Source organism: Pan paniscus, chromosome 19, assembly GCF_029289425.2.
Source record: "Pan paniscus chromosome 19, NHGRI_mPanPan1-v2.0_pri, whole genome shotgun sequence".
NCBI classification, from domain to species: Eukaryota; Metazoa; Chordata; class Mammalia; order Primates; family Hominidae; genus Pan; species Pan paniscus.
In genome coordinates this window covers 17,950,369-18,011,316 of record NC_073268.2, presented here as the reverse complement: position 1 = coordinate 18,011,316, position 60,948 = coordinate 17,950,369, and the positions used below count along the sequence as shown (strand labels likewise).

At 45.0% G+C, this 60,948-nt stretch overlaps 1 protein-coding gene across 1 annotated transcript; it reads left to right on the top strand.

The window, feature by feature from the left end:
* Window positions 1-549: 549 nt before the first annotated feature.
* On the top strand, window positions 550-44,101 carry LOC100974049 (leucine-rich repeat-containing protein 37A-like). Its single transcript, XM_063598836.1, is given in 13 exon segments — window positions 550-9,583; window positions 11,636-11,707; window positions 14,488-14,559; window positions 17,684-17,755; window positions 18,407-18,487; window positions 37,242-37,360; window positions 41,159-42,166; window positions 42,246-42,464; window positions 42,467-42,865; window positions 43,463-43,569; window positions 43,648-43,681; window positions 43,684-43,786; window positions 43,893-44,101. Coding segments are annotated over 13 exon segments (4,929 nt in total). The 5' UTR covers window positions 550-6,998; the 3' UTR covers window positions 43,951-44,101.
* Window positions 44,102-60,948: the final 16,847 nt, after the last annotated feature.

Sequence of the window (60,948 nt, the reverse complement as noted above, 5' to 3'; positions counted from 1 at the left end):
AAGCTTAGCGCCTCAGATGGGCTGTGTCCTCTGGCCCCGCACACATGGGCTTCCTGTTGGGAGCTGAGCAGCTCCACCAGCTTCCTCTTGCAAATGTAGCGACTGGTGCACAAGTGTTCCTATGCATATGGGGGGTGACAGGAGGCAGGGCCCTGGGACTGGCAGCCCCTGCCTAAAACCCCATGAGAGAAGGAGTTCCCCCAAAGGTGGTGCTGTTCTCAGAAAGGAAGGGAACAGCCCGTGCTCTCCACCCTGTCCTGCTTGGCCATTTTCTTCACAGATGTCACCTGTCCTTCCAGGCACAGCTGCTATTTCTGCCTGATACTTGGTCAGTTTGCATGGTTACAACCAGCATATTTCCAGGAGATGGATAATGTCACAGAACTGGGGTTCCAGAAGGCTGGGGTGGTCCAGCACTCCCACCTTCTTTAGAACATGGAGAGCTGTTAGTTGGGCAGGGCTGAAGCTTAGGTGGCGAGGAACAGGAGGCTCCTACTGCAGACAGCCTTGTTCTTCGGATCCTCCCAGAAATCCCTAGGCCACCTGGAACCCGGGGTCAGAGAGGGATGGGAGAGAAGTAGGCTATGAAAGGGGGTGGGAACACACCTTCTGGAACCACTGTCTTCCTTGAGGAAACCCCGAGAGGGGGCGTAATGGGCAGGGATGGACCTTCCTCCTTCCCGAGGCTCAGTGACACTTATCTCTGAGGGACCCTCCTGAGGCAGTGTGGGGTGGATTGTTGTTTGTCCGAAATTCTGGGATCTTGTAAATTTTATTTGCTAAATCTGTCAGCTCTAGGGGTAGGAGGATGAGAGGAGCAAAAGAATGGTCCCAAGCTCAGGCTGGTGTGGAGTGAGTTTTAGACAGAAAAAGAGACCAGAGAGGAAACAAGCCCACAAGGGTAGCCATCCTGTCCAACCGGAAACCGCCTGACACTTGAAGGCGATGGATGGAAGAACTCAGCCCTCTGCCTCCTTAGCAACATACACCTACTTTAAGGGGAAAGACACACCTTCCCTCAGTGACAGAAACAGCCCCAGATTTTCAGATTTATCAAAAGTATATTTTTTTCAGGATGGGTGTAGTGGCTTACACCTGTAATCCCAGCACTTTGGGAGGCAAGGTGGGTAGATCACTTGAGATCAGGAGTTTGAGACCAGTCTGGCCAACATGGTGAAACCCCATCTCTACTAAAAATACAAAAATTAGCCAGGTGTGGTGGTGGGTGCCTGCAATCTCAGCTACTTGGGAAGCTGTGGCAGGAGAATCGCTTGAGCCTGGGAGGTGGTGGAGGGTGAAGTGAGCTGAGATTCTACCACTGTACTCCAGCCTGGGTGACAAAGCTAGACTCTGTTTCAAAAAAAAAAAAAAAAAAAAGTTGTTTTTTTTTTTAATGTGGAGATGAGGTCTTGGTATGTTTCCCAGGTTGGTCTGAAACTTCTGGCCTTAAGCGATCCTCCCACCTCAGGCTCCCAAAGTGCTGGGATTACAGACATGAGCCACCACGCCAGGCCAGCCTTTCAGTTTTCATGGCAGTGGCCATTTTGAGCAATACAGACCAGTAATTTTAAAGATTTCCAGTGAGTTCAACTCTGATGTTTCCTCAGGATTAGACACAGGCTATGCATCCCTGGACAGAATACTACATAAATGATGTGTCCTCCCTGGGAATCACATCTTGGGGGCACACACTCTCTCTCTGTCCCTCACTGGAGATGTTAATTTTGATTGCAAGATCAAAAAATGTCTGGTTATCCATTGTATAGTTACTGATTTTTTTCTATGCAATGAATAAACAATCTCTGGGGAGACCCTATAAGATCGTGGACATATCCAGTTCTTCAGCAGGCTTCCCAACATCTCAGATTTAGCATCCGATGATGATTCTTGCTGAAATCAATCTATGATGGTTGAAAAATGATTATTATTTTCCAACTTCATGACTTCTTCCACATTTATCAGTCAACCTTTTATTGTCAGGAAGAGGTTTCCAATTCAGCTCCACACTATGTATCTTTTTGTCAATTTATTATTATTATGGGCTCATGGATTCCTATTCCATTCAATGTATAATCTGTTGCTATCATCTATTTTGATGGTCTGATAGTCCCAGATTACCTTGGAAACCATTATGCAATGATTTCTTAGATATGACACCAAAAGCACATGCAACAAAAGGAAAAATAGATAAATTGCATATCATCAAAATTAAAAACTTTGGGGCTTCAAAGAACACCACCAAGAAAGTGAGAGGCAACCCACAGAATGGGAAAAAATATCTGCCATATATCTGCTGCTGGTCTAGTATCCAGAATATATAAAGAACACTTCCAACTCAGTAATAAAAAGAAAACTCAATTTTAAACTGGGCAAAAGTTTGGGAAAATAGCTATTTTCCCAAAGATATACAATGGCCAATAAGCACATGAAAGTAAAATCAACATTCATAACCATCCAGGAAACGCAAATCAAAACCACAAAATGATACCAATTCACACCCACTAGGAGAACTTTTGTCAAGAAGACAGACAATAACAAATATTGGTGAGGATGTAGAGAAGTTAGAACCTTCATATACTGTTGATGGGAATGCAAAATGATGCAGTCACTTTGGAAATCTGGTAGGCCTCAAAAGCTTAAACCTAGGGTTACCCCATGACCCAGCAACTCTACTCCAAAGAAATGAAAACATATATCCACACAAAAACTTATACGTGAATGTCCATGGCAGCATTATTCACGATAGCCAAAAATAGAAATAACCCAGATGTCCATCAACTGATGAATGGATAGACAAAATATGGTCTATTCATACAATGGAATATTATTCAACCGTAGAAAGGAATAAAGTATCATTATGCGCTCCAGCCTGAATGAACCTTGAAAACATTAAGTGAAAGAAGCCAGATACAAAATGCCATGTTTTATGTAACTCCATGTATATGAAATGTCCAGAATAGGCAAATCCATAGAGACAGAAAGTAGACTAGTGGTTGCCAGGGATTGGGAGGAGCGGGGTGGGCAGTAACTGCTAAATGGGGTTTTGTTTTAGATTGGTGAAAATATTCTAAAATTGAGTGAGGTGGTAGTTGCATAACTCTGCAAATATACTAAAAAACATTGAATTGTACACGTTAATGGAATTAATTGTATGATACATGAATTATATCTCAATAAAGCTGTTACCAAAAAATATTGTCCAAGATCTGGCCAGTCAGTGCCTCTTTGGGCTAGCTCTTGTGTCCATTTGACATGCCCCAATCCATACTTTGAGCATTTTTAAAATTTCTGGTACAACAAGAATCCAGACTGAGCTCATAACCCTTTCCTGCTACAGCCTGGGAATCAGCCACATTCCCTAGAGTCGTGGTTCCCTGTTGTGTGGAATGTGAACCAAGATCTGGCCATTATTTCATTTAATCATCACATCTTATTTTCTGCTTTTAGAAACCAAAAGAATGTCTCATTGTGGGGTGCGACCAGTATATGCAGGAAGTTTTAGAATGAAAAAGATTCTGAATTGATCCTTGCTAACTTTATTTCAGAAAGTGGTAAAATAGCTGTGAAGTATGACCCAGTGAAGAGATTGTAAATATCAGATGGGAAAAAGAACTACACAGTTTAATTCAAGTATGTGGAGATAAAAACTCGAGAGTAACAGGGCTGGGCACGGTGGCTCACACCTGTAATGCCAGTGCTTTGGGAGGCCAAGGCAGGCAGATCACCTGAGGTCGGGAGTTCAAGACCAGCCTGACCAACATGGAGAAATGGTGGCACATGCATCCCAGCTACTCAGGAGGCTGAGGCAGGAGAATCGCTTGAACCCGGGAGGCGGAGGTTGCAGTGAGCCCAGATCATGCCATTGCACTCCAGCCTGGGCAACAAGAGTGAGACTCCATCTCAAAAAACAAACAAACAGGCCAGGTGCAGTGGCTCATGCCTGTAATCCCAGCACTTTGGGAGCCCAAGGTGGGCGGATCATGAGGTCAGGAGTTCAAGACCAGCCTGGCCAACATGGTGAAACCCCGTCTCTACTAAAAATACAAAAATTAGCTGGGTGTGGTGGCGGGCACCTGTAATCCCAGCTACTTGGGAAGCTGAGGCATGAAAATCGCTTGAACCCAGGAGGTGGAGGTTGCAGTGAGCCAAGATCATGCCACTGCACTCCAGCCTGGATGACAGAGCAAGACTCTGTCTCGAGAAAAAAAAAAAGAAAAAGAAAAAAGAAAAACAACTCAAGGGTCGGATAACATAGCCAGTGTAACCATAATTCAAAACAAGCAGCAGAATTTGGAGGATAATTTGTTTCATTCTCAGGAAAATGTGAAACTCTGAAACTGCTTTCTGAGTGCAGGGTATTTCTGGGGCTTTTCCTAAAGTCTTGACCCTTGGCTCTGACCCCTTATTTGAAGTTTGGAGAGCAGAACTGAGGATTGTACTACAGTTGTGGACACAGGAGAGGGGTTAGTCTCCCCCCGCTCCAGGAGTAAGGGATGCTGGGCTGCTCGAACACAGGCCTTGTTAGAACTCCCTTCAAACAGGATCCCAGAGATGTGGGGAGAAGGTAACTGGCCTTAAGAATGATTGCGCTACAGCTTTCGAAAACTATAATGCCTTTCAAATATGGCTTATTGCTTGGATCTCAATATCTCCCACGTATCTTGGGTGGAATATTTTGCCGAAGATCTTTCTGTCAATCATTTACAATCATGTGCTGCAAAATGAAGTTTGGGTCAACAGTAGACCACATATATGATGGTGGTTCTGTAAGCGTATAATGGAGCTATACCTATACAGGTATACCATTTTTATCTTTTTTTTTTTTTTTTTTTTTTTTGAGATGGAGTCTCACTCCGTTGTCCAGGCTGGAGTGCAGTGGTACGATCTCAGCTCATTGCAACCTCCACCTCCCGGGTTCAAGTGATTCTCCTACCTCAGCCTCCTGAGTAGCTGGGATTATAGACACGCGTCACCACACTCAGCTAATTTTTGTATTTTTAGTAGAGATGGGGTTTCATCATGTTGGCCAGGCTGGTCTTGAACTCCTGAGCTCAAGTGATCCACCCACCTTGGCGTCCTAAAGTGCTGGGATTACAGGCATGAGCCACTGCGCCCAGGCCCCATTTTTGTCTTTTACACAGTATTTTAACTATATATTTTCCATGTTTACATACACAAATACCTGCCGTTGTGTGACAGTTGCCTTTAGTATTCAGTACAGTAACATACAGTACAGGTTTGTAGCCTAGGAGTCCTAGGCCATACCGTGTACCCTAGGTATGGTGGCTACACCACCTAGGTTTGTGTAAGTATACGCTATGATGTTAGCACAATGGTGAAATCACCTAGTGACGCATTTCTCAAGCTCCTCACGTGGCAAGCAATGCATGACTGCATATGAAAGCTCTTAAATAGGGATTGTTTCTAAATTAATCTCAAAACAGTCATTATTTACTATTTATGGAATTTTTTTTAAAAAAGGAGCAAAAGTGTCATTTCAGTGGGAACTTAACTTGGGGCTACAGTGTTTTATTTAACTTTTACCCAAAGTTGCAAAGTGTTTTGAAATTTTTCCCTGTAAAATAATTATTTTAATTCAATTTAAATAAAACCCACCAAGGAGACTTCAAGCTTTAAGAAGTCTAGCTTCCTGTGAAATGTGAGAGGAAGTCAGCACTCATTTCAGAAATCTGATTATAACAATAGCTCCATCCCTAAATGAGGTGAATCTTGGAATCTCTTCCATTTTATTTTATTTTATTTTTTTGAGATGGAGTTTCTCTCTTGTTGCCCAGGCTGAAGTGCAATGTTGAGATCTCGGCTCACTGCAACCTCTGCCTCCCAGGTTCAAGCGATTCTCCTGCTTTGGCCTCCTGAGTAGCTGGGATTGCAGGTATGCACCACCACACCTGGCTAATTTTTGTATTTTTAGTAGAGATGGAGTTTCACCATGTTGGTCAGGCTGGTCTCGAACTTCTGACCTCAGTGATCCCCCCACCTTGGCCTCCCAAAGTTCTGGGATTATGGGTGTGAGCCACCACACCCGGCCCCCCTTCAATTTTAAAGCCATCACTATGCACCCTATGCCTATGCCAGGCACTGGAATAAGATGAAGCACCTTCTTGGAGTTTACATGCTGGTAATTATGCCAGACAGTAATAAAATAGGTAAGAACGGCTGTGGGGGAAGTCAGCTGGGTTCTAGTTACAGTCGCATTTCAGGAAGTTATTTAACACGCTGACTTTAACAACCTAAGCCTCTTCTCCATGTGTGCACACAGGGTAGATCTCTGAACACAGGTGACCCTAGAAGTGCTGTAACTTCTAGGGTAATGGCTGTGTTGAGTCAAGGCAGGATGACAGTTCAGCCTCCTCCCAGGCTAGTGCAAAGGGCTCTTCACTCGGATTAAAACCTTCTCTCCCAGACCGAATTGCCAACTCCCAACACCCCTCCTACAGAAAATTTGGAGTCCTCGCTTATTCCCTGGCAGCCCCTACCTAATAGGGTGGTGAATTAATTATCAAACATGCGACAGTTTAGCGAAAATGGCAACACTTTGGAATAAATGACTGTAATGTGCATCCTGGCGCCCATTTTGCAGGTCAGTTGCTCTCCCTGGAAGGAAGAGTGTTCTCGGATTTCCCCTTAAAGGAGGAAGGCTGCCAGAACTGAACTAGCACTTCTGAATATCCTGAGGCGAGGTCCGGTGACTTCCTTGGGAAGCTCTGCCGCGCCCCCACCCCACCCTACCCCACCCTACCCCACCACAGCAGGCGCTGGAGTCCTGGGACCACCAGGATCTGAGGCCCAAATCCTTCCTCACTAAGGGGAGGAGAGGGGTGTTCCGGCAGGGCAGGATGAGAAGGCGTGCTTGGGCGGGATTGTGATATAAGAGTGCCCTGGTGACATGGAGCAGATCTGTGGCATAAATAAAGGTGTCATAAAGACAGGGCGGGGCTCACGCTTATAAGGGGCACGAGCGTCTCGGAGCTGCCAGAATGTCTTCTGCTCAGTGCCCGGCACTAGCGTGTGTCATGTCCCAGCTGCGTTTCTGGGGCCCATGGCCCCTCCTTATGTGGCAACTATTGTGGCTACTAGTCAAGGACCTGCTCCAGCTCACCTCTAACCCCCTGGGGCCGCCTGAGCCCTGGTCTTCCCACTCCTCCCATTTCCCACGGGAATCTCCCCATGCGCCTACTCTCCCGGCAGACCCGTGGGACTTTGATCACCTGGGGCCCTCTGCTTCCTCAGAGATGCCAGCCCCACCCCAGGAATCGACTGAAAATTTGGTTCCATTCCTGGACACCTGGGATTCAGCTGGAGAGCTGCCCCTGGAGCCAGAGCAGTTCTTGGCTTCACAGCAGGATTTAAAGGACAAGCTGAGTCCACAGGAAAGGCTCCCTGTTTCGCCCAAGAAGCTGAAGAAAGATCCAGCTCAGCGTTGGAGCCTTGCTGAGATTATTGGAATTATACGCCAATTATCCACACCTCAGAGTCAGAAACAGACTTTGCAGCATGAATATTCCAGCACGGATACACCGTATCCCGGTAGCCTGCCTCCAGAACTCTGGGTGAAGTCAGATGAGCCTCCAGGGCCCTCTGAGCAAGTTGGACCTTCTCAATTCCATCTAGAGCCCGAAACTCAAAATCCAGAGACCCTTGAAGACATCCAGTCCTCTTCACTCCAGCAAGAAGCCCCAGCACAGCTTCCACAGCTCCCTGAGGAGGAAGAACCTTCTTCAATGCAGCAGGAGGCCCCAACTCTGCCTCCAGAGTCCTCTATGGAGAGTCTAACTCTACTGAATCATGAGGTGACAGTTCAACCTCCAGGTGAGGATCAAGCTCATTATCACTCGCCCAACATTACAGTTAAATCTGCAGATGTGGAGGTTACCATAACTTCAGAGCCTACCAATGAGAGAGAATCTTCCCAAGCCCAGCAGGAGGCCACAATTCAGTTTCTAGAGGAGGTGGAACCTTCTGCAACCCAACAGGAGGCCCCAATTGAGCCTCCAGTTCCTCCTATGGAGCATGAACTTTCCATCAGTGAGCAGCAGCAGCCAGTTCAGCCTTCTGAGTCTTCTGGGGAGGTCGAATCTTCTCCGACCCAGCAGGAGACCCCAGGTCCGCCTCCAGAACATCATGAAGTCACAGTTTCACCTCCAGGTCACCATCAAACTCATCATTTAGATTCACCCAGTGTCTCTGTGAAGCCTCCAGACGTGCAGCTCACCATAGCAGCAGAGCCTAGTGCAGAGGTGGGAACTTCTCTAGTCCACCAGGAGGCTACAGCTCAGCTCTCAGGGTCAGGTAATGATGTAGAACCTCCCGCCATCCAGCACGGGGGCCCACCTCTGCTTCCAGAGTAATCGGAAGAAGCTGGACCTTTAGCAGTTCAAAAGGAGACTTCGTTTCAGTCTCCGGAACCTGTTAATAATGAGAACCCCTCTCCAACCCAGCAGGAGGCTGCAGCTGAGCATCCACAGACCGCTGAGGAGGGTGAATCTTCCCTAACCCATCAGGAGGCCCCAGCTCAGACTCCAGAGTTCCCTAATGTAGTTGTAGCTCAACCTCCAGAGCATTCACACCTGACTCAAGCCGCAGTTCAACCTTTGGATCTGGGGTTTACCATCACTCCAGAATCCATGACAGAGGTTGAACTTTCTCCAACCATGAAGGAGACCCCAACTCAGCCCCCTAAGAAAGTTGTACCCCAATTTCGAGTATATCAAGGGGTAACAAATCCAACACCAGGTCAGGATCAAGCTCAGCATCCAGTGTCACCCAGCGTTACAGTTCAAGTTTTGGACCTGGGACTTACCATCACTCCAGAACCCACTACGGAGGTTGGACATTCTACACCCCCAAAGAGGACTATAGTTTCTCCAAAGCATCCTGAGGTGACACTTCCACATCCAGACCAGGTTCAGACTCAGCATTCACACCTGACTCGAGCCACAGTTCAACCTTTGGACCTGGGGTTTACCATCACTCCAAAATCCATGACAGAGGTTGAACCTTCTACAGCCCTGATGACTACAGCTCCTCCTCCAGGACACCCTGAGGTGACACTTCCACCTTCAGACAAGGGTCAGGCTCAGCATTCACACCTGACTCAAGCCACCATTCAACCTCTGGACCTGGAGCTTACCATAACTACAAAACCTACTACAGAGGTTAAACCGTCTCCAACCACGGAGGAGACCTCAACTCAGCCTCCAGACCTAGGGCTTGCCATAACTCCAGAGCCCACTACAGAGATTGGACATTCTACAGCCCTGGAGAAGACTACAGCTCCTCATCCAGATCAGCTTCAGACTCTGCATCGAAAACTGACTGAAGTCACAGGTCCACCTACTGAGCTAGAACCTAGTCAGGATTCATTGGTGCAGTCTGAAAGTTACATCCAAGATAAGGCTTTAACTGCACCAGAGGAACAGAAGGCCTCCACAAGCACCAACATATGTGAGCTCTGTACCTGCGGAGATGAGATGTTGTCATGTATTGATCTCAACCCAGAGCAGAGGCTCCGCCAAGTGCCTGTGCCAGAGCCCAACACCCACAATGGCACCTTCACCATCTTGTAAGAATCACCTTTCCTCAATTGTCCTCTGTGTCCTGCCTGACATGGCAGCCTTTTCCTGGAGGCCTTCCTGGGCCTTCTTTATCTCCCCAAGCCATATGGACAACTGACTTTCTGCTTTCACCTTTGCTTGTCAACTCTCCCTTCTCCTCATTCTCCTTTAATGTTAGGCTCCTTCTCCAGTCTTTTCCTTTTACTCTGGTCTTTTACTCATTTTCGTATCCATTTTTATTTAGCCCCATCACATCATTGCTTAACCGCTGCTCTCCTCCCATTTTTGCTTCACCCTCTTTACAGCAGCCTGTCCCTCTCCCGATCTCAGTGATGATGCTCTAAGTGGTTAAGAGTTGATTCCGGAGCCAGGCTGCCTGGGTTTGAACCCAGATCTATTTATTAGCTTGGTGACCCAGAGCAAGTGATTCTGCCTGTGACTCAATTTCCCCACCTTTAAACTGGGGATTATGCTAGTTAGCATTTCATAGGATTGTTGTGAAATTTAGGTGAGTGAATATATGAAACACTTCATCAGTGCCTAGCATATGTAGGAGAGTTGGCTGTTCACATGATTATTCAGTCCTTTAGTTTTGTCCAGAACTCATCTTTGTCCCTAGCTTTCTATATGTAGAACTAGTTTTATGTCAAACCCAGGGCCAAGTATGCTGCTGTCTCCAGAACACGAAAATGACAGGAGGGAAGAGGCTGGGTGTGGTGGCTCACGCCTGTAATCCCAGCACTTTGGGAGGCTGAGGCGGGCGGATCACGAGGTCAGGAGATCAAGACCATCCTGGCTAACATGGTGAAACCCCATCTCTACTAAAAATACAGAAAAAAATTAGCCAGGCATGGTGGTGGGTTCCTGGAGTCCCAGCTACTCGGGAGGCTGAGACAGGAGAATGGCGTGAACCTGGGAGGCAGAGCTTGCAGTGAGCCAAGATTGCACCACTGCACTCCAGCCTGGGTGACAGAGCGAGACTCCATCTCAAAAAATAATAATAATAATAATAGGAGGGAAGAAAGAGAATAGGCATAAAAAGGGAGGTATATATAATTAAGTACTAAAAGATAATGCAGACCATTGGTGCTAGAATTTGCCAGAATCTGTGATCCTTGAGGTGTGGAGATGCTACATGGGTAAGCTAAAACTTTACTTGGGTCTTAAAGAGTAGCTATAATTTGTTAAATAGAAAAAAAATGGGAGTACAGTCTAGGCAAACGCATGGCTACAGGTATGGTTGGAATTTAGTAGACCAACGTGGCTACAAAGAATTAGGTGAGGGAGCAATGAAGATACGATTCTGTAAAACCTTGATTATCAGCTATAGGAGTTTGAAAGTTACACAATGAGGTATGGAAAGCCATTGAAAGTTTCCAAGCAAGAGAAATTAAATGATTAAAACAGGAAGATTATTTTATTTTATTTTGTTTTTTGCATTATGTGCAAGTGTAGACATGCAGAGGATTGTTTTAGAATCCATATGTAAAGTGTCCAAAAGGAAAAGCTTAATTCAGGGAGACAAAATAGAAAGGTCTAGCAAAATCTAGGAGTGAAGTGTGAAGGGGCCAAATCAGATCAGTTGTAATAGGAGTGGAAAGAAAAAGCCTAGGATGTTTCAACAGAGGGCACTGGGCCAAAGCTTTGGTGTTACCTGGCATAGGGTTTCTTTCTTCTCATTTGTTGATAATGATAAGCTTTTGCCCATATTTCTGTGGAATTATTTACCATTTTGGTACTGATTTGTAGAAGTCTGTTTAGACACATAAGTGCTTTTAGATAAAATACTTACATTCAAAGTAATTAACTGGCATCATCTGTCCAAGAGATGGGATGGATAAGAAGTTAAGCTCCCAGGAGATGCCTCATCATTTGTGCCAGTGACCCCGCATAATTTCTTGATGAATTGTGCAAACTGGGAAGCTGATAGCTCTGGAAATGAGAAAGCAGGTGTTATTTTCTGTTTCTGAATATCCCCAACAAGGTTGCAATGATTCTTTTACTTATCGTGTTCATTGTTTTCCTACCTATTCAAGGATATAAACTGTGTTTCTTCACAGAAATTTCCAAGGAAACTATATTTCTTACATTGATGGAAATGTATGGAAAGTGTACAGTTGGACCAAGAAACTGTGAGTATATTCTCTCCAAATATGACGAAAAGCTAACTGCATTGTAAGATCTTTCTTGGTCCAGAATTTTGAGGTCGGTACCTCTGAGGAAAGATATTTCTCCTCCATGCCCCAAATCAACCACTGTTGATTGCAATCGTATGGTTATTTTAAAATTAAATTTGGTAGGCTCTCTTTAAAATAAGAGGCAATTTAAATTTATTTTTTATCATACAAATAATACATGGTTATATTCCTTTTTGTTCTCTCTTTTTTTTTTTTTTTTTTCAGAGACAGGGTCTTACTTTGTCCTCTGGGCTGCAGTGCAGTGGCACAATCACAGCTCACTGCAGCCTTCACCTCCCAGGCCCAAGTGATCCTCTCACCTCAGCCTCCCCAGTAGCTGGGACCACAGGTGCATGCCACCACACCCACCTAATTTCATATGTTTTGTAGAGACAGAGTCTTCCTGTGCTGCTTAGGCTGGTCTTGAACTCCTGGGCTCAAGTGATCCTCCCACCTTGGCCTCTTAAAGTGCTCATATTACAGGCATGAGCCACCACCCGCAGCCCATGATTCCATTTTTAATGTATAAAAATGCAATAACAGATATAACAAAAACTCTCCTTGTGCCCTACTCCCTCATCCCTGAAGTAATGCTACTCTGCATTTATATACATGCTTCCAGACTTTTCCCCATTTACCTACATACATATTTACATAAAGCAAAATAGATTTGTTTTGTGGTTTTTAAAATTTTTTCTTCACATAAAGGGTAACATCTTACAACTTGATTCTTTCACTTCATGATATGCCTTAGATTTCTTTCCTTCCCAGTACTTAGAGGGTCACCCCATTCATTTAAACTCCTGCATAATCCATAGTATGGATGCATCATGGTTTATTTAATAATTCCCCCATTGATGAATGTTTAGATTATGCTTAGTTTTCTTGTTACATGCATTGCTGCAATGAAATCCCTGTACATGCTTCTTTGTGAACATGTGCAAGTATTCCTGTAGCATAGGTATCTAGAAATGGAATTGTTGGGGTGAAGACTATGTAGATATAAAATTTTAATTGCCTTCAAAAATTTTGTGCCAACTTACTCTATTGTCAGCAGAACATGACAGCATTCATTTCCCGACACCTTTTCACTGCTGGGTATTCTCCAACTTTTTGCTGAAGTTATGGATGAATAAAAGGGATTCCATCTAAATGTGAATTTTTCTGATTACTCATGAATTTAATTAAATATCTTTATACGTTTATTGAACATTTGTGCTTCTTCTCTGAGTTTTCTGGCCTTTGTTCATTTTCCTGTTGAATTGTTTTATCATTTTCTTACTGATTTATAGAAGGAATTGGTTTAGACACATAAGTGATTTTGGAAAAAATGCTTACATTCAAAGTAACTGACATTTTTCACAACAGTTTGTGTGTCACATCATTATTTCAATGTATATAGACAAGCCATGATGAGTTCTAAATTAAAAATAAACATATGCTGGGCGCGGTGGCTCACGCCTTTAATCCCAGCACCTTGGCAGGTAGGCGGATCACCTGAGGTCAGGAGTTTGAGACCAGCCTGGCCGATAGGGCGAAACCCCATCTCTACTAAAAATACAAAAAGTAGCCAGGCATGGTGGTGGGTGCCTGTAATCCCATCTACTTGGGAAGCTGAGGCAGGAGAATTGCTTTATTTATTTTTTCAGATGGAATTTTGTTCTTGTTGCCCAGGCTGGAGTGCAATGGTGCGATCTTGGCTCACTGCAACCTCCACCTCCCGGGTTCAAGCGATTCTCCTGCCTCAGCCTCCTGGGTAGCTGGAATTACAGGTGCCCTCCATCACACCCAGCTAATTTATATATTTTTAATAGAGACAGGGTTTCACCATGTTGGCCAGGCTGGTCTCAAACTCATGACCGTGGGTGATTCACCCACCTTGGCTTTCCAGAGTGCTGGGAATACAGGCATGAGCCACCACGCCAGGCCAGAACTACATTTTAAAAACAAGAAAATTATTACAAAGGTCAGGATAGTGGTTACCTATTAGGGTTAGAGAGAGGGATATGATTGGAAAGGGGCACACTGGGGCTTCTGGCATGCTAGCAATGATCTTTTGTAACGATGTTTACATGGGTATCTGCTTTATAATTATTAAACTGAATATTTGGCCAGGTGAGGTGGCTCATGTCTGCAGTCACAGCACTTTGGGAAGCAGAGACAGGAGGATCACTCGAGCCAGGAGTTTGAGACCAGTCTGGGAACAGAGCGAGACCCTGTCTCAAAAATTAAATTAAATATAAACAACATTTATGTTATGTACACTTTATGCACATTATAGTTCTCCAATTTTTTTGATGGGGGGGAAAAGGTTGAATGGCTTCACTTGCAGCCCTGACATGGTTCCATGTGGGGCTTTCATAATAAGGTTTGGGAAAAGAGAGGAGGAAATGGAGGTTCTGCTGATCTTGGTGCCACCCAGAGTTGGATTCTAAAAGGGATTTTGTGATCTAGAGAGGAGGCATGAAATAATACAATTTGGTGGGAAGAGTGGGTAGGGGTGTGCTTGAGTGTGTGTGTGTGTGTGTGTGTGTGTGTGTGTGTGTTTGTGGTGGTGGTGGAGAGAGATGGACACAAAAAGGAAAATGTAAGAAAAGGTTTGAATGAAAGCAGAGCAGATCCCACCATCTTGAAGTGACCATGACCCAGCTTTCCTCCACATGCAGGAGACAGTCCTGTGTAGCAAATAGTTGTAGTTTGCATTTTAATCTAGAAATAACTTCTTCATTTTCCAGAATTCTCAGAGAAAATTACTTGACTGAATTACACAAGGATTCATTTGAAGGCCTGCTATCCCTCCAGTATTTGTAAGTTAGTTAATTATATTTATGAGTTTTTAGTCATATTATCTGTAAAATGAATAAGGGGTTCAAATTAGATAATCTCTCAGATTTCTCTGAGCAATAAAATTCTGCAATTCTGTAAGTTTGTATAGGGTCTCAGCCCATCTCTAGCACTAGCTACCTCCTGTGTATTTTCAGTTTTTAAGTTATATAGACAAAATACAGACAAAAACATTTCACATGGTAAGAAAATCTGAGCAGTGACTGACACCCATATGAACCTTGTTTTATAAGGGTTCACATATCATTCTTCTTCTATTCAGTCTACAACCAATAGATCCAATCTAATCTATGGTCTATTTTTAAATAGCCCATTAAGTTAAGAATGGTTTTTGCATTTTTAAAGGACTGTGAAAGAAAAAGAAAAGAAACAAAGAGAAATATGCGAGAGAGATCATATGTGGCCCACAAAGCCTAAAATATTTACTGTCTGACCTTCACAAAAAAAATTTCAAAAAGTTGGTTTAGTAGGATGAAAGGAACTAAAGTTAACTTCAGATTGTTGCCTAAAGGAGAAGAAAATGGAGACCACCTGCATTCATTTGAACATCATTATTCCAGAATTTTTGGTAATTTAATCGGAATTAAATTAACATTTAAATATTAAAAATCAGCTGAATTATATCAATAATATTATCGAGAATATTAAGCTACCAAGAGAATAGACTGGTATTAAGGATTTCATTTCAGGAATTGTTATATTAAAACAGATGTTTAAAATGATGGTTAAGTGGTAGAGCTAGAAATGTTTACACTAAGAAGCACATCAGAAATGCCCCTAACTCTTCCCTAATTACAAAATAACGATCGCCCCAGCCCTGTTACCAAGAAAGGGATCCCTGTATTTCTGTCTGTTTAGAGACAAGAAGATACTATGTTCATTGCTATGAATGCTTGATTCTTACCCTTTGTCCATAGAGGTGTGTATGTCATTAATCCTTATTAAGCTCATTAGTGATGCTCTTTTGCAAACAGATTCTCTCAAATATAGAAGGCTTAAGGAAAGTGGGTGTAAAGACCCTCAGGTGGATGCCAAAGTGCTACAGAGACCATGAAATAAAAAACTACATTTCCTTTAAAATAGTTATTTTCCTTCTACTCACTCCCCCAGCTGTTCATTTATTTTACAAATATTTGAGTTTGCTTTATTTCCATGTGTCGGTTTTAAACATGGTGGGCAATGCAGATGAGCAAGACCTAGTCCATGCTTTCAGGGACCTGTTTATGCTCAGAAGAAATGGGATAAAAAAATAACTACATTAAGAAGAAGAAATAGGCCGGGCGCGGTGGCTCACGCCTGTAATCCCAGCACTTTGGGAGGCCGAGGCGGGCGGATCACGAGGTCAGGAGATCGAGACCATCCTGGCTAACACGGTGAAACCCCGTCTCTACTAAAAATACAAAAAATTAGCCGGGCGTGGTAGCGGGCGCCTGTAGTCCCAGCTACTCGGGAGGCTGAGGCAGGAGAATGGCGTGAACCCGGGAGGCGGAGCTTGCAGTGAGCCGAGATCGCGCCACTGCACTCCAGCCTGGGCGACAGAGCGAGACTCTGTCTCAAAAAAAAAAAAAGAAAAAAAAAAAAGAAGAAGAAATGGATGTGGGCACTAGGAGGGATAAATTGTTTCTGGAACATAGAAGAGGAAAAAATGCCTTCAATTTGGACCCAGGAGGTTGTTACTAGAACAATGCCATTTGAATAGGACTTTGAAGGGCCATTGTGTAACATCAGACAGACATCTTGGGGAAAATACTCTAAACTTGCAAAAGGAAAATGGGAGGGCAAAACACAGGAAAGTATTCAAGGAATGCCAGAGTACCCGTAGAGTACAAGAAGGGAGAGTAGGAAAATGGAGCCAGATCTTCTAGGGCTTTGAATGCCAAGCTGAGGAGCCAACATGGCTCCTCATGGTAACCATGGTAACCATGTTACCACAGCAGTGCTGTAAGGTAGATGTGCATCACAGTCGTTGAGAGGGCACGTTAGAACTCAGTTCTGGACTCCACCCTCATAGTTACTGATTCAGTTGGTCTAGAGTGGGACCAAGAATTTGCATCTTCAGTAACTTCCCAGGAGATGCTGGTCTTTGCAAGCCACTTCTGGAGAGTTTATATGATGACTGTGTGCAGGATAGTTTAGGAAGGGAGAGACTAGAGATGGAGACATCAGCCAGACAACGTTACACCATCCAGGTAAAGAGGGAGGGACAAACTCCATCACTGTATAACTGAAGAAATTTCTTTTATGAAATATTAAAGCAATATAAAACCAAAAATGAATTTCTATTAATATGATTTGAATTAGTTCAAAGTTATGTATTAGGTAAAGGGGTAGCTTCCTTTCAAATGATGTGAAAGGATGTCTTTTATTTCTTCTGATATTGAACTGGCTTAGGAAAACAGACCTAAACTAAGAAGGTGTAGAAATGTGAGACTTTGTTTGTTTGTTTGTTTGTTTGTTTGAGACGGAGTCTTGCTCTGTCGCCCAGGCTGGAGTGCAGTGGTGCAATCTCGGCTCACTGCAAGCTCCACCTCCTGGGTTCATGCCATTCTCCTGCCTCAGCCTCCTGAGCGGCTAGGACTACAGGCACGTGCCACCAGGCCTGGCTAATTGTTTCTATTTTTTTTGTAGAGACGGGGTTTCACCGTGTTAGCCAGGATGGTCTCGATATCCTGACCTCAGGATCTGCCAGCCTCGGCCTCCAAAAGTGCTGGATTACAGGCCTGAGCCACCGCACCCGGCCCGACTATTTTTTTTAATATTAGAAATTGTATATATAGAGATAAAATCTTTGAGCTCATAATCTGAGATTCGATGACACTACAAAAGGGCATCTAATCAAGTCTACTGCTCTCAGGAGAAATTAATTCCAAAGTCTATTATGTTGTGTATTTATTAAAACCATGAATGTGAGACTCTAGGAGAGGTATGGGTAGGGTTAGGGGCTCTGGAAAGTTCAAATACAAGTCCAAACGTTTAGAGTTGAGATAAAAAATGTGTATTCAATATTATTCTAAACTCTTGCTATTATTCATACCAATCAACATTTAATAACTAATCAAGGCAATATTTTCCTTTTCCTTTTCCTAGAGATTTATCCTGCAATAAAATACAGTCTATTGAAAGACATACATTTGAACCACTACCATTTTTGAAGTTTATGTAAGTTACAAATATAACTTGATTACATTTGGAATTTTTATAAAACTTAATTATAAACCTCTTTGCTATTCTTGAAATATAATTAAAATTTTACCAGTAGAAAGCTACTAAAATTATACAGCAAATCCTTTTTGTCTCTAGCAAGGCTTATTGTGAGAATTATTACACAGATCTTAGTGAATCATCAGACAGCAGTGGTTCTCAGCTGGTGTGATTTTGCACTCAGGTGGCATTTGGTAATGTCCGGAGACAGTTTTGGTTGACAAAACTGTGGGTGTGCTCCTGGCATCTGGTGGGCAAAGGCCAGAGATGCTGCTAAACATCCTTCAAGGTATAAGACAAACCCCCATGGCAAAGAGTTATATAGTCCAAAATGTTGATGGCACTGAAGTTGTGAAATCCTGTTCTAGAGAAATAAAGATCACTTAACACAGGTATTTACTGAGCGTTCACTGTTTTGTATCTAATGCACCACGTGTGCAGTGTTAAAGTATAAATCATAAGCCAGTATCTTCCACAGTGAGATTTCCTTAGTGCATAGAGGAAGGATTGAGGTTATGTTCCATCCTATATAAATTAGAATCATGGCAAATGATAAATGTTCTGAAATAATTATTTCTTTCCTTTGGCTTGTGTCTTTTTTTTTTTTAGAAATCTTAGTTGCAATGTAATTACAGAACTCAGCTTTGGAACATTTCAGGCCTGGCACGAAATGCAGTTTTTACATAAGTTGTAAGTGAAATAGAAGATGAATACATGTAAACAACTATTTATGTACAAAAACTCATACAATTATTGGGTAGCTGGGAATAAGCCCATTATCAACTCTGAAAAGCGTGTCTTAAGATCCATTCATTTTTCTCAAATGGGGAAGCTAAGGTACAAAGAGGCCAAGAGACTTACGTAGCTTATATATGACCTCCTCTGCTTGTCCTAGTTCTGACCTATAGCATGGGCAAGAAAAGGCATCAAAGAAGTGACCCTCAAATTAGCCTTGTTGCTGGGCGAGGTGGCTCAGACCTGTAATCCCAGAACTTTGGGAGTTGAGGTGGGCGGATCACCCGAGGTCAGGAATTCAACACCAGCCTGGCCAACATAGTGAAACCCTGTCCCTAATATAAATACAAAAAAATTAGCTGGGCATGGTGGTGCAGTTTTTTGCTCCCTGGAGGACTTTGTGTTAAGCTTCCTTCCTTGCAGCTAAATGTTGCAGACATTTAAGCAGTTAGAAACTCCGCATATGAGCAGGAATCAAATCCATAGTTGTAGGGCCAGAATGGTGGCTCATGCCTGTAATCCCAGCACCTTGGGAGGCCAAGGTGGGAGGATCACTGGAGGTCAGGAGTTTGAGACCAGCCTGGCCAACATGGTGAAACCTCATCTCTACTAAAAATACAAAAATTAGCAGGTCATGGTGGCGGGCACCTGTGATCCTAGCAATCGGGAGGCTGAGGCAAGAGAATGGCTTGAACCCGGGAGGTGGAAGTTGCAGTGAGCCGAGATTGTGCCACTACACTCCAACCTCCCCTCCAGGCTGGTCTCGAACTCCTGTGACCTCAGGTGATCCGCCCACCTCAGCCTCCCAAAGTGCTGGGGTTACAGGTGTGAGCCACCATGCCTGGCCAAGATGGTGTTTATGTTAAGCTATTGTGCAAAAAAAACCTTTTGTAAAGAAAATATATCGCTGTATCTTAATTCCATATACTTTCCTGACTACTCTTCTACCATAATTGCAAAAATTCTATGATTTCTCTGTATAACATACCCATCAAATCAGAGTGGGTATATTCAATGGCCTGAAGGGGACTCAAGGTGAAGATTCTCGTCTACATCTGACTTTAGAAAAGACTTTCCACCTGCCTTGTGGTTCAGAAATCTAGTTTCACACAGTTCATTTCGAGATAGAGGGAGGCATTCAGGATGTGTCTGGACTAGAGCAGCAGTTTCTGCACATGCTCCCCTCTGTCCTCATTAATTTGCTGATGCATAACTTAGGAAAAGCACACTAAAGGTCTGTTTTTCTTTTGCCCTCACACCAGAGAACAGGCTCATTAGGTCCCTCCATGAAGAGGTTTAGGTAGCATCAATACAAATGTTTTAAACTCACCATCTTTACTAAGCACTTTATACCACTGGGAGTCCCTCATAAAAATCTGGTGGCCGGGAGCGGTGGCTCATGCCTGTAATTCCAGCACTTTGCTCAGGTGGGTGGATCACCTGAGGTCAGGAGTTCAAGACCAGCCTGACCAACATGGTGAAACCTGTCTCTACTAAAAATACAAAAATTAGCTGGGCATGGTGGCAGGCAACTGTAATCCTAAGTACTCAGGAGGCTGAGGCAGGAGAATCACTTGAAACCAGGAGGCGGAGGTTGCAGTGAGCCGAGATGGCACCATTGCACTCCAGCTTGAGGGACAGAGTGAGACTCTGTCTCAAATAATAATAATAATAATAATCATCATCATCATCATCATCATCATCATCTAGCCAGCTTCACTACAATTATGTAGGCAACACCAGGAAAACACTGGAATCACAGTGGATAAAAATTAATGAATTCACTCAAAAACATTCAGAGTGCCATGTCCATTTGTGCCAGGTACTGTACTAAGTGCTGGGGCTACAAAATCCATCTCAAAGACACACCAAGATGAGGACTTTGTCCCCAGGGGACTTTCATTCCTCAAGGAGGAAGCGGATGCTGATGGGAAAACATATGAGAGCCATGTGGGGATCTGTACGGCAGGGTGACAAGGAGAGGACAAAGCAGGAATGGGGGCTGGGTTAAGAAAGACTTGAGGAGACACTAACTTGCTTATCTTGAGTTTCTGTGTTCATCTTAAACAACAGAAAAAGGCATTTGCTTCATGGTGATGAAAAAATCAGAGCTAGCTGATATTGGAAACTAGCACTCATTTCATATAAACAGAATAGAGCTGTACCCTTCAAACTAAGTCACAGTTACTTTCAAAGATTGGCACAAGGGTCCCAACACACCAAGTGTATGTTAGGGGCTGGGCTCCGTTGGAGTCAAATCTTCCTGGTAAACAAAGCTACACTGCAGAGTCATATTTGGCATATGTGACATATAGGCCCACTGCATTTCCTTCCAAAGGCAAGATGCCAAGGGAAGGTGCCAGTAATTTTATGACCAATATGACACCATTTTGTGGTGTTTGTAAGTTGAAACAATATATTTCCCTGCATTACACAAGTTTGTAAAAAACAAACAAAAAAAGAGGCCCCAGCTGTTGTTGATCGATGATGAATTGAATAGAGCCTAACCTTCCAGGCTTCTCACTTGCACAGGCCCTTCCAAGGTCCTGGGGGGGCCCCTGGAAATTTTTGTAGTCATAATTTTTTAAATGTTTTTACTAGATAAGGCTCAGGCCCCACAAAATCCTGAAATCATCCCTGGGTTCCAATAGTTACAACCCAGTAAATCTCTTGAATGAAGCCTCTATGTTATTGACAAATACTGACTGGCCAAATTAGCAGGGTGATAGGGTCAGTCTATTTTGAATCTGAAATCCATCTCAAAGACAGGCCAAGAGCTTATTAGTGGACTTAACTGGATTCTGCTGGCCCAAGCGCAGTAAAGTCAAACAACCATATCGAGGTTTTGCATTGGGGAAAGGAGGACATTTATTTGCAGGGCATCCAAGCAAGAAGGACCAGACGGCTAACTATCAAAGTCCCTCACTGAATGGGGGCAATAATCATATCTCTTATAGATGAAATCATGAATGAAATGGTTTATGGAAAAGCAGCAATGGTTGATAATCCTAAATGTTAAGTATGTTTATATTTTTTCCCTGACTAAAGTGCTTCTCCTTCATTCCTATACACAGGTCCAGACTGATGGCTTATTTTTTAAAATTCTCTTAGTCACTTCATTGGTTCTAACAATAATTTTAGAAACTGGATGACTTTGCAATGTAGAAAGGCTATATTTATTCAGATAGAGTACACTCACATATTGGCTTGTCTATGGCACATCGATATCATGCCAAGAATGTAAGCACTAAGAGAGAATAAGAGGAAAATCCAGGCTTTATCCCTATTGAATTACTTATCCCACTATTAGAATATTAGTGAGGTAGGTGTGGCCACACTGATGGCAAATTGAGCTTCGGTCACAAACATGCCTTACTGTTCTCCCCAGTCTTCTGAGGTCAGCTTCCTTTACATAGCAGTAGATGCACAAAAGTTTGCACAGTTGAGGGTATTGTCATCATGTTTTGGTATGTACTGGAATCCTGGCAGCTTCTTCTCTGATTCAGAGAGGCGCAAACATTAAAGACAAAAAGAACAACTCGAGTCTGTGCTTTGGGGTGATTTAGGGTGGCTGTTTAAATTTGTAGTGGTTGAAAAGTCTTGAGATTGTCACACCTAGCAACTCTTATACTTTTCTTCTCTCAGCTGCAGCTTGTTCTTTTCACCTGTGTAACAAGCTGTCTTCTCTTCTCACAGAAGCTTAGCATTTCTTCCTCTGCCCCATAGCATTTTTTCAATACTTAATTTACCAGGTGCTGTTTATTTGTAGGCACCTAAGTACTTATACAAGTGAGATAACATGTCCGAAGTTCTTAGAACAGTGCTTGGCATGTGGTAAATGCTCCATACATGTTACCTCCTATGATACCTCATTTTCATTTTTCCAACAACTCTTGTGATGCGGTTATTATTATCATTTCTATTTTGCAGATGAGGAAGTTGAAACTCAGAGACGCTAGGTAATTTGCTAAGGTTCACACGGCTAATAAGTGGCAGAACCACTTACAAGCTTTGCAAGTAATTTTCAATGCAGCTCTTAGTTCCCCTGTAATAGGAGCTGAATGATGACAATTTGGCTTTGTGTGCATTGTATCTTACTTTCTAACTTGAACAGGACCTGTAGAGCAGTGAGCTCCACTTCCCTCTGAGAATCCCACGCTTCTGGAGCTCCTGGCTGCACCAGCTCTGGGCATCCCCAGGGTTTATGCTCACCGGTCAGTGCTGGTGTGACATGATGTCTGAGCACCGGCACTGTGTCCAGCGCATTGCTAGGCACTAGACACGTGCTCTTTCATTTATTCCTCAAATTGTTTTGTGCTGTAAATGCTACCCAGAAAGGCTCATGTTCATTACTCAAGTCACTTCACCAGAAAGTGACAGAGCCAGAATTCAAACCCAGGTCTGCCAGATTCCAGGTCCCTTGCTTCTTCTGTTGTTGCTCATTGCAAGGGAGTCTTCTTCAAGGTTATTCTCAGGACTTTGATTAAGATACAGGCTCACAGCTGGGCATGGTGGCTCATGCTGTAATCCCAGCACTTTGGGAGGCCAAGGTGGGTGGATCACTTGAGCTCAGAAGTTTGAGACCAGCCTGGCCAACATGGTGAAACCCTGTCTCTACTAAAAATACAAAAATTAACCAGGCATGGGGACGGGTACCTATGATCCCAGCTACTCTGAAGGCTGAGGCAGGAGAATCACTTGACTCCAGGAGGTGGAGTTTGCAGGGAGCCAAGATCACACCACTGCACTGCACTCCAGCCTGGGCAACAGAGTGAGACTTCATCTCAAAAAAAAAAAAAAAAGAAAGAAAGAAAGAAAAGAAAAAAGGCTCACCGTTTCAGATTCTCTAGATTTTGCCCCTGAAAAAGCATTTACGTGATGCAGTCCGAGGTCTTGTATGGAGGAGCTTGGTGTGGGGAGATGTGTGGCTCACGAACCTATGTAGATGAATAAAGGAAAGAGGTTATTTTCTCCCCAAGTACATCGCGCATATTGGGTGAGGGTCTAGGTCATCTGCTTATTTCTTTGACTACCTTCTTCCATGGAACCAGTTTTCCCTGACAGCCTTGGGATTCTAGCATAGATCATTTTGGAGTTTGTCATTTAAATTTATTTTCATGGCCTGCTTTGGACATTTTTTCAGCTAGAGCTGTTAGAATTTCAGTACATTTAAGACAGTGATGACATGCTCCAGTCCTTTCATCTCTGTCTCCTCAGTTAATAGAAAGGAAACATAGCCCATCTATCTGGACCTGTACAGAAGAATTTGGAGGGAAAAAAAAAAAACAGGCAAGAAATGTTCCCTTATTTTGTGAGCTACCTTTATTCTGTCCCATTGTTCTACAGCAAAAGGCTTGTATAAAAATATTTCAGTTTTCCTCATCTAATAAGGCATATTTAATAAAATTATTTAGAGCAGTACTTCTTAAACTTTTACTCTGAGACAGTCTTTGAGGCTGGAAAAAAGCTTGCCACATTTTACTCCCATAAAGATACCAAAAAGGCGATGGACTGGGAGTCAGTGCACCTTAGTTTAATGTATAAAATGAAGGACTTGAACCAGAAATGGAAATGATCATCTACTGTGAATCTAAAAACACTTGAGGCTGGGCGCACTGGCTCATGCCTGTAATCCCAGCACTTTAGGAGGCCAAGACAGGAAGATCACTTGAGCCCCTGGAGTTCAAGATCAGCCTGGGCAACAAAGTGAGACCCCAATCTCTACAAAAAGACTTTTAAAAAGTGGAAACATAAATATAAATAAATAAAAACATTCATATCATTTGGTTTGTGGAAAAGAGTTGCTGTAGAGTCCTCAAACTTGAGCCATTGAGCCAGTTCCCACTCAGTCTCTCCATGGCCCAGGCACAACCTTAGTCAAGAAAAGAATGCCTTAGAACAGGAGGAAAATAGGATAATATTGAATGGCCCTATATTTTGATTTCATTAGGGACAAATGCAAAGATCCTAATGTCAGCTGGAGAAGAGCTTCCTAGTTCAGAGGTAATGCTGAGCTCAAGGCTATGGATGAGCTATCAAGAAAGAGGGAAGGTTGGAGAGTGAGAGAATTTTGGAGGAAAGATAACAAACTTTGCTAAGTTGTTTGGCTACATACTGCCTTACAGTCATTATTTTTGGTGTTTAAAAAAAAATAGAAACAGGGTCTCACTTAGTTACCCAGGCTGGTCTCAAACTCCTGGGCTCAAGCTCTCCTTCTGCTTTGGCCTCCCAAAGTGCTGAGATTACAGGCTTGAGATGCTGTGCCCAGCCTACATTCATTTTTAATAGCCGGGAGGAAAGTGGGCAGAGGAAGATATAGAATGAGGGGGTAGCCAACTTTGTACAGAGCCCACCAGTGGTCTTACAAGTTTTCATGCCAAAAAAAATCACAAAGGATATTTAAAGCCCTAGTTTGAGAATCCATACTTAACCAGTCATGTGGCACTCACATTCTTTCTCTTTGTAACATCATCTTATTGCATATTAGTGTTACAAAACAAGTTAATGGCACTGAAAAACCATCTGGAATAGGAAGAGGAGGGGGATCACAAGGCAGGACAAGCTGTGTGGCTCCCAGCCTCGCCACTGACTCACTCTGATCTTGGTCAAGGGAGAGTGAATCTTCACTCCTCTTTTTTCCATCTGCCAGCATGTTTGGTCTTCTGGCACCTGGTGTTCTATACAGTACAACATGCTTCTTTGTGTTAAATTGAGACTTGATCCACATACCATCAACGCAGTATTATAAAGTGTACAATTCAGTGGTGGTTAGTATATTCTCAAGGTTGTATAGCAAACAATCACCATTATCCAACCCCAGAACATTTTCATCATCCCCCAAAAAAACATGGTACCCATTAGCCATCACTCCCCAGTGCTGTCTTCCCTCAGGCCCAGGTAACTACTAATCTACTTTGAGTCCCTATGGATTTGCCTATTCTAGATCTTTCATATAAACGAATCATACAGTATGTGGCCTTTTGTGTCTAGTTTCTTTTCACGAAGCATGTTGTTTCTAAGGTCCTCCCATGCTGCAGCATGGATCATCCCTTTGCAAGGCTGAGTGATATTCCATTGTATGGAGCCATCACTATATCCGTTCATCCATTCATCACTTAGTGGACATGTGGTTGTTTCTACTTTATTTTGGCTTTTATGAATAATGCTGCTATGGACATGCATGTACTACTTTTTGTGTGGACATGTTTTTAATTCTAGGGTGCATCCCTAGCAGAATTGCTAGATCATATGGCAACTCTTATGTTTAACTTTTTGAGGACCTGTCAGGCTGATTTCCACAGTGGCTGCTCCACTTTACACTTCCATCTGCAATGTTTGAGGGTTTCAATTTCCCCGGGTCTTTGTCAACACTGTCGTTGTCTGTCTCTTCTCATAGCCATCCCAGTGAGTGTAAAGTAGTATCTCGCTGCAGTTTTTGATGGACATTTCCCTAATGATTTAAGACATTCAACATTTTTGTGAGTATATGAGCCATTTATATATCTTCTTTGAAGAAATATTTATTCAAATCCTCTGCCCATTTAAAAAATTGATTTGTCTTTTTATTGAATTATAGGAATTCTCTATATCTTCTGGATACTCTGGATATTAGACCTTAACAGATAATTTGCCAATATTTTCTCTCATCCTGTGAGTTCTGTGACTTTCTTGCCAGTGTCCTTTGATGCACAAAAGTTTTTAATTTTGATAAAATCTAATGTATCTATTTTTCCTTTGGTTGTTTGTGCTTTTGGTGTCATGTGTGTGTATAAAATGTCTTATTCTTCTTTAAAAAGGTTCAGTGTTTGGTTTTAAATCAGGCTGTGTCCCTTTCATCTGTCTGACATTCTTGTCACCATGTCAGGCTGCCTTCAGCTAGTAATACTTCATTAAATTCAAAAGACAAAATTGTTTTAAAAGAAAAAAGATCCAGTTTGGAGAAGAAAAAACTGTTGTCTAATTTAAGGTCATGAGATTTACTCCCATGTGTTTGTGTAAGAGTCTTATCGTTTTGGCTCTTACATTTAGGTATTTGACATATTTTGCATCAATTCTTATAATCATGTGAGATGTAGGGGGTCCACCTTCATTATTTTGCACATAGATGTTCAGTTGTTCCAGCACCATTTAAAAAAAAACATTATTTCCACGTAGAATTGTTTTAGCACCCTTGTCAAAAATCAATTTTCCATAAATGTGAGGGTTTATTTCTGGGTTGTCAATTCTATTCTATTGATTTATTTGTCTGTCCACATTCCAGTATCACACTGTGATTGCTGTAGATTTGATTTGGGTTTTGAAATTGGGACATTTGAGTCTTCCCACTTTGTTATTTTACAAGATTATTTTGCTATTTAGGGTGCCTTAAATTGCATTATAATTTTAGAACTAGCTTGTCACTTTCTGGAAAGAAGCCAGCTGGGATTTTGATAAGAATTGTACTGATAATAGCAAAGATATGTAATCAACCCAAATGCCCAACCTAACTGCTATGTTATTCCTATTCCAATACTTTGCAATATATGTAGCTTTTTAGAAAGAGGATATGTTAGCAGGGCGCAGTGGCTCACACCTGTAATCCCAGCACTTTGGGAGGCTGAGGCAGGTGGATCGCCTGAGGTCAGGAGTTAGAGACCAGCCTGGACAACATGGTGAAACCCCGTGTTTACTAAAAGTACAAAAATTAGCAGGGGGTGGTGGCAGGCACCTGTAATCCCAGCTACTCAGGAGGCTGAGGTAGGAGAATCACTTGAACCCAGGAGGTGGAGGTTGCAGTAAGCCGAGGTCACGCCATTGCACTCAAGCCTGGGCAACAGAGTGAGACTCCAATGGAGACAGGGTTTCAGCATGTTTATCAGGCTGCTCTCGAACTCCTAACCTCAGATGATCCACCTGCTTCAGCCTCCCAAAGTGCTGGGATTACAGGCATGAGCTACCGTGCCTGGCCAATAAATGAAAACTTTTTCACTCAAAAAAACAACAATTGCAGTGAAACCATAGATCAATTTGGAGAATCGTGCTATTATTATCTGCTTCATGTTTACAGAATACTCTGTTGAATTTGGTTTGCCAGATTTTGTCAAGCATTTTTCCATCTACATTCATAAGAAATACTGGTCTGTAATTTTTTGTGTGTGATGTCTTTAGTTTGGATACCAGGTTAATATCACCCTCATAGAATAAGTTAGGAAATGTTCTCTCCTCGTCTGTATTTTGAAAGACTTTATGAAGGATTGGTGTTAATTCTTCTTTAAGTATTTGGTAGATTCACCAGTGAGGCTGCCTGCTGGTCTTCAGCTTTTCTTAGTGGAAAGTTTTTTGATTACTACCTCAATCTCTTTACTTGACATAGGTCTGTCTATTCAGATTTTCTGTTTTTTTGTCAAGTCAGATTCAGTAGTTCATATCTTTCTGGTAATGTGTCTTTCATCCAGCTTATCCAATTATTAGCATATATTGTTTATATGTATAATCCTTTTCATTCATATTATAATCCTTTATGTCTCTAAGAACAATAGTAATGCCCCTCTCATTTCTAATTTTAATAATTTGGTCTTCTGTATTTGTGCAGTGCAGTGGCTCACACCTGTCATCCTAGCACTTTGGGAGGCTGCGGTGGGAGGATTGCTTGACCCCAGGAGTTCGAGGCCAGCCAGGGCAACATACTGAGACCTTATCTCTACAAAAAAAACTTAAAAGTTAGCTGAACGTGGTGGCACACGCCTGTAGTCACAGCTACTCAGGTGGCTAAGGCAGGAGGATCACTTGAGCCTGGGAGATCAGGGCTGCAGTGAGCCATGATTGTGCCACTGCACTCCAGCCTGGGAAACAGAGTGAAAACCTGTCTTGAAAAATGAACAGTAAAAAAACAAAATGTTTGTGGCCAGATGCAGTGGTGCATACCTATAATCCCTGTACTTTGGGAGGCCAAGGAAGGAGGATTGCTTGAGGCCAGGAGTTTGAGACCAGCCTGGGCAACATAGTGAGACCCTATCTCTAAATATTTGTTTTAGTTATCCGAGTGTGGTGGTGCACACCTGTCGTCTCAGCTACATCTTAATTTTATAACGTTGTAGTTCAGATTAATTCCAACTTTGTTTCAATGGTATACAAAAACTTCGCTTCTCTAAAGCTCCACTCTCACCCCCTCCTTTATACTGTTATTGTCACACATTACATCTTTATATACTTTATGTTCATCAACTAGATTTATAATTATTGCATTATGTAAGTATCTTTTTCTTATTTTTTTTTCTTTATTTTGGGACAGAGTCTCACTCTGTTGCCCAGGCTAGAGTGCAGTGGCACAATCTTTACTCGCCGCAACCTCTGCCTCCCAGGTTCAAGCGATTCTAGTGCCTCAGCCTCCTGAGTAGCTGGGACTGCAGGCACGTAACACCACACCCAGCTAATTTTTGTATTTTTAGTAGAGACAGGGTTTCACCATGTTTGCCAGGCTGGTCTCAACCTCTTGACCTCAAGTGATCCTCCAGCCTCAGCCTCCCAAAGTGCTGGGATTACAGGCCTGAGCCACTGCGCCCAGCCAGTGCTTTTTATTTCTTTGTGCAGATTCACGTTAGTACTCCTTATAGGGCAGGTCTTCTAGCAACAAAGTCTCTCAGTTTTTATTTATCTAGAATATCTTAATTTCTCTTCAATTTCAAAGGTAGTTTTGCCAGGTATAGAATTATTGGTTGACAGTTTCTTCAGCACTTTGAATATGCCATTTCATTGCATTTTGTCCTCCACTGTTGTGTGTGGTTGCTTTGTTTTTAGACAGGGACTTGCTCTGTTACCCAGGCTGGAGTGCAGTGGTGCAACCACTCACATCGTTGCAGCCTCCACTTCCCAGATTTAAGCAATGCTGTCACCTCAGCCTCCTGGGTAGCTGAGACTGCAGGCATGCACCACCATGCCCAGTTATTTTTAAATTTTTTGTAGAGACAGGGTTTTACTCTATTGCCAGTTCTGGTATCCAACTCCTGGCTTCAAGCAATTCTTGAGCCTCAAGCCTCCCAAGGTACTGGGAGTACAGGTGTGAGCAACCATGCCCAGCATCTCCATTGTTTTTGAAGAGAAATCAGCTATTAATCTTATTGAGGATCCCTTGTATGTGATGAGTTGCTTTTCTCTTGCTGCTTTCAAGATATTCTGTCTTTGGCTTCTGTCAGTTTGATTACAGTATGTTTACATGTGGATCCCTCAGTTTTTCCTACCTGTAGTTCCTTGAGCTTCTTGAATATGCAGATTGTTTTTCATCATGTTTGGGAAGTTTGGGGCCATTATTTCTTCAAATATTCTTTCTCCTTTTTTCTGTTTTTCTTCTCCTGGGACTCTCATTATGTGTATGTTAGTAAGCTTGATGATGTGTTCCACAAACAGGTCTCTGAGATTCCATTCACTTTCATTCATTTTTATTTCTGTTCCTCAGAGTCAACAATCTCAATTAATCTTCAAGTTCCCCATTCTTTCTTCGGCCTGCTGTAATGTGCCATTGAGAACCTCTAATAATTTTTCCATTTCAGTTACCATACTTTTCAACTCTAGAATTTCTATTTGGCTCCTTTTTATGGTTTCTATCTCTTTATTGATATTCTCTATTTGATGAGACATTGCTTTCATACTTTCCTTTAGTTCTCTAGTCTACAGAACTGAATCATTTCTCTTATCTCTTTGAACATATTTTAAATAGCTGAATTAAATCCTTCTCTAGGCCAGGCATGGTGGCTCGTGCCTATAATCCCAGCACTTTGGGAGGCTGAGGCTGAGGTTGAGGCTGAGGCCAGGAGTTCAAGACCACCCTGGGTAACTTCGCAAGACCCCAACTATAAAAAATAAAAAAATCTTTGTCTAGTAAGTCTAACATCTGGTCTTTCTCAGGGACAATTTCTGCTTATTTCTCCCCCCACCACGTGTTTGGGCCATACTTTGTTTCCTTGCATCTTTCCTAAATGTTTGTTAAAAATTGAATATTTTAAATAATATAATGTAGCAATTCTGAAAATCAGATCCATGCTGCCAGGGTTTGGTGTTACTGCTGCTTGTGTTAGTAGTTGCTATTTATTTAGTGACTTTTCTGAACTTCTTCTGTAAAGTCTTGCATTATATGTCATGTGTTGCCACTAAAGTATCTCCTTGGTTAGCTTACCGATCAGCTAATGATTAAATGAAGATTTACTTAAATTCTTGGAACTGATAAGTCTCCTAGTTTTTGCCAAGGGGCTCTGTGTACATGTTGGGGCATACCTTCAGCACTCAGCTAGACAATTTACAGCCATGCCTTAGCTTTCACTTCTTGCTTGTGCAGAACCTCAAGATCAGCCAGGGGTGAGAGTTTATGAACTTAGTATGTCTTTCCTGACCATGCTGGCAGCCTGCCCTATGCACGCGCATGACATTGCAAATTGCCAGGAATATGTCTTATGGACTTCTAGTTTCCCAAGCATATATCAGAGTGTTTCAAAATTCCTGTGGACATCTTATTACTCAGCTTTTCCTATTAAGCTTTTTGATTAGGCTTTTTTTCCCCAAACTGTTATTCATTGCCGAATACAGTTGCCATGTTAAAACACTTGTCTGTAATTGTTTTCCAAAAACACCCTCTCTGGAGAGGCTTTAGCACTAGACAGCTTTCATTCTGGTCAAATAAAGACAAACCTTTCAAATGAGGTCTTCCAGGGAACCACCAGACAGATGACATCATGACAGTTAACTGAGAATAAGGCTTTGAAGGAGCTCCAGCTCCATTCTGCTCCCTCTGCTTGGGGATGTGGGCTGTTTTTTGAGGCGACTACTGAGCTAGAGAGTGTGGAATGGTCTAAGGCAAGTTAACACAAATCTCACTGTTCTTACAGAAATTTTTCTTGAATAAATGCTCCTTGGGTTGCTGCAAGACTTTGGTTACATTTCTAGAGTTCTGAAAAAGTTTATTCTGGTCAATTTTTTTTTTTTTTTTTTTGCCCTTTTTTTGGTGTTTGTTGCTTTTATGAAGGGATGAATTTTTGGATGTCTCTTTTTTTTTTTTTTTTTTTTTTTTTTGAGACAGAGTCTCACTCTGTTGCCCAGGCTGGAGTGTGCAGTGGCGCAATCTCGTCTCACTGCAAGCTCCACCTCCCGGGTTCACACAATTCTCCTGCCTCAGCCTCCCGAGTGGCTGGGACTACAGGCGCCTGCCACCACGCCCAGCTAATTTTTGTATATTTAGTACAGACGGGGTTTTGCCTTGTTAGCCAGGATGGTCTCGATCCCCTGACCTCGTGATCCACCTGCCTCAGCCTCCCAAAGTGCTGGGATTACAGGTGTGAGCCACTGCGCCCAGCCTCGATGTCTTTATTCCACCATTTTCACTGATGTCACTTACAACATGGTTTTAAATCTCTGAAGGCTCACTGGGCACATGCCTGTAGTCCCAGATACTCGGGAGGCAAAGGAAGAAGGATCCTTTGAGTCCAGGAATTCTGGGCTGTAGCATGCTATGCTGATTGGGTGTCCGCACTAAGTTCAGCATCAGTATGGTGACCTCCCGGGAAAAGGAGACCACCAGGTTGCCTAAAAAGGGGTGTACCAGCCCAGTTCAGGAATAGAGCAGGTCAAAACTCCCATGCTGATCACCAGTGGGATCATGGCTGTGAATAGCCACTGCTCTCCAGCCTGGGCAACACAGTGAGTGAGAATGTGTCTCTTAAAAAAAAAAAGTCTCATCGACCATAGACTATTTAATCATGGGAAATGATTAGGGGAAAGACATAAAAAGAGAAACTGTAATCCACTTTTTTTTGCTCTATCGCCCAGACTGGAGTACAGTGGCTTGATCTTGGCTCACTGCAACCTCCACCTCCCGGGTTCAAGCAATTCTCCTGCCTCAGCCTCTGAAACAGCTGGAATTACAGGCAAGCGCTGCCGTGCTCTGCTAATGAGAAATTGTAATTCTCATAGAGGTCCTCCCAGAGGAGTAGAAGAAGGTTGAAAGGCACTTCTGTATTTAGTCTTCTCACAATTAAGGCTGGGCCCAGTGGCTCACACCAGCACTTTGGGAGGCCAAGGCAGGCGGATCACTTGAGATCAGGAGTTCAAGACCAGCCTGGCAAACATGGTGAAACTCCCATCTCTACTGAAAACACAAAAAAATAGCCAGGCGTGGTGGTGCGTGCCTATAGTCCCAGCTATTTGGGAGACTGAGGAAGGAGGATTACCTGAGCTTGGGAAGAGGAGGTTGCAGTGAGCCAAGATCACGCCACTGCACTCCAGCCTGGTCAATGGAGCAAGACCCTGTTTGGGTGGGGAGGGGAGGGGAGTGGAGGGGAGAGGAGAAAGGAAAGAAAGGAAAGGAAAGAAAATAGAAAGAAGGAAGGGGGAGGGAAGGAAGGAAGGAAAAAGAGAGAGAAAGAAAAAGAATGAAGAACGAAAATAAAAATTTTTTAAAAACCTAAGGTTAAAATAAGCCCTTTTTCTTCATACAGATTAAACACATGAGTTCAAATTACAGCTTTGCTGCTTAATAGCTTGGTGACCTAGGACAAGTTATATAACCTCTCTGTGCCTCAGTTTCCTCATTTAAAAATAGGGCAATAATAATATCTACCACATAAGGTATTTGCTGATCACAAATACCTGGCTACCCAGTAGATACTTACTGTAATAATTATTATTTTTATAATTTCTGCCTAAGTACAAAGATGATTCTTGGGTTAACCTAAAGGCAGATTTTCTTTTATTTCTTCCTGTTTCTTTTATTTTTCTTGTTCACCTTAAAGAATTAAAAAGAAAATCGATTCCAGCATTTTGGAATAAAAATTTGCATCAAAATCAATTTATTCATTTTATTGACATATAAACAAAATGTCATTTGTTTATTCAATAAACATTTGTTAAATGCCTAATACATTTCAGACATCATGCCAGGCACGGGGATGACAGGGCATGATGGCGGGCACCTGTAATCCCAGATACTCGGGAGGCTAAGGCAGGAGAATTGCTTGAACCCGGGAGGCGGAGATTGCAGTGAGCCAAGATTGCGCCACTGCACTCCAGCCCGGGCGACAGAGTGAGACTCCATCTCAGAAAAAAAAAAAAATGTGGTCTCTGCCCTCAAAGCGCTCATAGTCCAGGAGCCTGAAAAGTGGACAGGTGATTACATGCAATGTAAGAAAGGCTGTGATGTCATACAAGAAGACAAGTGGGAGTATGGTTTTGACCAGTTCCTCCTCTTAGATTTATTCCTTCTTCTTTGGCTATAAAGCAAAAGAATTGGTCCTATTTTTTTTAACTGTGCAAATTAAGCCATGAATTTTAAAAACTTTATAAAGATAAAAGACAAGCATCCAGCCCAGTGGCTCACGCCGGTAATCCTATCAGTTTGGGAGGCTGAGGCAGGTAGATCACCTGAGGTCAGGAGCTCAAAACCAGCCTGGCCAACATGGTAAAACCCCGTCTCTACTAAAAATACAAAAATTAGCTGGGCATGGTGGTGGGTGCCTGTAATCCCAGCTACTCGGAAGGCTGAGGCAGAACAGGAGAATCACTTGAACCTGGGAGGCGGAGGTTGCAGTCAGCCAAGATCAAGCCATTGCACTCCAGCCTGGGCAACAAGAGCGAGACTCCATCTCAAAAAAAAAAAAAAAAAAATAGATGAACAACGAATTATGATGAGCAACTTGAATTATGGAGGATGCTAGAAATAGTGTTTCCTCCACAGTCAGGGCTTCCTACCAACATAGTCACTTTTAGGGTTTTTGACATGAAAAGTTCTGTGGCATATTTTTTCTTTGCTATCCACTTTTTTTTTCCTTGTAGTCTCAAAGGTTTGTCAGTATACTTTAAAACAATCCTGGTAACAGTTCTAGATTGAAGGAGACTAAAGAATCATGTACTAAGTGTAATGTCTGATGTTTGATTGGATTCTGAATTTTTTAAGCCATGTTATGATTGGGACAATTGTGAAAATGTGTATATGGACCACATAGTAGACAATGATAATATGAAGTTCCATTGGGTGATGATAGTCCTCTGGTTATGTCGGAGAATGCCTTGGTTCTTAGGGGCTGCACACTGAAGACTTCAATGGTGAAGGGTCATTATGTCTGCAACTGACTCTCAAATGGTTTTGTCCAGAAAATGTATAGACATACATACACGGAAAGCAAATGTGGCAAAGTATTAGCAACTACTGATTCCAGATTAAAGTTATACAGGTGTTCATTATACCATTTGAAAATGTTTCCCAGCCATTCTAAGGCTTAAAGGAAAAAAAGAAAATGTTTAAAATAAAAAGTTGGGGGCAGAAAAAGAATACCAAAAATTTTGGGCTCATGCCTGTAATCCCAGCACTTTGGGAGGCCAAAGAGAGAGGGTTGCTTGAGCCCAGGAGTTCGAGAACAGCCTGGACAACATGGTGAAACCCCATTTCTACAAAATATACAAAAATTAGCCAGGTGTGGTGGCACACACCTGTAGTTCTAGCTACTCAGGAGGCTGAGGTGGGAGGATCACTTGAGCACAGGAGGCAGAGGCTGCAGTGAGCCAAGATTGCACCACTGCACTCAGCCTGTGTAACAGAGCGAGACCCAGCCTCAAAATAAACAAAAGAAACACCTTTGTGGCAGAGGTAAGGTTGCTATATAACAAAATGCTGGGTTACGGTTCCGGGTCCATTCCATATGAAGATCAGAGGCTTCCACTGGACCCAAAGGAATAATACTAGTCACTTGTGATTGTTCCTCTATAGGTTTGAAAGATGTGTCAGGCCAACTCATTGGATGCAGTTTTAATCTAAAACTCTATACATTGTACCCCCAACTCATAGACTTCTTCTATCCATGAAACCCTCTTCTGTTTTCACAGTCTCAATGTGGCCCCAATAAAGCCATCCTTTTGGAGGACTCAGAAAAGGCCCCCCACAACCTCTGCAACACAATAATTATAGTTAACTCTTATTGAGCACTCACTGTGCACCAGGCATTTTTCAGGTATTGATTCATTTGATCCTCAAAATTCATTAGAGGTAGGTACTATTATAATGACAAGGCCAAGGAACAGAGATTTAACAATTTGCCCAAATTCACATTATTAGCAGAGCTGAGATTGAAGCATAGTCTGGCTATGGAATCTGTATTCTTAATGACCATGCTATACTGCCTAAGATTAACCTTTTACTTCAGTTACAGGGATTGTTTTTATCTCTCTGAAAGTGCCCCCAATAAGCCACAACAGTAAATTAATCAATTGTCTCGGTTACCTCTTTTGCCCAAATTTACATATTGAAAAAAATTCAAAAAAGCCAGAAAGATGAAAGAATAGTACAGAATCTAATCAAAGATCAGGCACTGCATGTCATGTCTTCATTTCCTTTAATCTAAAACATGCTTCTACTTTCTTTGATCTTTCATGACATTGGCATTTTTTAAGAGTCAAAGATAGTTGTCTTGTAAATTGTCCCACAATCCGGATTTGTCTGTTTCCTCATGACGAAATTCAAGTTAAGCATTTTTGGGAAAAATACTGCATAGGTGATGTATCCTTCCTGCCTCGTAACTGCAGATGGCCTGTAATACTAAGTTTGATCACTTGACTAAGGTGATCTTCCAGATCTCTCCATTGTAATTATTTTGCTGGGTACAGTGGCTCCCACTTGTAATCCCAGCACTTTGGAAGGCTGAGGTGGGAGGATTGCTTGAGCCCAGGAGTTCTACACCAGCCTGAGCAACATGGGGAAACCCTGTCACTACTGAAAATACAAAAGTACAAAAAAAAAAAAAAAAAAAAAAATTAGCTGGGCATGGTGGTGCAAGCCTATACTCCCAGCTACTCGGGGGACTGAATTTGGAGGATCCCTTGAGCCCAGGGGGGTTGAGGCTGCAATGAGGTATAATTTTGCCACTGTATTTCAGCCTGGGTGACAAAATGAAAATAAAAAATAATAATTTTCCGCTTGGTAATTAATAAATAATCTGTGGGTTGTTACTTTGAGTTCAGTGAAGATCCTGTTCTCAAATGTCTTTTCACCCAAATGTGCATCAGTGATAATCCTTGTCTGAATGAATTTGTATTACACTGATGGTTGCAAAGTGACACTTTTAAAAATTCTGTCATTCCTTCTACATTTACTAGCTGGCATTATTTCATTGAAGAAGAACTCCCCCTCTTTCTTTTTCTATATCACTCTTCGTGGATTCTTCTTTATATTAAATATGTTGTAACTTATTGTTGTTATTCTTTTGAATGCTCAAATTGTCCAGATTTGACCAATGCAATCTTTGTTATAACTCCACAATCCAGGTTAAACTAAGCTATTTTTAATGCCCAGAGTAATTTATAATATTTCCCACTCCCAACAGGAATTGAGAAAGGGACTCCAGAAGTTGGGGGCTTATTCAGACTTCTTAAAAGTCTACCTTCTTCCTCTGTACTTTCAGCCCAAAGTGAGACTTTTGAGTTGGGAAGAGATACTTCTGAATTAAACTACTAATCACTGTCACCCAATTCTAATCCCAACCATCTTTATTCTAGGCATACCATACTCACTGCCATGCTTACCCTTCAGTTGGGCACCTTTGCCCTCCTTCCTATTGGCCTTCTGGTTCCTACCCAACTGTCCAGTCCATAGGCTTCAATGACACCTTTTTCCCACCCCTGTGGTAGCGTTGGCTGCCTCCTTTACCTACTCAAGTAACCGCTTTACCGCTAATTTATTGCTCTCTGTTTTCATCTATAGGATCTTACCTAGCCATATGGCCTGCTGCCTCTGCCAATTTAAAAACAGCATTGAGGCTGTCTGCAAGACAGTCAAGCTGCATTGCAACAGTGCATGTCTGACAAACACCATACATTGTCGTGAGTCCAAATTGCGCGGTGATAAATTGTTACATTAAGTATTTGTTTTTAAACTTTTTATTTTTAATGATGATAAAATTTTAAGCTAATGACATAATTGCTTTATTTTTATTTACTCATTCAGAGTTAAACTCCCTCAATTTCTGAACTACTCCCTTGCTGAGAGTCAGGTTCTCAGTTACTATTACAAAATTTAATAATAGAACTGTTCCATATGCACAAAGGACCAAGACAAAGGAATGGGAAGGCTAGGGAATAACATTAACATCCACACACTGTGTACTGTGCTCTCTGCTTGATGCTTTGCCCACAGTGATAATTTCTTCATATAGTGCAATGTAGTTTGTAAGGTGGTTTTAAATTCATGAGGTCTCAAGTACTCTCTGCCTTATAGGACAGATGTAGATACGGTTTTGGTTTTTCCGTTTTTACAGTTTTATAAGAGTACAAGTGATGCTGTTTTATTTGAAGCCTGAGAGCTTCTGGTTCCATAACCAGAAATTGCTACCTGGCTCTTCTAATGGAATGGAGGGCTTTTCCATTCTTAGACCATCCAACTCTGAACTTGCTCTGAATCTCAAACCTTTCTGTTCACAGAACAAACGCTCAAGGGCTTTCAAGAGTGTTTCTGTAGATTAGGTTTATTAGCATCAACTTCATGACTTCTAAAATGTGATTGCTTTCATGTCCAGATAGCTTGAATACAGGTATCTACCAGTGATATGGGGTGGATAATTAATAATGCTTGGTTACATAAAGTCAGTGTTGCTTATTTTTCAAAACTTTTTTTTTTTTTTTTTTTTTACCAATTATATTATTCCCTTCTCCCCAAGAAGTGGGCAGAAAAGCTTTGTTAACCTCCTTTTACAGATGAGGAAAAACAAGATCAGAGGTGCTAAGTGCTGTAGCCTAGTGCCAGGTCTTCTGGCCCCAATTCTGGGTTCTCCCCAAGCCCATGTTTCTTCCCCTTTCTCACAATCTTTACTTCTTCCTCTGACCCTCACCACCACCCAAAATACTTTTAATTCTGGAAAAGAAACCCAGCTGCACACTGGCACACTTGACCTTCATGCAGTCAGAAGCTTTGGATGATTCCCCATCCAAAATATTAGAGATGAAATGAAAACAAAGTAGGCATCTGACAAAAGTTGCTTTTTCCCTTCTGCATTTTAGGACCTCAAGTAATGTTTATCCAGAAACTGCTATCATACCAGAGATTCATTGTGTACTTAACAACATAGGCATACAATCTGGCAAATTTGAAAAACTCTTAACATACACCCCAAATCCCTGCCCAAATTTAAGAACTAGGGTGGACACAGTGCTTTTTTCCATGTCGCATCTTCTGTGATGGGGCTACGATATGTGGGAGCAGAGAATGGGGAGGGTGGAGCGCATGCCAGATGAGGATCTATCAGCAATGGGAGGGGGCCTCCACTTTAGCATCTCCACCCTGCTCCTCTCAGAGGACCGCCTTTCATTGCATTCAGCTGTGATGGTAGCAAGAACACAGGCGCGGCCCTCTCCCTCTCCTTCTCCCTCTCCCTCTCCCTCTCCCCATGGTCTCCCTCTCCCTCTCTTTCCACGGTCTCCCTCCGATGCCGAGCCGAAGCTGGATGGTACTGCTGCCATCTCGGCTCACTGCAACCTCCCTGCCTGATTCTCCTGCCTCAGCCTGCCGAGTGCCTGCGATTGCAGGCATGCGCCGCCACGCCTGACTGGTTTCGTATTTTTTTGGTGGAGACGGGGTTTCGCTGTGTTGGCCGGGCTGGTCTCCAGCTCCTAACCACGAGTGATCCGCCAGCCTCGGCCTCCCGAGGTGCCGGGATTGCAGACGGAGTCTCGTTCACTCAGTGCTCAATGGTGCCCAGGCTGGAGTGCAGTGGCGTGATCTTGGCTCGCTACAACCTCCACCTCCCAGCAGCCTGCCTTGGCCTCCCAAAGTGCCGAGATTGCAGCCTCTGCCCGGCCGCCACCCCGTCTGGGAAGTGAGGAGCGTCTCTGCCCGGCCGCCCATCGTCTGGGATGTGAGGAGCCCCTCTGCCTGGCTGCCTAGTCTGGAAAGTGAGGAGCGTCTCTGCCCGGCCGCCATCCCATCTAGGAAGTGAGGAGCGCCTCTTCCCAGCCGCCATCCGATCTGGGAAGTGAGAAGCGTCTCTGCCCGGCCGCCCATCGTCTGAGATGTGGGGAGCATCTCTGCCCTGCCGCCCCGTCTGGATGTGGGGAGCGTCTCTGCCCGGCCGCCCCGTCTGAGAAGTGAGGAGACCCTCTGCCTGGCAACCGCCCCGTCTGAGAAGTGAGGAGCCCCTCCGCCCAGCAGCTGCCCGGTCTGAGAAGTGAGGAGCCCCTCCGCCCAGCAGCCACCCCGTCTGGGAAGTGAGGAGCATCTCTGCCCAGCAGCCACCTCGTCCGGGAGGGAGGTGGGGGGGTCAGCCCCCCACCCGGCCGGCCGCCCCGTCCGGAGGGAGGTGGGGGGATCAGCCCCCCGCCCGGCCAGCCGCCCCGTCCGGGAGGTGAGGGGGGCCTCTGCCCGGCCACCCCTACTGGGAAGTGAGGAGCCCCTCTGCCCGGCCGGCCGCCCCGTCCGGGAGGGAGGTGAGGGAGGTGAGGGGGTCAGCCCCCCGCCCGGCCAGCCGCCCCGTCCGGGAGGTGAGGGGCGCCTCTGCCCGGCTGCCCCTACTGGGAAGTGAGGAGCCCCTCTGCCCAGCCAGCCGCCCCGTCCGGGAGGGAGGTGGGGGGGTCAGCCCCCCGCCCGGCCAGCCGCCCCGTCCGGGAGGTGAGGGGCGCCTCTGCCCGGCCACCCCTACTGGGAGGTGAGGAGCCCCTCTGCCCGGCCACCACCCCGTCTGGGAGGTGTGCCCAGCAGCTCATTGAGAACGGGTCATGATGACAATGGCGGTTTTGTGGAATAGAAAGGGGGGAAAGGTGGGGAAAAGATTGAGAAATCGGATGGTTGCGGTGTCTGTGTAGAGAGAGGTAGACATGGGAGACTTTTCATTTTGTTCTGTACTAAGAAAAATTCTTCTGCCTTGGGATCCTGTAGATCTGTGACCTTACCCCCAACCCTGTGCTCTCTGAAACGTGCTGTATCCACTCAGGGTTGAATGGATTAAGGGTGGTGCAAGATGTGCTTTGTTAAACAGATGCTTGAAGGCAGCATGCTCCTTAAGAGTCATCACCACTCCCTAATCTCAAGTACCCAGGGACACAAACACTGCGGAAGGCCGCAGGGTCCTCTGCCTAGGAAAACCAGAGACCTTTGTTCACTTGTTTATCTGCTGACCTTCCCTCCACTATTGTCCTGTGACCCTGCCAAATCCCCCTCTGCGAGAAACACCCAAGAATGATCAATTAAAAAAAAAGAACACAGGCGCACCAAGGACGAGGAGAGCGGGAGCCTTGTGCTCTCTCTGCATCTGAGGCAGGACAGCACAGGGTATGGAGCAGTCTGCAGAGAGGCCAGCTCATCAGCTCATCACGGAAGCACTTGTCTTCCACCTTGGGCTTTGACTGAGCACTGGGCAATTGGCCCCTGGGGATCAACGAAATAATCCTAAGCAGAGTTACTCTATGTCACACTATGGAATGTTCCAAGTAGATGGCCGTATTTTCAAAAGATATATTTTCTCCTTTTCTTGTTGCCATTTCATAGGTTTAGGATTGGGTGTGTGTTTCTCCTCTCTGAATGGCACTCAAATGTTTGCTGACTCCTACTCTGTGTGACTGGGGTGTACAGCTATGGACTGATGCATCCCATCCCATTATCTTTCATGAGCAAAGCAGTCTCTTTTTTGACAGCTGAAGAAGAATCTGTAGGGAATCCAGAAGGAGCGTTCACGAAGGTGTTAAAAGCCCGGAAGAATTACACAAGCACTGAGCTGACTGTTGAGCCGGAGGAGCCCTCAGACAGCAGTGGCATAAACTTGTCAGGCTTTGGGAGTGAGCAGCTAGACACCAATGACGAGAGTGATGTTATCAGTGCACTAAGGTACAACATGCCATATTTCTCAGCGGTAAACCTAGATGTGAAATCAATGTTACTACCGTTCATTTAAATGCCAACCACAGGAAACAGCCTGGCAAAGATTCAAACTGTACGCAAAAACTGGTAGAGAGTGAGTAGAGTCCTCATGGGCCCAAGGAGCATCCAGAAAAGGCACTTCAAAGAGGTGGGAAGGCAGAGCATCAGGAGGGAACAGGGTGCCCAGGCATCTGTGGAGAACGCTGCCGAAGAAAAAAGGCTCCGGAGTCCAGCCCCAAGGGAGCTGAAACAGCCTAACACACAGCAGGGGCCTGAGAAGTTAGCGGGAAACGCCATCTACACCAAGCCTTCATTCACCCAAGAGCATAAGGCAGCAGTCTCTGTGCTGACACCCTTCTCCAAGGGCACGCCTTCTACCTCCAGCCCTGCAAAAGCCCTACCACAGGTGAGAGACAGATCGAAAGACTTCACCCACGCTTTTTCCATTTTAGAAAGTGCAAAGGCTAGAGTTACAAATATGAAGGCTTCTAAACCAATTGTACATTGCAGAAAAAAATACCGCTTTCATAAAACTTGCTCCCGCATGACCCACAGAACACCCAAGGTCAAAAAGAGCCCAAAGTTCAGAAAGAAAAGTTATCTGAATAGACTGATGCTCGCAAACAGGCCTCCGTTCTCTGCAGCGAAGAGCCTCATAAATTCCCCTTCACAAGGGGCTTTTTCATCCTTAGGAGACCTGAGTCCTCAAGAAAACCCTTTTCTGGAAGTATCTGCTCCTTCAGAACATTTTATAGAAACCACTAATATAAAAGACACAACTGCAAGAAATGCCTTGGAATCCTCCCACCTCAGCCTCCCAAGTAGCTGGGACTACAGGCACGTGTCATCAACCCAGCTAATTTTGAAATGCCTTGGAAGAAAATGTTTTTACGGAAAACACTAACATGCCAGAAGTCACCATCTCTGAAAACACAAACTACAATCATCCTCCTGAGGCAGATTCCGCTGGGACTGCATTCAACTTAGGGCCAACTGTTAAACAAACTGAGACAAAATGGGAATACAACAACGTGGGCACTGACCTGTCCCCCGAGCCCAAAAGCTTCAATTACCCATTGCTCAGTCTGAAATTCAGCTAACCCAGCAGCTACAGTCCCTTATCCCCAACAACAATGTGAGAAGGCTCATTGCTCATGTTATCCGGACCTTGAAGATGGACTGCTCTGGGGCCCATGTGCAAGTGACCTGTGCCAAGCTCATCTCCAGGACAGGCCACCTGATGAAGCTTCTCAGTGGGCAGCAGGAAGTAAAGGCATCTGAGATAGAATGGGATATGGACCAATGGAAGACTGAGAACTACATTAATGAGAGCACGGAAGCCCAGAGTGAACAGAAAGAGAAGTCGCTTGAGGTGAGAACCACACAGAAACATGAGACCCAGATTTCCCATCATTTAGCATATCCCAGGAAAGTGCCCACACAGAAGAATCTGGGACTCCCAGGCCATAGCTTATCTTGGCCATGTAACTTTGGTCATGACAGTGATCTCCCACTTTGCTCATGTAGAGAGTGAAATATAGATTAGGGCACAAGATGAACTGTAGGCCGGGGGTGGTAGCTCACGCCTGTAATCTCAGCACTTTGGGAGGCCAAGGTGGGTGGATTACTTGAAGTCAGGAGTTTGAGACCAGCTTGGCCAACATAGTGAAAGCCTGTCTCCACAAAAAATAAACTTATAGAATAAAGTATCTAGAAAAGGAAGAACCACTTCATCTCCCACCCCCCATCAAATGATGCCTGTGAGACTAAGTCCGAAGGGGACTGATATAAAATGCTTCTGCCCAGCATGGTTGTGCAGTTTGTTCACTGCACAAGGGCACTTGGCCAAGGGGATGAGTGGGAATGAACATCCTGCCCCTGCTCCATGCTGAGCCACATACAAAGTCCCCCCAGTATATTGTGGGGCCCTTCTGGACAGACATGGAGAGCTTCTGAAAGTCCCACATACATGGAATTATTTTCAAGACCCCAGGTATGTGGTCTGTGGTGGTTCTTCTCCCTGTGATTATGGACTGAGATACTCATTTAGTCCTAGTAAGACCAGAGAAGTACATTGTGAGATACGTGGGAAATGGCTGCATCACTCACTGTCTTGTGCATGTGTCTCCCCAGGGGCATTTTCAGATTTCTGCCAGGGAGGAGATGCTCTTCGCGAAGGGAGAGTCAGGTACATTGGAGGATTCATTGCTGTGGCCAGGGAAAGCAGAGGACATGGAAAATTAATATTTCCCTTTCTATCTTCTAGGATGGACTTTTCTCATTCCAACAACCGCTCTGCTTTAAGATATCTACAAACATCTCAGTGCCACGAGAGTAAATAATCACGCATCGAAGCTGCACAAGAAGTCATCTAATGAGGACAAGATACTCAACAGGGACCCTGGGTAAATGACGGGACCATCACAGTTCCCATCTAAAATGAGGAGGGGGTGAGAAGCTTAATTGCTCCTTTCAAGAATGAAAACCTTGGCATTGCTATTCTTATCCCAGGGACAGCGAAGCCCCAACAGAGAAGGAGGAGGAGAGTGAAGCCGAAGCCCTGCCATAGGAGGAGAACCCAGCCCACCTCAGGCCTCCTGAAAAAAAACACATAGCATAAACAATACCCATCAGAAAGAAAAGCAGGACTGAAGCCAGCGGCCCACACATCCACAGAGGCAGCGGGCAGAGCAAGCACAGGGCCATCGTTCCTGCCCTTGTTTCCCAGTCTAGTCACCCAGACCTGAAAACATATCCTCAGGGGGTGGAGATTTTACAATTAAATACCATTGTTTTTGGTGCCCTCTCCCTTGGTTCATCAAGCACCAGTCATATAATACCACATACTTGAACTCCTGCCCACAGGGGACCTCCCGTCTCCTGGCCCCTATCATAGGATCACTGGGCCTACCTGCACCGTGGGGCCAAGCCCTGTCTTTTTTCCAAGCCCTCAAGCACACGCATGAATGTTCATCCAGACTTGGTAGGGGGCTTTTCACCCTTACAAGATGGCGAAAGATTCACATTGCTTTTTTTAAAATTTGTTTTTCTTTTTAAAAATCCCAACCCTTGGATAGCAGGGAGGTGCTGGAGGGGTAGAGTCAAGAAGAGTGTGTGAGAACAGTAATTTCCCAAGACTGCCCTCTGCGGGACTGTATTTCAGAAAACGCACTGGTGGGCCTACCTCTCCATTCACATGTACTGCCCTAGCCTCTCCCCATCCCCGGCTGATGCACTTCCATATCTGCACTGTTCCATAACAGCAGTAGCATGTTGCAGAAAGCGCTAGGATTCCTCCACTCCATCTTCAAAGAAAAGGTCGCTAATAAATCACATTTGGTAGGTTAGTGAACGTTAAACACATTAGTGAGCAAAAGAAAATAGGAATGAACAAGAATTGGTCATCTACCTAACTGAACACAAATGAACTCTGGCAGTTCCGTAATAGGAGGTAAAGAACCGCGCTAATTGCAGAACAGCAGCCCCCCTACCTTCCCAGGAGCAGTGTGACTGGGAAGCAGCCCTGTGTGTATGCTGGTGCAGGTTCTAAGCAAAGTGAGCTGCCCATCAGTTCTGATGAGTTTGCTGATGCTAGACATATGACATCTGTTCTCTTGCTGCCTGCCCCAGTTATCTCCCAAAGTTCTTTACTGAGAATGAAAAGCATCTTTCTCTGTGTGGTGACTTCAGTAGGCCAACAAATATTTGAGTTTAAAGCACAAGACTAAATAGTCATAGGCAGAGCAGTGCTACCATTTACAATTTGCTTACTTGATGCTAAACCATGGGTTAGGCATTTTACAGTCATATCATCTAGCCCAGCAAGTCATGGAAGCATAGTTGTTAAAATCATCTGATACTTTGGGAGGCTGAGGCGGGCAGATCACGAGGTCAGGAGATCGAGACCATCCTGGCTAACATGGTGAAACCCTGTCTCTACTAAAAATACAAAAAAATTAGCCACGGGTGGTGGCAGGAGCCTGTAGTCCCAGCTACTCGGGAAGCTGAGGCAAGAGAATGGCGTCAACCCAGGAGGTGGAGCTTGCAGTAAGCCGAGATCATGCCACTGCACTCCAGCCTGGGCAAGAGAGTGAGACTTCGTCTAAAAAAAAAAAAAAATCATCATCTGACAGATAAGGATACAGGGCTCGAAGAACATAGGTGACCTGCCCCAAGTGTCCAAAGCCACACATCCAAAATGACAAATTAGGGTTTTAAGCTAGCACTGTTAGACTTCAAAGCCTCTTAACCATTCCATTGCCCTGCTGTAGGGCATAGGGAGATAGGGGGGATAAGCCATGGTTGCCATCAAAGAGTTAATATATCAATAATATGCGGATGGTGAGGATGATGGCAGCTGCTGGGGGTCTACAGGCGTGTACCACCATGCCCAGCTACAATTCTTATTATTCCCAAATGCTACTGTGTCCAGAATTGGTGGGTTCTTGGTCTTACTGACTTCAAGAATGAAGCCGCGGAACCTCGCGGTGAGTGTTACAGCTCTTAAGGTGGTGCGTCTGGAGTCTGTTCGTTCTGATGTTCAGATGTGTTCGGAGTTTCTTCCTTCTGGTGGGTTCGTGGTCTCGCTGGCTCAGGAGTGAAGCTGCAGACCTTCACGGTGAGTGTTACAGCTCTTAAGGCAGCGCGTCTGGAGTTGTTTGTTCCTCCCGGTGGGCTCGTGGTCTCGCTGGGCTCAGGAGTGAAGTTGCAGATCTTCGCGGTGAGTGTTACAGCTCATAAAAGCAGCGTGGACCTAAAGAGTGAGCAGTAGCAAAATTTACTGCAAAGAGCAAAAGAACAAAGCTTCCACAGTGTGGAAGGGGACCCGAGCGGGTTGCCAATGCTGGCTCGCGCAGCCTGCTTTTATTCTTATCTGGCCCCACCCACATCCTGCTGATTGGTAGAGCCGAGTGGCCTGTTTTGACAGGGTGCTGATTGGTGCATTTACAATCCCTGAGCTAGATACAAAGGTTCTCCACATCCCCATCAGATTAGTTAGATACAGAGTTTCGACACACAGGTTCTCCAAGGCCCCACCAGAGCAGCTAGATACAGAGTGTCGATTGGTGCATTCACAAACCTTGAGCTAAACACAGGGTGCTGATTGGTGTGCTTACAAACCTTGAGCTAGATACAGAGTGCCGATTGGTGTATTTACAATCCCTGAGCTAGACAAAGGTCCTCCAAGGCCCCACCAGACTCAGGAGCCCAGCTGGCTTCACCCAGTGGATCCCGCACCGGGGCGGCAGGTGGAGCTGCCTGCCAGTCCTGCGCCATGCGCTCACACTCCTCAGCCCTTGGGCAGTCGATGGGACTGGGCACCGTGAAGCAGGGGGTGGCGCTCGTCGGGGAGGCTCGGGCCGCACAGGAGCCCATGGAGGGGGTGGGAGGCTCAGGCATGGCACCCTGCACGTCCCGAGCCCTGCCCCACGGGAAGGCAGCTAAGGCCCGGTGAGAAATCGAGCATAGCACCAGTGGGCTGGCACTGCTGGGGGACCCAGTACACCCTCCACAGTCACTGGCCCGGGTGCTAAGCCCCTTACTGCCTGGGGCCGGCAGGGCTGGCCGGCTGCTCCGAGTGCGGGCCCGCCAAGCCCACGCCCACCCGGAACTCCAGCTGGCCCGCAAGCGCCGCACGCAGTCCCGTTTCCCGCTCGTGCCTCTCCCTCCACACCTCCCTTCAAGCTGAGGGAGTGGGCTCCAGCCTTGGCCAGCCCAGAAAGGGGCTCCCACAGTGCAGTGGTGGGCTGAAGGGCTCCTCAAGTGCCGCCAAAGTGGGAGCCCAGGCAGAGGAGGTGCCAAGAGCAAGCGAGGGCTCTGAGGACTACCAGCATGCTGTCACCTCTCAATCCCCCCTCTAAACAGGACACCCCAACTGCTGTTGGGAATTTGGCTGATGACCGCTGTAGCTACTTCCTGCTGGATAGGGGCAAAGGGGCCCTGCAGTTGTGGTGTCCTTCAGAGGGGAACTCTCTAGGACAGGGGAAGTGCCAGCGGGTTGGTCCAGGGGTCTTCAGTAGAAGTTGTTAGTTGAACTCATTTGGGGTTCCATTTGTAAGACCATCTGTAGCTTGATGGCCTCGATTCTAGAGGAAACAAATTTGACAAGAAGGTTAAAAATACAGGGCCCAAAGGTGAGTAACAGCAAGATGGCTGCCACAGGACCTAGAAAGGGGAGAAGCCATGTTGCCCAACTCCAGAGGTTGGTATAAGTATTTGAAAGGTGTTGTCTGATTTCAGAAGCCTTTTCCTGTAAACGCCGGGCAGCATCTCGTACTATCCCCGACTGGTTAGTGTAAAAACAACACTCTTCCCCTAAGAAGGTGCAGAGTCCTCCTTTCTCAGCAGTGAGGAGGTCTAGGCCTCAGTGGTTTTGGAGAGTCACTGCTGCCAAGGAGTCTATTTGGGATTGTAAAGTAAGGATAGATTTCATTATTTCTTGCAAACTGTTTGAGAGGCAGATATGGGTTGAAGATCCACATAAGTAGAATATGCCTTGGCTGGGTAGATAGACATTTACCCTGGCTTTTAAAGGAATAGGGTACACTGGTTTATTTTTTTTTTTTTTAATTTTTTTACTACTTCCATCTCTCTCTCTCTCTTCAACTTCTTTGTCTCTTCCTCTCTTTTTAACTCTTTGACTTTGTGTCTGTCCCTCTTTCTCTCTGACTTCTTCTTTGTCTCTTCCTCTCTGTCTCTTTCTCTCTTTTCTTCTTGCTGGTCTTTCCCTACCTCTGCTAGCCGTTTATGCTGCTGTTCTCCCCTCTCCTTCCCGTTTTGATGGCTTTGTCAGTGTAAGATTCCCACCTCTTTGTGTTTTTGCATTGCGTGACTGGGCAGGCATTTTTTTGCCCTTTCAAATTGTCCTTCCAATGCCCAGACTTCAGGGTTGATTCCCTCCTCAAGTAGGGGACAACGAATGGGTAACTTGTTCCCCGTATTCATGTAGATAATAGCTCCAGCCTTGGCTAATATATCCCTCCCTAATAAGGGTGTGGGACTTTCAGGCATAACAAGAAAGGCATGTGAAAAGAGCAAAGTCTCCCAATTACAACTGAGAAGGTGGGAGAAATACCTGGTTACAGGCTGTCCCAGGATTCCTTGGATGGTAATGGACCTTGAGGACGGTCATCCAGGAGAGGAGATTAACACTGAGAAGGCCGCGCCAGTGTCCAGGAGAAAGTCAATTTCCTGGCCCTCAATAGTTAAATATACCCGGGGCTCAGTGAGGGTGATGACATGAGCTGGCGCTTGCCCCGGGCACCCTCAGTCCTGTTGTTGGATCATCTGGTTGGGGGCTTCTGACCCAGGGAACCTTTGTCCTCTGGGGCAGCGCACCTTCCAGTGATTGCCTCGGCATAGTGGACACGGACGAGGGGGCAGCTTGTTTCTTATTGGACAATCTTTTTTAAGGTGTCCTTGTAAACCACACTGATAACAAGCCCTACCAGGTGATTGGCCTGCTCCATTTTCGGTCCGCTCTGAACCACCAAGGTTTGTTTGTCTGAGGGCCATGACTAAGGCTGTGGCCTTTCTCTGATCTCGCTTTTCCTTTTGGGCCTGTTCCTCTTGGTCCCTATTATAGAACACCGAGGTTGCCAGGTTTAATAATGTCTCTAGATTTTGTTCAGGGCCCAGGGCTTGCTTTTGGAGCTTTCTCCTGATATCTGCGACTGATTGGGTAATAAACTTATCTTTTAGAATCAATTGACCCTCGAGTGATTCAGGTGACGGGAGTATATTTTCTTAAGGCCTCTCGTAGCCGCTCGAGGAAGGCAGAAGGATTTTCTTCCTTTCCCTGAGTTATGGTGGACATCATTGAATAATTCATGGGCTTTTTTCTAATTCTCCTTAGTCCTTCTAGAACACAGGTCAACAGATGTTTACGACTCCAGTCCCCATGATCTGAGTCAAGGTCCCAGTGGGCATCCACATTGGGGATGGCTTGCTGACTAGTAGGGAATTTGTCCCTTTCTTCGGCTATCATTCTATCATCTACTTGACTAAGATACCAGGTATCTCTAAACTCTCGGGCTGCAGCTAAAGCTGCATTCTTTTCATTAAAGGCCAGCCCCCTACAGCTTGAAGGGGACATAACCGATAGCCCGGGGGTTTTTGTGGACCTTTGGAGATTTATTTGCTTATTTCCTTCTGGGCAGGGGAGATTAGAGGAGGAGTATCATCAATAGGAAGGGGAGCTATAGGGAGGCTAGGATATGGGGGTAAGCTGAGGGGTCCTGTGGGATGTAAATTGCAAGCTTTGCATAGTTGTGTATTCTCCCTCAGTGAAAAGAAAGCTTGGACATAAGGTATTTCACTCCATTTGCCTTCCCTCTTACAGAAAAGATCAAGCTGCAGGATAGTATTTTAATTTGTACTTCCCTCGGGTGGCCATTTTTCCCCATCAGAAAGAGAATATTGGGGCTAAGCTGTAGTGCAGAAAAAAATGAGCCGCCTCTTTTTCAGGGTTTGTGGGTCAAATTGGTCCCAATGGCTTAGGATGCATTTCAAGGGTGAGCCTGTTGATGCCTGAGTGTTTCCCATCTGAAAGACAAAACCGCCCGCGGTTTTGGTTTGTTTTCTTTCTCTCCCTGCCCAAGAACCCGCAACAGTCCCTGGACCCTGCCGATCAGAATAGTTGCGCTCACCGACGCGACTAGTTTTCCTCCCAGACCACATGGAGGACTGAGGAAGGTTGGATTTAGTGGTCCTTACCCACACATTCTCAAAAACCTGTTAGAGTCCTAAGCATTCTCCTGTTAGTATTGGGACTTTACCCCATCCTATAAAGATGTTATGCCCCAAAAATGAAGTGGAGAGCCATACCCTGAGGGAGGGAAAGGATCTCCAGGGCTGGAGGAGTGACACCTTTTTTCCTCACTTGTATGAATAGGAAGAATATAATTTCTGAGGCTCCCCATATCCTAGCTTTAGGAATAACTTTTCGTAGGCCTGTTGGTCTGAGGAGGGATCCTAAAATTCCAGGTAGTCCCCACTATGATGGGGCCTTGGGCAAAAACTGTCTTTCTGATTGGTGAGCCCGGGTGCCTAAAGAAGGTAACAGAGTCCTGGAGTTTATACTAGAAATCATTCTTATAGGAGAAACTAGAAAAGCACCAGAGACAGGTAGCAATTTTTAGAGGCAGGTCTAGCCTCAGAAGAGAGGCAAGAGGAAGTTTGTCTGGCAGGCATTAGGACCCAGAGGGCAAGGGTCAGGATAGATAGGATAGATGGGCAAGTCTCGCTTGGGCGACATGCTTTTGAGAGTTCCACTCATGGCCACAGGGTCAACCAACATGTTGTCGGGACCCCGGAGCTGCATGGCTTTCCTCTCTGTCGACCCTCGGCTCAGCCCAGAAGTACAGGAAAAACGGAAGCTGGTTCTAGGCAAACCAACCGTCCCAACTCCGAAGAGTCGGGGGTTGTTACAGAGCCCTTTCCCAGAAAGCCTGGCACCCGTGTCTTTAGTCCGGCGGCCGCACTAGTCGTTTTTAGCTGGCTGACAGGTGCCCAGTATTTAGCCCCCGAATTCTAAGGAAAGATAGGACAGAATAGCAAGCGAAAGGGGTCCGATGGTACTCACTGCTTGGCGATAGGCAAAAGTCTCACCGCTCGGCGATAGGTGATGGTCTCACCGCTTGGCAATTGTCTCACTGCTTGGCGATAGGCGAAAGTCCCTCCGTGGTCGCCAAAATGTGTCTGGAATTGGTGGGTTCTTGGTCTTACTGACTTCAAGAATGAAGCTGCAGAACCTCGCGGTGAGTGTTACAGCTCTTAAGGTGGCGTGTCTGGAGTCTGTTCGTTCTGATGTTCAGATGTGTTCGGAGTTTCTTCCTTCTGGTGGGTTTGTGGTCTCGCTGGCTCAGGAGTGAAGCTGCAGACCCTTGCGGTGAGTGTTACGGCTCTTAAGGCAGCGCGTCTGGAGTTGTTCATTCCTCCCGGTGTCCTCGTGGTCTTGCTGGGCTCACGAGTGAAGCTGCAGACCTTCGCGGTGAGTGTTACAGCTCTTAAGGTGGTGCGTCTGGAGTTGTCCGTTCCTCCCGGTGGGCTCGTGGTCTCGCTGGGCTCAGGAGTGAAGCTGCAGATCTTCGCGGTGAGTGTTACAGCTCATAAAAGCAGCGTGGACCTAAAGACTGAGCAGTAGCAAGATTTATTGCAAAGAGCAAAAGAACAAAGCTTCCACAGTGTGGAAGGGGACCCGAGCGGGTTGCCAATGCTGGCTCAGGCAGCCTGCTTTTATTCTCTTATCTGGCCCCACCCACATCCTGCTGATTGGTAGAGCCGAGTGGCCTGTTTTGACAGGGTGCTGATTGGTGCATTTACAATCCCTGAGCTAGATACAAAGGTTCTCCACGTCCCCATCAGATTAGTAAGATACAGAGTTTCGACACACAGGTTCTCCAAGGCCCCACCAGAGCAGCTAGATACAGAGTGTCGATTGGTGCATTCACAAACCTTGAGCTAAACACAGGGTGCTGATTGGTGTGCTTACAAACCTTGAGCTAGATACAGAGTGACGATTGGTGTATTTACAATCCCTGAGCTAGACATAAAGGTCCTCCAAGGCCCCACCAGACTCAGGAGCCCAGCTGGCTTCACCCAGTGGATCCCGCACCGGGGCGGCAGGTGGAGCTGCCTGCCAGTCCTGTGCCATGCGCTCACACTCCTCAGCCCTTGGGCAGTCGATGGGACTGGGCGCCGTGAAGCAGGGGGTGGCACTCGTCGGGGAGGCTCGGGCTGCACAGGAGCCCATGGAGTGGGTGGGAGGCTCAGGCATGGCGCGCTGCAGGTCCTGAGCCCTGCCCGGCGGGAACGCAGCTAAGGCCCGGTGAGAAATCGAGCGTAGCGCCAGTGGGCCAGCACTGCTGGGGGACCCAGTACACCCTCCGCAGCCACTGGCCCGGGTGCTAAGCCCCTTACTGCCTGGGGCCGGCAGGGCCGGCCGGCTGCTCCGAGTGTGGGGCCCGCCAAGCCCACGTCCACCCGGAACTCCAGCTGGCCCGCAAGCGCCGCACGCAGTCCCAGTTCCCGCTTACGCCTCTCCCTCCACACCTCCCTGCAAGCTGAGGGAGTGGGCTCCAGCCTTGGCCAGCCCAGAAAGGGGCTCCCACAGTGCAGTGGTGGGCTGAAGGGCTCCTCAAGTGCCGCCAAAGTGGGAGCCCAGGCAGAGGAGGTGCCAAGAGCAAGCGAGGGCTCTGAGGACTGCCAGCACGCTGTCACCTCTCACTACCCCACCATATTTCTAAAAACTCCCAAAGTAAGATTCTACTTTGCCTAGTTTGTCCTCAATTGAGCAGTTTTGTCTAAGCCCAGAGTTTCTGCTGGGCCAGACTATGGATAAGCTGTCTCTCCCAGGCTGGTGCCCATGCCTGCCTGTAGCCGGTGGGGGGAGGGGCACCCAGGGTCAGGTGGAACAAAACATGACTGCCTAGGGCTGCCTCTGTCTCCATCTCACTGATGGCAAATCACAGTTCAGACAGCCAGCTCTTAAGTGAGACCTGAGTGCCAGAGAGAGGTGGATACGAGGCCAACAGTTACTAAATGAATGAAAATTGTGATTCCAATGAAGCCTGCCAGAGAAATAAAGCATTTTTTAAAAGATGGAAATAAGCCGATATCTGACTAGGGCAAACATGATGCAGACAAGAAATGCGCCGGTTCAGAGGAGAGAAGGTCAGGCCGCCTGGGGAGAGTCCATGAAAAAGATGGAACGTGCCAGATGCTGTGCCTGGTGCTGGGAAAGAGTTGACTAGGCCAGCATCCCTTTCCTCAAAGGGCTCCTAGACTTGGGGGAGGGCTGGGTATCTGAATACATCCTGAGGAGACAGTGTGGGACAGCGTGGTGGCAGTGGAGCCAGCCGTGGTTCTGCTCTTGGTCGGCTGGAAAGGAGATGTAAGGGATGGCTTAGAAGAAGGGAAGTGGAAGAAAAGTTTTCTGAGCTGACAAGAGGAAGGAAAGGCCTTCTAGAAGGACACTACAAAGGCATAGAAGCCCTAAGCAGAGTGAGCACCAGACTCCACAGGTTAAGGGCTCAGTCACATCGGACCACCCCCACGTCAGACCCCAGGTGCAAAGCCAAGCATCACCTATGCATCTGACCAACTGGCTATAAATTGGAGGTCCCCACAACTCCCTCCTCAGGTTTGAACATTTGCTAGAACAGCTCATGGAACCCAGGAAAACAGTTTTCTTACTATTGCTGATTTATTACAAACGATACTTTAAAGGACACAAATGAACAGCCAGATGAAGAGATACACAGGGTGAGGTCTGGAAGGGTCCTTGTGGAGTTGGGGTGCACCACTCTCCTGGAACATGGATGTGTTCGCCAACCCGGAAGCTCTCCAAGTCCTGTCTTTCAAGGAGTTTTCTGGAGGCTTTATCACGTAGGCATGATTGAGCTCCAGCTCCATTTCCTACCCCAGAGGATGGGGAATGGGGCTGACAGCACAACGCTTCCACCCATAGTTACATTTTTTGATGACCAGTCCCCAAATAAGGAGCCCACCATGAGTCACCTCATGAGAACCAAGGACGCTCCTATCGCCCAGAAAATTCCAAGGGATTTAGGAGCTCTGTGTCAGGAACCAGGGTCAAAGACCAAACGTTAGAACAAAAGATGTGCAACCATAAAAAACAGCGAGATCATGTCTTTCGCAGGAACACAGATGGAGCTAGAGGCCATTATCCTCAGCAAACTAAGACAGGAACAGAAAACCAAATACTGTATGTTTTTACTTATAAGTGGGAACTAAATGATGAGAACTCATAAACAACAGACACTGGGCCTGAGAGTGGAGGGTGGGAGGAGGGAGAGGAGCCGAAAAAACTACTGGGTACTAAGCTTCGTACCTGGGTGATGAAATAATCTGTACAACAAACCGCCGTGACACAAGTGTACCTATATTACGAACGTGCACATGTATCCCCTAACCTAAAATAAAAGTTTGTTTTCTAAAAGAAAAAACCACTCAAGAGAAGAAAAATGATACATTTTTTACAAAAAGAAGACAATGCTCCTAGCACCCCCATCATTCAGGAATTTCCAAGGGTTTTAGGAGCTTTGTGTTAGGAACTGTGGGCAGAGACCAAATATATATTTCTTCTTATGTTACACTACCCCAGATAGGAAAACAGAAATTACTCTAGATATTTCAAACAAAAAGGGGTTGTATATAGGCAATTAGTGCTTATCACTGGAGGGGCTAGAAGTGGTGAAGGTTGTGGGGATGGGGTTGCACCACTGGCTTTCAGGCTACACAGCTGATTTCCAGAGGATGGAAGAAGGCAGGAAACTTGGGAAACCACTGCTGAGGTCCTTGCAGCCCCACGGTCCCCAGGCTGGTGACTGGTGGGGGAGTATGGAGTCCAGCTGACCACCAGAGCCTGCACGCCTGCTGCTATGGGGGAGGAAAGGATGACTTCTACCTCCTTTCCACATTCCAAATTCCACGTGACTACATTTTATTGGCAGCACCCCGCTGGCAAGTGAGCCTTGATGTGTGCTTCCTGGGCTTCTGGCACCTGCACAGAAAGGGGTGAAATGAGTGTCACGAGCAGCCACCACTCTGCATCACACCTCCATGTCCAGGCGTGCTGGAGAGCCCCACTTATACTTGGAGGTGTCCTGGTGCCCTACCCACTTTTGGTAGGTGTTTGGGTATTTGAGGCTTTGCAAAAGAAGAAGGCGTGGAGTCTACAGTGGAGTCACATGGTGGAGACCTAGCTAAGTCAGAGGCCTGGAGAGGTGTCACTCTAGCTGGGCAGCAGGTGACACACCATCATCCTGAGCTGATTGGAGAAAGACCTGGGATTGACCTGGAGTTTGTTCTGGAATGTTTTCACTGGAATGAAAGCTGAGCGGTCTGCAGGCCATATAGTATTGGAGAAAACATAGCCCTCAATGAAAAAGGCTGCCAGAGAAAAGGTGTCCACAGGGAAATTCAGGGGTTTTGTTTGTTTGGGTTTTTTTTTCTTTTTCTTTTGAGATGGAGTTTCGCTCTTGTTGCCCAGTCTGGAATGCAATGGCACAATCTCAGCTCACTGCATCCTCTGACTCCTGGGTTCAAGCAATTCTCCTGCTTCAGTTTCCCTAGTAGTTGGGATTATAGCCATACACCACCACACCCAGCTAATTTTTGTATTTTTAGTAGAGATGGGGTTTCACCATGTCGGCCAGGCTGGTCTCAAACTCCTGACCTCAGGTGATCCACCTGCCCCGGCCTCCCAAAGGGCTGGGATTATGTGATTACAGGTGTTAGCCACTGCGCCCAGCTTGGTTTTTTTTTTTTTTTTTTTTTTTAATGAGACAGTCTCACTATGTCGCCCTGGCTGCAGTGCAGTAGTGTGATCTTGGCTCACTGCAACCTCTGCCTCCCGAATAGCTGGGATTACCGGCACCCACCACCATGCCTGGCTAATTTTTACAGTTTTTTTGTAAAACAGAGTTTCACCATGTTGGCCAGGCTGCTCTTGAACTCCTGACCTCAAGTGATCCGCGCTCACCTTGGCCTCCCAAGGTGCTGGGATTACAGGCGTGAGCCACTGAACCCCGCCAGGCAATTCAGTTTCTGAAAATACACCTGTGGGTCTCTAGCCTTGAACATCCTTGGATGCTGCTTTAAATGGCTGATCCTCAATGCTTCCCTTCTAACTCAGAGGCCCGCTCCCCTACATCAATCTCACAGAAAAAGGGACCTCTTATTCATTTTTTTGTTTTGTAGAGACAGGCTTACTTTGTTGCCCAGGCTGGTTTTGAACTCCTGGCCTTAAGTGATCCTCCCGCCTTGGTCTCTCAGGGTACTGGGATTACAGGCGGGAGTCCCCGCGCCCGGCGAAGCCTATATTAAACCCTTTTATGTTCACTCTGCGGTACTGCAGAGAGAGCAGGGAGGGAGCAGAGATGCCATGGGGACTTCAGTGGAGGAATCAGGAACCTAGGGTTGTTCTGAAGTGCCTTGATTATGGTATATGTGGAAGATTTTAGAGCTTGTTGTAAAAAGTGATGACCCATGGCTCTCCAGGCTGGGTCTGGGATTGCCTTTGTGGATTATAAGAGGATATTATGCAGCAGTTCTTAAAAATGAGGCAGACTGGGACAATCTATCTCCAAGATGCATAGGTGCTGTTAAGGGAACAAAGAAAGATTTAATAGGGCGTGTATAGTATGCTACTGTGCGCTGTGCATTATCTGTACAGAACTGTGAGGTCTGATACAGTAGCCACTAGCCACATATGGCTATTTACAAATAAATTTAGTTTGGGCCTGGTGGCTCATGCCTGTAATCCAAGCACTTTGGGAGGCAAAGGTGGGAAGATAGCTTGAGGCCAATAGTTCGAGACCTGTGCAACATAGTGAAACCTGTTTTCTACAAAAAATTTATTTATTTTTAATTTATTTATTTTTTGACACGGGTCTCACTGTCACCCAGGCTGGAGTACAGTGGCACAGTCTCAGCTTCTTACAACCTCTGCCTCCAGGGCTCAAGCGATTCTCATGCCTCAGCCTCCCTAGTAGCTGGGACTACAGGCGCGCACCACCATACCCAGCTAATTTTTGTATTTTTGGTAGAGACAGGGTTTCGCCACGTTGGCCAGGCTGGTCTTGAACTCCTGACCTCAGGTGATCTGCCCGCCTCAGCCTCCCAAAGTGCTGAGATTACAGGTGTGAGCCACTGCACTTGGCCAAAAAATTTAAAAATGTAAAAATCAGCCAAACATGGTGGCATGCATCTGTAGTCCCAGCAATTTAGGAGGCTGAGGTGGGAAGATTTCTTGAATCCAGGAGGTCAAGGTTGTAGTGAGCTATGACTGCACCACCACACTCCAGCCTGGACAACAGAGTGAGGCCCTGTCTCAAAAAATAAATAAATAGGAGTTTGAGGCCATGTTCACACCACTGCACTCCAGCCTGGTAAACAGAGCAAGACCCTGTGTCTTAAAAAAAAAAAAAAAAAATTTTTTTTTAAAGTTAGCTCCTAAGACACACTAGCCACATATCAAGTGCTCAACTGCCCCATGTGGCTAATGGCTACCAAACTGGGCAGCACGGGTGACTGTTTTCATCATTGAAGTTCTGTTGGACAAAACTGGCACAGAATACTTCTGGAAGCACACACGAAAAACTGATAATGGTGGTTGCCTTCGGGGAGGGAAACTGGGAGGGTGCAGGGCTGTATGTCCTTTTGTACCTCTTGAATTTCATATCACGTGTTTGTATTAGGTGTTCACAAATTATTTTAAAAACAAACTGGGAATTAGGAATCCCCATATGGAATCACTGCAGTGGGACAGTGGTTCCCAAAAAATTACTTTGCAATTTGCCTAAAACAAATTAAGCTAATAGCTACCACGATTTCATATTTAATATATTTTCACAGCTTACAGCTACTTAGCTCCTGTTGCTATCTCTCTGCTCTTATGAGCTCAGAGGGTGACAAAGCAAATTAGTAAGTAGCAGGAGAACATTAAAGGAAAAACTCCTGGGCAACAGGGCAAAACGCCGGCTCTACAGAAAATACAAAACATTAGCCAGGCATAGTGGCATGCACCTGTGGTCTTAGCGACTTGGGAGGCTGAGGTGGGAGGATCGCTTGAGCCTGGAAGGCGGTAACTCAATCCCAGCGGAATCCCAGGGAGCAAAGGTGGCTCATCCCAAAAGAAAAACAAGAAGGAAGTTCTATTACCAGAAGACAAGGGGATGAAATGAGGGATGGAGAACCAAAGACTGACGCTACTGGTGTTCATTTTTATTTATTAATATTTAATTTTTTCAGAGACAAGGGTCTCATGATGTTGCCCAGGCTGGTCTTGAACTCCTGGCCTCAAGCTATCCTCCTGCCTGAGCCTTCCGAGTTGTTGAGATGACAGATGTGAGCCACTGCACTCAACTCTGGTTTTTGTTAGTTTGGCTGGATTTGGTTTTGGTTTTTGACAGAATTTTGCTGTGCCACCCAGGCTGGAGTGCAGTGGCTCAGCCTCGGCTCACTGCAGCCTTGACCTCCTGGCCTCAAGTGATCCTCCCGCCTCAGCGCCACCCACCCTCCAAACGCCCTCCAACAGCTGGGACTATAAGCGCGCGTGACCGCGCACGGCTAATTTTTGAATTTTTTGAGGAGATGGGGGTTTCACCATGTTGCCCAGGCTGGTCTCCAACTCCTGGACTAAGCAGTCTTCCTGCCTTGTCCTCCCAAAGTGTGAGCCACTACACCCACCCATTTAAGATTGAAGATAGACTGGGCAAACCCTTAAGCCTAAACCAGTAACAGTTTTTCACAAGTTCATAGATGCTACTGTGGTAAATAACACACAAATTCATTTAAAAGCACGTGTGTCCTCATGGTAATTTTTGGGCCTTTTGTTGTTGTTTTTCAATTAATGGATATTAAAGATACAACTTTTTTTTTTTTTTTTTGAGAGGGGGTCTCACTCTGTCGCCCAGACTGGATTGCAGTGGCATGATCACGGCTCACTGCAACCTCTGCCTCCCAGATTCAAGCGATTCTCCTGCCTCAGCCTCCCGAGTAGCTGGAATTACAGGTGTGTGCAACCACACCTGGCTAATATTTTAATTTTTTGTAGAGACAGGTTTTCACCATGTTGCCCAGGCTGGAAATAAAGGCCCCAACCCACGAAGCAGTTAAGCAAAGTTCCAGGATGACTGCGTGTGACAGGCTTAGGGGATAACTTCACCACATGGAGGACAGAACTCGGAGAGGGCACTGTGGGCATGGGCCCCACCCACTCTTCCAGAGCACTGGCAGAGAACGAGGGCATGATAATGGCCGATGGCACTGAAAGAAAAGGAAAGATCATGAGGCACTCTTTGGGAAGCAGCTGTTATATGTAAAATGTTTATTTAGAAAGAGAATGCTTATTCCCTGGTACTGCAAAGAAATAGCACTTGAAGGCCAGGTGTGGTGGCTCACGCCTACAATCCCAGCACTTTCGGAGGCCAAGGTGGGTGGATCACGATGTCAGGAGATTGAGACCATCCTGGCCAATATGGTGAAACCCCGTCTCTACTAAAAATACAAAAGTTAGCCAAGCGTGGTGGCGTGTGCCTGTAGTCCCAGCTACTCAGGAGGCTGAGGCAGGAGAATTGCTTGAACCCAGAAGGCAGAGGTTACAGTGAGGCGATACCATGCCATTGCACTTCAGTCTGGTTGACAGAGCGAGACTCCATCTCCAAAAAAAGAAAAAGAAAGAAAGAAAGAAATAGCACTAGAATATAAATTTAATTTTCTTAGTAAGGCCATTTTTACTTTCTGCAGAAAGGGTGCTCATCATAGATGGAACAATGGCGAGAGCATATCTAAATAAAGGAGGGATGCAATTTTTATTCTTTACCTAGTTTGTCCTTTTAATTGTATTGTGTCTCCATTGGCTGGAGCCAGATCTTAAAATTTAAACTAAAACTTGATTGGGTAACAGTTTAAAACTTTTTAAAACAGGTAAAAGTAATGGAAAGACAAGGGAAAAGAGGAAGTAGTTTACAAAAGGACTTAGAAAAGTAATAACATTCCGAAATAAAAAAGGGGCATAGGCTGTGAGCTGGGACGTGCCTGCGAGCAATTCCAGTACAGATATTTTGGTTAAAGTATAAGGACATAGAATGTACTACATGCCTGTGAGCATGTTTAACAGCTACATAGGATAGGGCCTAACAAAACAGTTATTAGCATAAAACAAGGGGGCTTGAAGAAAGTTTTTAAAAGAAATTATTATTTGTAACACGATTTTTCAATAAGGGAAACTCTGAAGAGTAACTTTTACTTTTTATAATTTCTCTCTTTTACATAATTTTTTAAACTTATTTAATATGTTTTGGTTTAGCTGCTTTGTTTGATCTTTTAGAAGGAATAGTTTTTCTCAATGGGGTAGAGGAGGGGCTGGGGATATTTTAATAAGAGTTGTGTTTATCAGTTTCTGTTTAAGTTCCCGGCCATTGGCAGAACTACTTCTTGAATGAATTTGAAATAGGGTTGTTAATGCTGGAATTTTTTGCTAACTTATTTGATAAGGTAGTAAGTTCCTGGAGGGCTTTTGTTATGCTCCCAGTGGGAGCAGTGTTGTTTGGGATAAAGGTGTAACACTGAGTTTTGATTATAATGAAAATACCACCTTTCTTTGCTAATATTATATTTGAAGCTATCTTATTCTTCTAGGCTATTTGATTAGTGGCTTTTGTTTAGCTAGTTTTTTAATAGCATTTTTGGTATAGTTAACAAGTCGTTGCTGGTTGTAATAAATGTACTTTAACCTATAATTTTATTATTATCCACTAAAACATTGACTTGCAACTATTTGATTTTTGGCTTTAAATGTATTTGGTATTTCACGAGGAATTTTAGTTGCATTTAAATAGACATGGAATTAAAAGATCCATAAGGGTCTGCTGCTTCTTTTGTGGCTTCTTTTATCTGTTTATTTATTTATTTTTTGATTGATGAAATGTTAGGGTAAAAGGGATAGCCAATTGAATTAGAGCATAAGTATTGTTCTAATTATTTGGCAGAGTGTTCAGTAAAGGCCCTCCATAATACCATTATATATTTGCTTGGGGAT